Source organism: Brassica napus, chromosome A7 (assembly GCF_020379485.1).
Source record: "Brassica napus cultivar Da-Ae chromosome A7, Da-Ae, whole genome shotgun sequence".
Classification (NCBI taxonomy): Eukaryota; Viridiplantae; Streptophyta; class Magnoliopsida; order Brassicales; family Brassicaceae; genus Brassica; species Brassica napus.
Window position 1 is genome coordinate 879,765 of NC_063440.1, and position 56,477 is coordinate 936,241.

The following is a 56,477-nucleotide window of genomic DNA, read 5'->3' on the forward strand; positions in this document are numbered from 1 at the left end:
GACAACTCCAAATCGAAACATGATGATAGCCGAGTAAAACCAATTACCGGTTCATCACTTGTCTATTTGCAACAATTAAGGATATGAAAATCTTATGTTTCAAAACACAACAGATTAATGAAAATGCTTAAGAGTTGCAAATACTGACAAGAAACACAAAATGGAAAGAGTTTTAAAAGTACAACAACAAGGTCTATCAAGACCACCGATGAAAGCATTCTAAAATATAACATACAACAAGATCAGACCACAACATCCTGGTCGTCTCTACTCGGGTCGAGCGCTTCGGTCGTTTCCCGTTCAACGACTTGATCACCAAGGCCTTCAACCGGAGCAGGAGGGTCGGAAACTGGCAGGATCGGGTCCATCTCTTCAACAAGCGCCGGCGATGACCTGGTCTCCTCCTCGCCCACTTCGTCCCCTTCTCGCTCCTCAGATGAAGAAACTAAGACCGGATCTTCAGCGGCTACATCCCCCGTGTCTGTTTGAATCGCGTCCCCGGTCTCCTCGGGGTCGTTCCCGTCAAGGCACTCCTCGATGGCAGTTCCTTCGGGAACGACGGTACGCTCCGATAAAGCAGAAGTAATGTCAACCATCGGCTCATCGATCGGATCTTCAGTCGCCTCGCGGGAAGTGATCAACTGGGAGGCTGACTCGTGGCCAATCAGACCAACATTCGATCCATACGGGTCAAGTACTCCCATAAGCTCTTCATTCACAAATCGAGAAGGAAGGTTGAGAGGAGAGAGAGCAAAGTCATCCTCAGAGAACGGCTCGAGGTAAAGATTGGCGACTTTAGCTTCATACATCTTCTCCTGCTCCGAGAAGATGTTGATCATACTCGGCGGAATCGCCACCCCGCTATCTTTAATCATCTCGAGGCACTTTTTGGTTCCTGAAGCCTGCCCGTACAGGTTCTTGGCCTTCTCTCGCGCCATGAGACGATCCAGATAGCCCTTCACCTTACCTATACAGCGAGTAGACTTGTCCACCATAGCCGTCTGGACCTTGATCCTCTCGCGGGTGACCTCCTGAACCCTAGAATCCCTCAGACGTTGCCTCTCTTTGATCAGCGTCCCGACGACAGCGTCCCTCTCTTCCTCGAGTTCAGCCTTCTCCTTCTCGAGGGAAGCGACCAATCGCTCTAAGCGGGCTTTCTCGCGGAGAGCGTCCTTCTTCGCAAGACGGTCAGACTTCAGCTTGTCCTCCAACTCCTCAAACTTAACTCGGAGGACCTCTTTCTCTTTGGCCGCTTTGTCGCCGGCTTTTTTGTTCTCAGCGCGTAACCTCTCGATTACGCTCAATCTTGTCCGTGCGAGTTTATCCGAGGCGCCCAGCTGGACCATCGTCTGCTTCAGGGTGCTGTCGTACTTCTCCACGAGGTAATTCATGCTCCCGTCGCTCTGCGTGAAGCATTAAAAACTTAGAAAAATTTTAAGGAAGAAAAAGGGAAATAGGAGAAAAGCGAGTTTACCCGTCTGCCCGCCATAGCCGCGTCAATATACTCCTTTTTGAAGTATAAGTCCTCGACCGGCGGCAACTCTTTGGTCCCACCACGGATCTGGCGAGTCAGTTCAGCACACCGAAGTGGATTCAGGACCAACGGAGTCGCCTCGTCGTAAAGGAACTCTACGCGGTCCGGAAAGCGAACTCCTCCCCCCGTCTTCCGCGGAAGCGAACCTCCGCTTCCCGCACCGGTCTCCCTCGCAGAAGACGAACGGGCTCCCTTACTCGACGGAGATTCACCCCGAGATCCATCTCCGACTTCGGTAGCCGTTTCTCCACTTCTGGAAGGAATCTCGGGAGCTGAAGTCCCATCGTCTTCCGCTGCTTTCTTCTTCGACTTCTTCTTGGGACGCTCCTCAGGCGATCCCCGAGTAGAATCGGCTGGATCGTCTCTTTCCGCATCATCATCCCTTACGGCAGCTGAGGTTTCCCTATCCTCAACAGAAGCCTCCTCGCGAGACCTTTTCTTGCTCCCTTTTTTCTTCTTCTTCTTAGCCGCGACTTCAGTGACATTGGCAGAAGATGGCGCCACTTCCAAAGGGACACTCCTGTCCCTGGCTTTGGCCTTGTTGGCCTTGTTGGTCTTCTTCTTTGGGGAACTCTGAGCTGGCGGCTCGGAGTTCGCATCTCCGTCTACGGGAACAGGCCTGGCCTCCGAGGCGCCGGCAGAAGACGGTGTCGTCGAGAGCATTTGAAGCTTCCCTTTTAACAAAGCACTCAAGTCGGGAACTCCCTCCATTTTTCTAGCTCGGTTGAGAAGTTTCTGTTGCTTCCGAGTAAATAGGGAAAGACGTGATTTGCGGGGACCGAGTACACAAGGAAGTCTCGATTCCCAATCAACTATACAAGAAAGAGAAATCAGATACGAAGACTACAGAAAGATTCAAGAGCATCTCTCTAATGTAAACAGCCACTTTACCTCTGGCGATCCTAGCTTGTTGTCGACGTATCCACTCCCGACTAAGATCCGGCCACCTGAGATGACTGTGCGTCGCGATCAGTTGAGCGGTTTCAAAGAACTTCTCGGGATAGGCGATCGTATTGGGATGACGAACTGCAAAAGAAAAAGGGAACGTCAGAACCATCGATCAGAATACGAGTAAACAGACAAATTTCTACCAAGTTGCTTATTCCATAAAACGCGATAATCGTCCCCCGGCGGCTCCTCGAAGGCATGCTCGTCGGACTTAATGAAGAAATATGCACGTTGCCAATCCTGCGTCTTGTTGGGATGACCGGTCAAAACGTTGTAACTCGCTCTCATCTTTACCGAGAAGATCCCGTTAGGCTCCGCCTTCGTAAAAGTTAGCTCCTCAAATACTCTCACGCTCATCGAAACATCCATCTCCGCGGCCATAACCATCAACATGACGGCTATGCGCAGCGACCCGTTCAGCAGCTGGGAGATGGCGATATCCCGACGAAACGCGTAAGACGTGATTAGTCTGGGGATTGGGAACCAGAGCTTCGTCTGATCCTTGAAGTAGGATTCATACACGCACTGGTAACCAACCGGTGGCGACCACGGCCGTTGTTCAGCCGAAGGAATAATGAAGGTGACTCCGGCACCACCACACTCCCTCAGCAATCTCTTCACGGTCTCGTGGGAAGAGCAGGAACTGAGAACGTTTCTCCACGATTGAACTCGCGGGTCGCGTAACGCTTCGGGAGGCAGCGAAGGTAGTTCTTCGAAAATCCCGCCAGGGTGATAAATCACAGGACGGCAGTCTACTTCGTCGAACGGAACACTTCTCGGGGCGGGAAGACGGTCTGACTGGCCGATGCCACCCCTTCGACGAGCCCGTCTCCTAGGCCTTACGACAAGGCTAGGCGCTTCAGAACCACTCGCCTCCCTATCCTCGTTCACAACGTTTTCTTCGGCTTCTTCGCGAAATTGTCTATGGGCGTCAGCGACCAGAAGACGCTGGGAAAGGCTCATATTCTCCGTATCCCGCAGAGCATCACGATGGATTATGTCGAAATCCTCCAACGGACCCCCGTCTGCATCCCTAGCCGGGCTTGGCGAGGTAGCTATGTCTTTCCCTTTTTCTTCGCGCGATAGCCGATTCCCTGGAGCCATATCCTTTCTACTCGGGGAACGACTAAACTAGCTAGACCACTAGCAAAAAACCCTATGCTACGGAAGGCTTATCTAGAGAGAGAAAATAAAAGTAGAGAGAAGGGAGAGAAAGTGGAGTACCTGAGCTTGCAGAGAAGAATGACGAAAGCGAAGGAGAGACGCCTATTTATAGCAAAAACGAGGCGCACCCTTCGAAGCGTCATCATTAGGTCTACAAAGGCCTAAATGGGCTTCAAGGGCCGCCTAAATGCCCAAAAACCTACTCGCGACGGTTCGGTTTCTCGCCCAAACCGGTTTTCAATCAAGAAACCGGACAAAAATTAATCTCCGGTTCTGGCCCGAACCAACTCAACAGAGTTAACCATCCAAAGACCGCTTGGGCTCTTCATTCGAGGAGTTTACCTCCCGAGTAAAGCATAACGCATCGTGAGAAGACACAACACGGAGCGACCAGATGCGGTACGCGACTAAAACCACACACCGATAAAACGAGCCATCGTCGACATTAGGTCCTATTATATGAACGAACCCGACCCACAAATTCACTGAGACCGACAAGCCGCTCACAAGTGAACTGGGGGGGGACTTATTGTAGGAGATGGATTACATCCCTCCACAAGGCCCATCATATAACAGGCCCTAGCCCGACAAGGTCGATCGAGCTTAGTCGGCTTAGCGGCTAGAAACGTCAGCTCGACCCTAGAGTACTTTAAGCCGGTCAGCTGAGCCGATCAGCTATACTCGGCTCGGACGAAATAGTATCGAGGCCCACATACTCGGCCTTTGGGCGACAAGGCCCAAAGGATAGGCGCGATTAGGGCATCACGCACAAGGGTACTATAAGAGAGGAGGAGGAGGCAACGAGAGAGGGACTTTTGGAACAAATCACATACTAAGCGGCTAGATTTAGGGTTTCCTAATCATCTCTTTGATCTTGTCGTTTAAACCTCTGATCTTGTCTCCTATCTTTGATCAGTCTTGTAACCCATTGTGTCGATTCTAATAAAACGTCTTTAGTCACCCCATTTTCTAAGTTCTTCATTCTAATCAACCGAATCCTGTACAAACAAGCAACCCTGCGAACCTGTACATCCAAACAATTTTTGAGACAAAGTAACAACCATGAAGACTTTCTCCACTTCAGATACGACTAGGCGAACGTTACCTGAATATTTGGAGCAGAGGAAGCTCCATCTTCGCTTTCCTCATCGCTGTCACTGTCCTCACCTTCATCATCCTCATCCTCCATACCGTCATCACCATTCACTAGATTCTTGGGCACTACATCACGTCTCTTACCAGATAAGCTGCTGATTTTAAACAATCCTATCGAATTCCAAGGTGCTTTCTCAGCCTATATGGAAGGGAAAGAAACAATTCACAGGATTTCAAGATTCTAGAGCAAAAACACAAATTAAGATATACGTTGCTGATTTTCAACAACCCTATGGAGATCCAAGGTGCTTTCTCAGCCTAAAATGGAGGGGAACAAACCATTCACAGGATTCAACGCAAGAGTCTAGAATAAAACAACATTTGAAGACATAAAGGTACAAGACTTTACCTGAGTCCCAGCCACCATATACAATGTGTGAGGAAACTCAGTTCGGCTCAAACCCAACTTATCACCTAAAAATGTCAAAACTGAAACAAAGAAAATAAAGAGTCAAATCACCAAACCATTCAAAAACAATAAATTTCTCAACTTTATGATTCAGATGGTAAGATGATACATTTGTATTACACAATTTCATAAACAGAGTATAACTTTCTCATGGAACATATAAGAGTATCTCTACAAATCAATAAATTAATGAAGCTTATTAGCTAAGAATAGTCTAAAATTACCTCAAACAGGGCCAACCAACATGGAAGCCATGAAGGGAATTATAAGCAGAAGGGTCACACTGAAGCTCTTCTCCCTCTTCTAGCTTATCAACACCTGGCTGCCAAACCCTTATTGGCACGACGCTTCTCCCTTTTTCTACCAAATTCAAACATTCAAATTTATACCTCTAATCAAATATTTTCCCTCTAATCAAATTTATACCTCTAATCAAATATTTTCCCTCTTTTGCATATAGTCCCTCCATTTATTGAAAATTACTCTTAATTCCTAAATCTTTAAAAATTGTAATAACACCCAAAGTTCGTTCAGAGATCGCATTCAAGCTGTTTTTTTTTTTTTACTGTAGAGAGTCAACATAATCAATGTAGTAAGAAAAGCAATGAGTGTACCAACAAGTAAAGCAAGTACAATTAGTCTTATGTTTCTCTCTTCTACTTGGAGGAGAAGAATTTGTCCCAATCACGAAGTGAAGAATCAACAGAATCATCAGGGAGAAGTTTTGGAACCCTCTCTGCGCGAATGAACTGTTTCAAGACAGCTTTCTCTTCATCGATCAGTTTCTTCTCTTTCCTGTCTTTTGGTTCAATCTTCCTTTTCTCTTCCAAGTTCCACTTGAAAAGCTCTCTTTGCTCATCTTCTGGAATCGGTTTCCTTGGTACCTGTACAGGCTCAGTCGCCGCACCACCCTGAAACACCAACTCATCAGCTGCTGCTGAATCCGTAAACTCAAACAGAGGATCCGGTTTAGGGACCGGTTTGGCTTCTTCCTTCTTCGGTACTGCAGTTTCTGGTTTCGTAGCCTTGTCAGTTTCTGAAACGTTCTTCTCGACCTCGGTGTTAACAACACTTTTTTTCGCACCCTTACTACCCTTTTTAACTCCCATTTTTTCGCCCACATCAATGTCTCTTTCTCGTTTTTTCGCAAATATAAAAGCTGCAGAAACAAATCATCAAATTAGCAAACACTGAAGTGGAAGAAGAACATGACTGTTCTATTATTAATATTCAAACTGCTTATAACGCACATGCATCAAATATGGTTTTCACGCTTTTGATTCAGACCAAGCTTCAAAAGTTATACTATTGAGGATATTAAGACATTGCCAGCATGAATCAAAATACAATTGAGATGGGTTGAATGAGAATATGCTAAAGAAACATTGGTACTACACTTAAACATTTCAAGAGAAGGAATGAAAACACAATACAATAAAATGTGCAATGCAATTACACGTCCATAAACCAAAATTTTAACAAGAATCTATGTGCGACTTCTATTCAATGTAACCCTTTAGCTGAAAAAACACAAGGATACTGCATTTAACTAAGTTCAATGTCTTTTCAAATCGCTAAAGAATATAAACAATAAGCATGCTAAATCAAACTCTATCAGAGTTCGTTTTAAAAAGGGGATTCTAGTAATTTCAATCAAATTCCTCTCAATAAATGATGAATTATAGAATAAATTGTCATGTTGCTTCATACATAAATAAAGATTTTGAAAGAACATTACTCAGCTAGGCATTTCATCAAACACGTTATGGACGTAAGCTAATGATACCTGCAAGACCAAGATTGAAGATCAGCATAGTTCGCCAGCCCATTGTAGCCAGTCTGGGAACAGCTTTCTGCGGTGGTTGGGATCCGGTGGGAGGAGACGGCTCCATCGGATCCGATTGAAATATCGCGAAACCCGACTCGGATCTTCCGTATTATACCGCTTCTCGAGAGATTATAGTATCGTCGCAAAAGAAAATGAAGGTTTCAAAACCCTAATTTGATGTCATCCCCCACGATTCTTCTCCTTCTGCTTGTGATTTGATTTTGCTTCCTCGTCAAGCAAATTTTTATTACAGTTTTTGGAAAGAAAAAAGAAAGTTTCTGGCTTTGGTCTTCTCCGAAACAGTCTTTACTGACTTGATGGCGTGTGGGTTTGTTCAATTGGGTTTCGAAATACTCTAGCTCATCAAGAGGCTTCTTGAAAAGCTCAAATTAAGAGACCTTTATTAATTAATATTTAGAACATTGCATTTGATTCTAATTTCAATATTTTTATGATACTTCCCTCGGAAAAATCTTTGCAAATAAAATCAAAAACTTATTTTAAAAATCTATATTTAATAAGAGTACTGATATACTCCTATTTTGTTAATTGTTATTTTGTCTTCTAAAGTGTAATTTGCACAAACGGTTTACACTTTATAACATCTTTCTAAACCCATAATGTTATTGTCACAAGTTCAATACAATGTAACTTTCATTTATAGCCGGTTTAGACTCACTATCAATGCAATGCAAACTAAAACCATAAGATATAGTTGGTTTACTTTAATTAACATCTAAGCCGAAGAAAATAACACTTAAAGACTCTTGAGAAATCAGGATCAAGAACCAAAACTATGTACCCCTAAAATATTAGGAAGTCCTAAAAGCTACCAATATCTGAAAACCTTAAACCTTTAGAACCAGATTTAGATTATTTCCTATAGAAAATAATCAACATACTATTTAAAGTCTATCGATTATTTACTATAAATACTCTATATATTATTTAAAGTCTATCACCTAGAAAAATCAAATATTAAATATATGCAAAATAGGTTAATATTTTGTTATATCCATAATATTTCTATATTAGTTAATTCATACATAAGAAACTACGAGAACAAATAATTAATATACGAAACAAATCGCGCAGTTTTATATTTAGGGCCCCTAAAAATTTGGATTTAGTGTTTGCAATAGACTTTTCTGAACTGGTAAATATGGTGTTATCAATATAGTGATCGGCTTACTCTGAAGAATATTAGCGATGAAGATTTTTAGATTTGTGATTCAACATATATCAAGAAAAAAATACAAGGATGAACAAGTTTGCACATGGTGTTTTGAGTTGTCCACGTCCATATGTTGTTTTCGCAATCGATTTGTTCTTTTTCCATCGTGTCTAGTTTAACATAATTTTTTTTTATCAAAATAAGTATCAGATATTAACTATAAATAAGGAGGTTTGGAGAGTGTTGTGATCTAAGCCAAGTGAGTTGAGAAAGTTAAATCTTAAAGACTCTCTTGAGTCCTTTATAATAATCCTTGAGCGTTCTTAATAAAATAAATATCCCCCTTTAAACCATCTGTGTCTATCCCTAAACACTTGATCGATATACCTTTGATCCTAAATACCTCCTTTATGGTTGTACCTACTACTATGTGTTTGTAAATTTGGTATCACCCTATTAAAATGGAAGAGACGCAATTCATAGCTACTTCTGTTACACCATTGAAAAAAGCATTTTCTTGGATCCATACATGTTAAATGTGATAGAGTATGACAATAATAAATATAATTAATAAAAGTTTGTGGAGAGTTGAATTATGTTCTGAAACCAAATTCTATATTTAACCATGAAAATTATTTAGTACATTGTTCTTCATAAAATGCAAAAACACCAGAACTGACTTTGAATCAAACAGAAAATTAAGATCATTAAAATGGATTGGACTTGGATTAGTAATTGTTTCTTATTCTGAAAACCTGTGACCAGCATGCTGAAAGAAGAGACCAGCGGGGCTTTTAGCTGCACGATCAGACTTCTTACTAACCTGATGGATCGTTAAACAAACCAAACATGAGGTTCTCGAACTGGGAAAACAAACTTAAACTTTGTGTCTTGAGTACTTTTCTTTAGTTCGATTCAATCGCACATACAAGTCGAACTCAATCGTAAAAGTGGTATCAGGCTCGTTAGTTTCCGCATACTCAAGAATCAAGATAACAGATCAAGGCAGTTGAAACATTCAAGAAGGAGCATTCTCAGCAAGAAGAGAGTACAGATCAAGGTTCGAAACTTATCTGTATTATATGTGTGTTGTAGAGGATTCTTGAAGCTTGTTCGTCAGTAGCTGTAGCTGGATCTGATTTGAAGCGTTCTATGGAAATGTGCTTATAAGTTATAACCCCACCCCCCCCCCCCCCCCCACCCACCCCCCCCCCAAAAAAAAAATTATTGTGGTTTATTTGTCGTCTGTTTTTTTTCATACATCAATCATGACCAACCATCTTAACTTTTATTTTTGTGTCCATGTTTAGAGTGGTTGTAAAAGTGTTTTCGGCATAATTTCAATTTATTTGAAATGAAAACTAAGTAATACAAGGGAGATCTCACTGATTACTCATCGTTGAAACATTATACGAGAGATTAGGACTTTCTAAGGTTTTTGTTGTGTTTCCTTTTCTATACGTAAATTAGGTTTTAGTATTTTTGCCTTTTTGTTTTATGTTAGATTATATATTTTTTTAATATATATACAAGGGTCGATCTCTTATGATCAAATTAGGGCTTTGAGTAAAATATGGAGCCAAAAGAAAAGAAGAAGAGGAAAACACGCTACCGAAAGGGAAGAACACAATCGATTCCTACCGACCTAACCATAGAGATACTCTCAAGGCTGCCTGAGAAATCTGTTGCTAGGTTCAGTTGTGTGTCCAAGCTTTGGTCATCAATCACCTCCGACCCATCTTTCCCACGGCCGCGCCTTCTACTCTGTTTCCAAAAATATGACGACTCGGACTTGTATGTTTCCTCTATTCCACAACACACTCAGAACTCGAACAGGTCCTACTCTTCTTCTCTGTCTTTTGATCATCATCATATGATGAAGCTCCCAAGTTGTTATAATCGGTTCTCATCTAAGGAATCTGTCCATGGCTTGATCTGCTTTCAAGAATCAGAAAACCCGATAGTCTGGAACCCTAGCACGAGACAGTTCATAGCTTTACCAATTTTACCCATACCATGTAAGGACTGGAAAAAGACAACACTGTTGTTAGGATATGATCCCATTGAAGGTAAACATAAAGTAGTGTGTCTTCCCTTTAAAAGGACTTTATGTGTGTCGAGTTTTTACATTGGGATCAGCTCAAAAATCATGGAGAAATGTCAAAACTAATATTACGCATCGTCCCACCAGTGATACATATGAGCGATACATCGAGGGTGTGATATATTATCTAGCATCTGGTGTTGTAATGAGCTTTGATGTCAGATCTGAAAAGTTCGATATGATAAAACTACCTTCGGGATACTTTTCGGGACTGCTGATAACATATAAGGGAAGGTTGGCTTTTCTTAGTAGAATGAGTTATAGAACAAAAAATAGAAGATTATGGATTTTGGAGGATGCACAGAAACACATATGGTCGGGACAAGACTTTCTTTCACCTTTTGCTGATTTAGATTATCTGAGTTTCAAACTAACAGGTTTCACTCATGTTGGCGAGTTTATTTTTGTTCCAACAAGGCGTAGCCAATCGTCTTATATTTTACTATGCGATCCGGTGAAAAACAGCTGGAGAAAATTTGAATTTAAGGGATTAGCAGACCAGGTATCTCTCCATAATGAACACCGACCTTATGCGCTCCATGTTTTCCCGAATCACATTGATAGTCAAGTGTCTTTGTAACAGTTTACTGCTGTTTTCGTTTTTTCCTTTGAATGATATTCTTATGCAACTTTGGCTCTCAACGTCTCTACAAAATATGACTAAATCTCTGCTGTTCGACTTAGTCGTAAAAGCTTATGCAACTTTGGCTCTCAACGTCACTACAAAATGTGACTAAATCTCTGCTGTTTGACTTTGTCGTAAAAGCTTTATCTACTCATTCAAGTTTCGACTCGAATTCGCTGTCAACTTACTTTGAAGAATTATCATGTTTAATTTTTTTTGTTGTTGTAGTTTGTTTTTCTTTTTCAAGAAGATGCTTAATTCCCTCTTGTGATTGTAGTCCAAGAGATTAATCTAATGAAAGCAAGTTGTGTTAAAAAAAATTCTTATGCAACTTTATGATATTTTTTATAGTTATATTTTTCGAGTCTTTACTTTGATTCTATCTATACATTTAAGCATAGAAAATAATTTGAATATAGTTTCTAGTTATACAGAAAAGGCAAAAACACCAAAATCGAAATTAAAATGGATTAGTAATTGTTTTCTTATTCGGAAACACAACAAAACTGAAACCAGTTTTCAAAACACAAACTAAAGAAGAAGATAGTATTCCTCGCTAAAACGACAACTAAACCGCATTAGTTTTACCACATAGGCGATAAGATAGATGGATAGACAATGTTATATTTTTGTTTCTTTTCCCTCAAGGTTTAGAGGCACATGTCATAACATGCGACTTGAACGTTTCCAACTCTGCCAAAACTTCCTCTTCCGGCCTGTAAATCAAGTCACTCATCCGCCATATCTACCAAAGAAGAAGATAGTATAAACATAACACATTTACTTTTCTTTATCGACAAAATTTGCTCTCATGAGGTACCAAGAAAGTGTTTCAAGGTTTACCTGCAATGTTCCACCTCCACCAGTAGTCTCACAGTCATCAGACACACTAACAATAGTCCAAGGGTCCGCCGCATTCCAGTGGAAATCAACAACTTTGTCCCTAAGAAAGCATATATAAACACTTAAAAGCAAGTAAATGAGACACGTAACGTAAGAGAGTTATAATCAAGTCTTTAAGAACCTGTGACCAGCATGCTGGAAGAAGAGACCAGCGGGGCTTTTAGCTGCACGATCAGACTTCTTACTGACCTGATGGATAGTTAACCAAACAAAACATGAGTGCAATTAAGTATCAACTATAAGAAATGATCATTTCAGACATATCTGAGTGACTTATGTACACACCCTGTCATAATCCCAGATGTTCAAGAGACCATCTTCAGCAGAACTCCCAAAAACAGATGACTTATCAGGACACCACTGAGTTGATTAACAAGATGGTATCAGAGAGTTAACAAAGTACAGGCATAATAATGCAAAAAGAAACATAATAGCTGTTGTTGAAACCTGAACGCAAAGAACAGCAGCTCTGTGGCCTTCAAATTTGTAGATGGGCGTACCAACTCCATTTGAGGTAAGGTTCCTGCGATCATACAACCGGACAGTGTTGTCTGCAGACCTGAAACATTCAAGTATATCTAATGAGTACACGTATGCATATTCTAAACACTTTCCCTAAGTCCTTAATGATTTATGTATAATTATTTTATCATACCCTGTTAGGATCAGATTGTCGTCATGAGGATTCCAGTCGACACAATGAAGATCAGCATCGTGAGCCTTTTCAACCTGGTAAATACAAAAAACAATATAAAAGAAACAGAAGGTAAGAACTTCAAAATTTTGATAGGATCAAGAGGCTATGACACCTTCGTGACAGGGCTAGTGCCAGTTCTTGCATCCCATAGAATAAGGCAAGAATCGTCACCAACACTGCAGAACTCTTGCGCACTTCACGATACAAAAATTCACCAGAAGCATCATCAAGAAAGCATGAAAAGTTCAGCATTTTCCATGAAAAATATAGATATTACAAGGAGGAAACTGTTCTAAGAAGTTACCTGGTCGGGCTGAATGCCACATCTTCAACTGTGTCGTCATGGCCATGATATACACCTCGGGGGGCAACAGAAGGACTCTCAGTCTTATCACCACCTTCACCAGTCTGCTTGATGATCGATCCAGATGATTTGGAATCTGTACCAACCGTTGTGATGTGGTCCTGGATACTCCACAAAACAACTGACTTGTCCTTGCCTAAGAGAAGAACCTTTTTATGAGAAACTGGTGTAAACAAAGGATCAGACACTACAAATCACAGAAACACATACCTCCAGAGAGGACAAAGGGCTCGGTTGGGCACATTGCAAGAGCGAATTCAGCATTGTCTTGGTGTCCAGTTAGTATCTGCAACAAAAAAAAAAATGGCTCAGATGCTGCAAACAAGTAGCAGTATTTAAGAAGAAATCAAATAGATAATATCACTACCAATGATTAAGTTAAGAGGGAAAAAAAAAGAATAAAGCGCAAGCAATGATTTGCCACGATATTTCTCAGAAGTGGACATACCAAATCCGGACGGGAAGTTGCAGCCCCAAGCACAGCATGACGGTTTGGTTGGGTTTCAACATCCCAAATGAGAACCTGAAACCAACATACTGTATTCAGATAACTGAAACTGGAAATACGTCCAAAACAAAGCAAAGAACCAACAAATTTCACGACCATAACAAAATAGAAGCAGCAGAACTTACATCAGGACTGTCGGTGTGAGTAGCAATAATCTTACTGTTCTGTGGGAGTTCCCTGATTCTGTTAACCTGCAATCGCAAATTAGTGATACATACACATCAAAACATGGTTTTACTCTCATCAAAGTGCCAAAGGAGTAAATTCATGAGCTGGTTTAAACAGTTGTGCGGATACAATGGAATTATGCAAGAAACAGAAGTAGAACCAAGAATGTTGATACAGGAATATCTTAGAGTGGTCAGAATTCAAACCTCGCCAGGGTGAATGATGGTCTTGTACTTCTTCACAAATGGAGAACGTGCTTCTTCATTGAACTGAGAACACATTAGCACAAGATAGTAAATACGACAGTAAATTTCTTCATTGTAGAGAGGAAAAGAGCACATATTGGTTGAAAAGCTAGTAATGACCTGAGATATGTGCTCAGCTGCAGCGACCCTTGGCTTAACAACTTCGCAATTAGCTATGACAAGAGTGTTGGGCACACTACCATCAGTCTGGTGACACAAACAAGGAAAAAAAAATTACAAATAAGCTAATGAGATCAGTTTCTGAAATGATAGCAAGAGAGACTGACTTGTTCAGAGAGGTAAAGACGCTGGCGATTCTTGTAAGTTGCTTGGTCAAGCTGTGGACCCCATCTGTGAAAAGCCCAAACAACAAAGAGGACTGGATAAAACATGAATACAGCACCTAAACTATCTGGTTTATCTCTTCCTAATTAAACCGGAAATGCAATTCAATCGAAACCCTAGAAGGAGGAGAGAAAGGGCCGACCTGCAAGAGAGGGAAGGCCAGACGAGGTTGTGGTTGGCGAGCCAGTCGTAGAGGATGGGCACGAGACCTTTCCACTGAGTGTACTTCTCGTCCACACTCTGCTTCGTCTTCTTCCCCCCGCTCTCCTTCCCGCTCTGCTCCTTCGTCTGCGAATCCTCCTTGATCTTAGGTTTCCGGCCTCTCTTCTTCGGCGCCGGAGTTACGGTTCCTCCGCTCCCTTGAGGAGACGCTGCTGCTGCTGCTTCGTCGCTCTCCATCTTTCTCTCCTCTCTTTTATTTGATTTTACTCTCTACAGTAAGACAATACCGTATCTCCCCCTCTCCTCCTCCACACTGCCATTAAAAAAAAATCACTAAACAATTAAAAACAAGTCTCCTTAATAACGGATGGCCTGCCGTTTCAAACACAGGTAAGACTGCACGTTGTTCGATATCACGAACTACAAACAGCACGATATGTGTTTTTAATAACATTCACGTCCTGTTACCACCTCAGAATACGAGTGTCAAATGGAATGTCTATGTCCCCATTCTTTTTTTTTTTTTCTTTTTTCTTGAAACACTTCAATGTCCCCATTCAAATTAGACTTATTTAGATAGATATTTCAATTTTCTAGGATATTGATGATCTAAATTGTGTCCAACTGAATTGTCCACAAAGTCCAAGTACTATATTAGATGTATCAAAATGGGTTGTCCATGTTTCAATTATGATCAATTCTCTCAAATCATAATTTTTAAATTTTTGTCACCAAAAAAAATAATAATCAAATGAGGTTTTATTACCCTTTGCTTTATAGATATATAAATATAAATAAATAAAAAATAGAAAAATAAAAAAACTTTATCGAATTATATGTGTTCAAATTCAAAACTTTTTATACATTTTTCAAAAACAATTGCAGTTGTTTTTCAATTCAAAAATGTTTTTAGAAATTATTTTTCAAATTTTTATTTTGAAATTTTTAATATATTTTTTTAATTATAAACCCCACCACTTAACAAACAATACATGAAGTTAACAAACAATACATGAAGTTAACAAAATACGAAACGAGGCCTTCGATAGTGTACGAGATCTTCACCAACCGGTGAGAAAGTTCTTCGGGATAAACCCGGTGGGGTCTTAAGATTGAGAATCATGGCTTCTCAGACTGTATATACACGGAGGAGAAACGGTGACGAATTTCCATTTTTGTCGGAGATTGAGGTACAGCTGCTCCTTGAGGATTATGACAGAGGAAAAAAAGTTTCTAACTAAAACTTCTAGGTGATGATTGTTTTCCTAGTTTTTAGATTTTAGTTTCTTGTTTTTGGATTTTAGTTTTTGGTTTTTAGATTTTGGTTTTTGATTTTACAGTAGATTTTGTTTTTTTGAAAAACATGAATAGTTGTTTTAGATTTTGGTTTTTAGTTTTTGATTTTGCTTTTAAAACTAATAGAATAAAAATAATATTCTTAGTAGTAAAATATAAAATACTGTTATCAAAGCACACATAAATTTGTTTGATAAAGTTATTTTAAAACAAAAACTGTGATTAAAAATGCTAACATAATTTTTATTCATAGCTTTTTATCGTTATTTTTTCTGTAAATTTTTTATTTTTCTAAAACTAAAAATAATAAATATTTTTTTTTATTTTTTGTTTAAATTATGATGATTTATTATTTTTGTTTGAAGCTGAAATTTATTAAATACTAATAATAAAATTCTACTTACTATAAAAATAATAAATATTACATACTTTACCACATTAAGATAAATTTATTTATCTTAGAAAATGTTTAAAATAATAAAATTATTGTATTGCTTGTCTTGACCGGATATAAATAAATGAACCTACATTCGTATATATTATATGACAATACACAATTAATAATTATTTTTGTAAACAAACTAAATAAAAATGAATTACATTTTAAAATTGTGGTAGAAGTATATAAATTTAGAAAATTCAAATATATAAATAAATATTAATAGTTCGATTTTAAAGTGTTTTTTAATAAATATAGGGAAACCTTTAGTTTAATAAATGAAAAATAAATATCTACAAATTGTCAGTAAAAATATTTACATTGGTTGAAATTAAAAATAAATAATTATGTTAATTTATTCCTTTGTATACAATTTTTTTTATATTTTTCATATTAGATTATAAATGTAAAATAATTTATTTAACTTTAGTGATTTGGAATAATTACTTTTTATCACTTTAATCCTTTCTTATTAATATTTTCTTGTATTAATACATAAATATAGAAATAATTTAATAAAAAATAAAAAGGTATACAAAACCCACGTATCGACGTACGTAGTTTAGAAAACCAACAAAATATGGTTTTTTGGTTTTTGCTTGAATATAGGTAGTTAACAAAAAATATGGTTTCCCTATTTTTTAGGGAATCTGTTTTTTAAAAAGTCCTTATTGATAAAAATAAAAAACCAAAAGTTAGTGTAGGATCTGCAAACAATCAACCTCAAAACTCATAGGTTTAGTCCATTTAATTTGTTTTGCATATGAGTTTTGAGGTTTCGTTAGATATTACTCCCTCCGTTTCATATTAGTTGTCGTTTAGAGTTAAAATTTTATTTCATTTTAAGTGTCGTTTTATATTTTGAATGCAAAATTTATTAACAATATTATCTATTTTATATTTCTATTGGTTGAAATATAGTTAAGTGTATATGTAATGATGTTTTTAGTTTAGAAATATGAAAATTAAATGTTTTCTTAATATATGTGTATAAACCTAAAACGACAACTAAAGTGAAACGAAAAATGTTTATTAAGATTTTTTTTTTAGTAAAATACTATTTACTAAAGATTGCTTTTGTTTTTTAGAATTCGTAGATACATTTAACAAATTATACAGATTTAAGGGGTGTCACAAATTATACATGATATCCCATTACTATAGGTCAGCCATTGGGAGTAGCTAAGCTAGGTTCGTAAAGGCAGGCTACTCTCTTCGAGGAATGGGTTCTAGGATGCATCGGTCAGTATATGGTTTAAGAATAGTGCTCCAAAGTCCAAACTTGTCTTCTCTTTTTGTTTGCTAAAAGTCCAAAAACTTGTTCACCCATATCACCAGGGCCGTCTCAAATTAATTTGAGGCCCTGTTCAAAAAAAATATTAATCGTACATTTTATCAAATAATTTATAAATTAATAATTTTATCTGATTTTTTTTTAATTATAAGTTCTAAATTTAGCATTATATCTAAATTTTTAAAGTTTCTTGCCATAATTTATTTATATATTTCAAAAAATCCTTAAATTTTTTATTTTTATATTTTGGGGCCATGTTCGACCGCTCCACTTGCGCGTGCTATTAGACGGCTCTGCATATCACAATCTAAGACGAAGATGATCTCTCTTCTCTGCTTATGTAAAATAAACAGGTCGTTGCTGCACCGGTCAGTTTTGACCAATTGTCAAACCGAAACCTATTTTTTTTTATTTTGAGCGTGAAATTATACAAGAACCGTGTTCAACATTGTCTCCATTACACTTTTTTTTTTTTAATTTTTTAGTTTTTGTTAAATTAAGTAATTGGAAAATTATAAACGTTGTACTTAAAAAGAAGCATTCATACAGATACGGAGAAATCCAGTCAAATAAAAAACGTTATTTTATATCTTCAAATATAAATGATAATGTGCCTAATTTTGTCCTCCAAGTATTTTATTCTGTTTGTTTTGGAAAATAATTTTAGCTAGAGATTTCATTAGACGACATCAAAATTTAATGTTAGATATATGTACTGCCATAACTATATATATATGGCTGATCTTCCTCACGTTGAGTAAAGTAACAAATTAATATTATATATTTAGCAATAATAACCAATCTTTTCGTTACAATTTCTCTTCATCTTCCAATAAGAGAGAGTAAAAGAGAATCAAAACATGGCTAATCTTCGTCTAATGATCACTCTAATCACCGTTTTGGTTTATTTACTTCCGAGCTTTGCTAAATCGTCAGAAAGCACTAAAGTTATTACTCTACCTAAGTCCCTAAACCTCACCCTCCTCACCGATCCTTCAACCATCTCCACCGCCTCTCACGATTACGGAAACGTTACCACCGTGACACCCGGCGGCGTCCTCTGCCCTTCCTCCTCCGCCGAGATATTCCGTCTCCTACGCTACGCCGCCAACGGAGAGACTATATTCCAAGTGGCGGCTCGCAGCCAAGGCCACTCTTTAAACGGCCAAGCCTCCGTATCAGGTGGAGTGGTTATCAACATGACGTGTCTCGCTGACATAACTGTTTCAGAAGACAAAGAGTATGCTGACGTGGCAGGCGGGACGTTATGGGTGGATGTGCTTAGAGAGACGGCGGAGCAAGGCGTTTCGCCGGTTTCGTGGACGGATTATTTGCATATTAGCGTCGGAGGAACGCTGTCGAATGCTGGAATCGGCGGTCAAATGTTTAGAAACGGTCCTCAAATTAGTAACGTCCTTGAGTTGGACGTTATAACTGGTACGCAAAAAATTCTATATATTATATAGTTATTATAAGTTATTTGGTGTAGCATATTTCATGTTTTTATAGTTCTATACTACACTTTTTGCACCACACGCAATGGAATCTTCGAAACATAAAATGTGTAATGCATCTAGCTAAGATACATTTTTAATTAATGACTAGTTTGGCCACTATTCGCAATTAGTAGTATCTCTTGCATGACGCATGTAAATGGAACATTTTGCATTTTGGAGATTTTTGTTGGCTTTCAGTTTTCTCCAACTATGAATGATATTTTGTCTATTTACTAATAATTCAAACATCATCATTACGTCAGGTTTCAATGAATTTGAGCATTGAACATAATTAGAAATATAAAAAATATATATAAATATATATTCGTAGTTTTTCCACCATATATTATTTCCAAGTAAATAGCAATAATTATTTCACCTGATTTTTTTTAAATGTTAAGTTGTGCTTAATTATTATTAAGGACTTTCTATATATATTTCAGGAAAAGGTGAAACGTTAGCATGCTCGCCACAGTTAAATCCAGAATTATTCTATGGAGTATTAGGGGTGTTTTTCAAAACCAACCCATATTTTCAAGTCAAATCCAAAACCAACCCTTTTTTTTTTGTCCATACTATTCATCAATAAAATTTCCATACTATCCTTATGTTTTTGAATTATTCACAAAATTGCCATTTTTATTTATTTTTTTATTAATTTCGAAATTAACAAAAAATCAAATACACCCTAACCATTTCTTCTTATTTACAAAAATGCCATCATCATCAATTTTTCCAACCACCATGAACCACCATTTTTGAGCTCTAAAGCTCTAGAATTCAATTTTCAACCACTTTTTTTCTCATTATAACCCAAAAAACTTCATTTTCTCTCATCTCCTCTACATTTCCATCTAAAAAACTCTCATAACTATCATTTTCATAATCACAAACTTCATATTTTCGAGTTTCTTCATTAGTGAATCGTTAAAGATGCTTCTTTTTGCTCATATTTGGAGTTTGGACGGTTGAAAAGGTTGGAAACAAGCTTTACACATGAAAAATGTAACTATTTACATGGTTTTCGTTCTTTTTCAGATCTGTGTCGCGACGGTAGACTGTTTTGTATGTCTACGCCTCCGTGGAGACTTACGATGCAGTCTATTTGTCAACGCACGGGTTAGTTTTGCAATTGAGCAGACAAATTTTTTTTCTAACGCAGACTTCCCCAGTAGTCTCCGTCTTTACCTTTGACAACAAAAATAAAACTTTCGGTAGACTTACTAAGACGTCTACCTAAAAGAGGTTAGTTTTTCATTTGACCGAACTTTTGACTTTTCAAAATAGACTTCAACGGAAGTCTACAAAATGTAGACTGCCAACAAAGTCTATAAAAGGTCAGTTTTGCATTTGACCAAAACTTTGACTTCGTGGAATAGGTTAGTTTTGTGTTTGACCAAAAAGTTTAAAAAGCAATCAAAAATTTATTAAATTGTAGACTTCATATGCAGTCTTCTTATCTTAAAAAAAAAATGTAGACTGCGTATAAAGTCTACTTTTTTATTTTGGTCAAATGCAAAACCAACCCGTCGGATTTGAGAGTAGACTTCACAAGAAGTCTACACACCCGTAGACGTTCATTTTAATCTACTGATTTGAAGTCAAACTTGGTCAATTGCAAAACTAACCTCTTTCAAAAAAATTCAAACATGTAGACTGCATATGAAGTCTAGTTCTGAAAGTCAAATCTTGGATGAATTCTGGTCAATTGCAAAAAGTAACCTTTTTAAATTGTAGACTGAAATGAAAGTCTACATGTACAAAATTACAACTTTTATTCAACTATAGAAAGCAACCCGTAAAATGGTCAATTGCAAAAACCAACCCAAAGAGTAGACCTATTTGACAGTCTACGTCTGTAAACTGAAAAGAACGTCAACATCTTCAGAGACTAAATATTAAGTCTTCATAGAAAAATCTATAAAAATGTGAATTTGTGTATTATTCATTAAATTTTTTCTAGTTTTTTTGTTTGACAGTGTGTGTTAGTTAATCCTAATGGGTTTGAGTGATTTTGAAAATAATTTTTTTTTTATAATTATGAAGGTATAATTCATTTGATTTGACAATGTTGTTAGCTAATAATTGTAGACGTATTTCTAAGTCTTCGTTTATAGTTTTGCTAGTAAGGCTGAGCTTGTTTCAAAGCTGAAGTCGGTGACTGTGGAATATAATTTTACATTTTCAGCATATAAGACAACAAAAACTCTGTATGTGGCTAAGTGTCGTGTTCAAGGATGTGGTTGGAAACTTAGAGCGAGTGTGAAGTATGGGCCAAAGACATTTTGGGTGACAAAATATTCGAAAAAGATGAAGAATCGGAAAGGTTGAAGAATGTTCCTTGTGCATGATGGCTGTACACATGGTAAACTTCTTGAAATGACACAAGAAGATTATGATCTGGACAACAAAATTGAGAAGATGGTGCTAACCTATTCCTTACCAAACATCATTTAAAACAAATGACTCCGAATAGGAATATACTCCTCTTATGCCTGTCACGAATAATCGACAAGTACGGAACTTGATCGAGTTATCTAAGACACACTTTGTACGCCTTTGTGTATCAAGCCTGCGCCAATACACTAAAAAAATTTGGATTGACTATATGTTAAATAATAAGTGTAGACGTTTTTGTAAATCTACAAATGTAGACTGCAGTTGAAGTCTACGTCGTAAATTCTATTAAAAGTGTATTTGTGTATTATTCATCATATTTTTTCATGATTTAATTATTTTACAGTGTATGTTAGTAAAATTTTAATGGTCTTGGATGAATTTCACAATTTAATGTGTTATAATTATACACTTGATACTTATTGCAAATTGTTTTGATTAGTATTATTCTTGAAAATTTTTGGGAAAATTTTGTATAGATTTTCTTCTTCTCACATGTGTGTTAGTTATTATTTTAGCTTATGGTGGTTTTACTTGTTTGGTTGGTTAGATCTTGTGAAAAAATTGATATCTAACAAAAAATTAATAATATCATACAAGTGAAAACAACTAAAAATGAATACAATGTTTATAGATTATGCATTAAAAAATTATTTAAAAATTAATATTTTATTATGAAAGTTATTACAGAGCAATATATTAAAAAGTATTCTTGAGTATGTTTGATTTTTCATAATCTTGATGCTTCAAATAAAGTCTTGGAAAAAGTACCTGCCAAATAAGATAGAGTTATGAGAAAAACATAAGATAAAAAATAAAATCATATTTTAGTAGACTTTTTATTAAGTCTACGTAAAGTTATTGTTTAGTAGACTTTAGTTGAAGTCTACACTAATGGAAAATTTTCATATTTAAAAGTGTGCATTTAGAAAATTTGAAAATACTTTGTTCTGGAAAATATTTCAAAAATGGTTTTTTGTCATCCTTGTAACAAAGCAAAAAGATAATGTATGAATCTATAAATTTAGTTCATTATAAACACAAAATATCTTATAATGAATATATGGAAAGCTTACATTTTTGGGAAGATGATTTGAAAATATTGGAAGAGAATACCTGCAAAATAAAATAAAATTTTAAAAAATAAGATAAAAATTAAAATCATATTTGAGTAAACTTCTAATGAAATTTGCTTAAAATTCAAGGCTAGTAGACTTCATTTGAAGTCTACCAGCCGTAAGTTTTAAGTAGATTTCAAATGAAGTCTACTCTATCAAAAAAAATAGATCTGAAAAATAATACATTAAAAATATGAAATAAGTTTAAATCTAAAAAACTTTTAAAAATATGATTTAATAGACAAAATAGTTATAAATTAAAGACATATTAATATGAATTTTAATATGTAACTTTATTTGAATATAAATACTAGAACACATATTTTAAATCTATAGATGTAAACCTTACATTTCTAGGAGGAGAAGAGAACAACTATGGAAGAAAATACCTGCAAAATAAGATAAAATTATTAAAAAACATAGAAAAAAAATTAAAGTCATATTTTTGTAGACTTCCAATGAAGTCTGCTTAAACTTTATGGTTTAGTAAACTTCATATGAAGTCTGCAAGCTTTAGTAAACTTCTTTAGAAGTCTACACTGTCTGATAATTTTCAGATCTGAAAAAATCTATATATTTTGAAATGTGAAAATAATTTTAAATCTGAAAATACTTTACATAATATAATTTATAAGGTAAACTAGTAGCAAATTAATGTAGAGAGCTTGATCTATAAATTTATTTGAATATAAACATGTAAATACATATTTAAAATCTATTAATCTAAAACTTACATTTTTAGAGGAGATGATGAAATCCATGAGTGATAATACCTACCAAAAAAAGATAATATTGTGAGAAATAAACATAAAATACACATTTAAAATCTATAGATCTAAAACTTACATTTTTTAAAGGAGAAGATGAAAACCATGAATCATAATATCTAAAATGACAAGAAAATATTGTGAGAAAGACTTGAGAAAATTTTAGAGAGAAAGAAGATAATGAGAGAGATTTAGAAACAATTGAGAGAATTTTAGAGAGAAGAGAGAAAGTTTTAGAGAGAAGGGAGAGAGTTTTAAGAACTTGTGCAGCCACTTTAGAGAGAGATTGAATAAATTTTGTTTATATAGGGAGACAAAAATGTAACTAGGTTAAAATTTACGATACTGTAGACTTCGTTTGAAGTCTACTAAAATTAAAATTTTGGAGTAGATCTTACTATAACATAGTAGACCTTTTTGGAAGTCTACTATAATAATTTAATTATTGTTGTTTATTCTTTATTATTTTAATAATTTTAATATATGATTTATTAAATTTATTTCTTTATTTTTTAATAGTTATAGTATATGATTTCACTTTTTTATTCTTAAGGAACTTAACTTAGTTTAAATATAATGATTTTTTGTAAAACAAATTGAAAAATATAGACTGAAAAAGACGTCTTCAGATAAATAGACTTTATTGTAGGTCTACGAAACCCTAAACCACAAATATCAAACCCTAAATGTTTTGCTTGATAATCAAAAAGTCTCATTTATACAAAATATAAACTACTAAACATTAATATGCAGATTTAAGTTAATAAAACAAAAAAAAAACAAAATCTAAAATCTAACCCTATGAAATCAACTACTAAAAGACATAACATGTTAGAACCTTTTGTTTCTAAACTATGAACATAGTCTAGCACATGATAACCAAATTAGTATATATTCTTCAAAATTGTTCGATTATATGAAATTTTAATTTATTTACTTCATATTATCCATTATATTGATGATTAATTAAAAATATCACAATAATTATTTTTATACATTTTCAAAATTAAATTAGTAGACCAAATTAGAGTGTAGACTACAAAACAAGTCTATAAAGTAGACTTCGTAGGAAGTCTATATATATGTAGACTTCTTTTATTACGTGTAGACTTCCAAAGGATAGAAACGTAAAATACATTTATGTTTTTTGTTTGGTCATAAGGGTGAAATAGTACTTTCACTACTCCTTTAGGTTGGTTTTGCATTTGACTGAAAGTGGGGTACACTTTTACATTTGACTTGAATATTTGGGTTGGTTTTAGCAAATGTCCCGAGTATTAGGAGGTTTGGGTCAATTTGGAATAATATCGAGAGCCAGAATTGTTTTGAACCATGCACCTAAAAGGGTAAGTATCATCAGTTCTAACCTAATATTTGTGTCTATTAAAACTACAAATTTATTCAACATTCACTGAAGCTTTCATGGTCAGTTTTAAAATCAGTTAGAAATTCCCCTTCATTTTTTTAAGAAAATAGAAAATTCATTTATTTTTGTACTCTAACACGCACAGAGTTATTCCAGAGTTGGAATTTCTTTGAAACATTGCCAAACTAAAAACTATTCATATGATTTTAATCTAGATAGAAAATATCAGCTATCAAAGAAAAAAAATCACTTTAAGGACAGCAAGCCAATCATTTATATATGTAAGCTTTTGTGTGTATATAACACTAAGTAGTAATCCGCGTCATGTGCAGAATAAAATAATTGATTAGATTATTTATTTTACGTTGTAATAATAGATTTATCGTATAGTTTTTCAAAAGATGGATATTCAGATATCTATTCAAATTCAGTTGATCTATTCGAATTTTAGATTTTTGAAATTAGATATTTAAATATGATTCAGATATTTACAAATTTTGGTTTGAATTTGATTTGGGTTTTGTTCGAATCATTGCATATTCGGTTTAGATTCAAGTTCGAGTATCTATTTTAATTATGTATTTTTTTAACAAAAGTTCAAATATACTTCATCCTCAAAATTCGAAAATAAAATAATATAAAACATAAAAATTTGAATTATATAATACTAAATACTTAAATTTACATAAAAAATAGTGTGTGAATACATTAAATTGTTTACGATAGAGTTAAGAAAATTAGTGTGTTAACACACAAATTACTAAATGACTGTGAGACTAACACGTAAGTATTCTAAAGTTGAAATGAGTGTGAGTCTGACACGTGTCAATGTGTGTGTGAACACATTTATTGCAAATACTTCTCTTTAAGTATATTGGAGATTTAATATTTATATAACAAAATCATTAAGAATAATTAATTTTTGTATGACTTATTGTTTAGTGTAAGGTATTTGAATGGAGTTTCGGATATTGGGGTCTATAATTGCCTAATTGGTTACACATTGGATTACATGTGATAAAGAAGCATTTCGTGACACAAAAAGAGTTAGAGACGTGTGGATCATAACTCCTACAAATTTCTTAGATGGTAGCCCAAAACTATAATTAGGTATACAATAAATTTGGTACCAATTAGGAATATAGTCAAAGGCTTATTTTCGCAGTAATTTGAACCAAATCTATGCGTTGAATGAAAAAAATGATTTGGCCTATATATATTTTATTACAATTTATAATCATAGGACTTAAAATAATAATAATAATAATAATAATAATAATAATCATAGGCCTTATTATAGTCCAGTCTTGTCGTATGTCATGCAAATCTAACTGATATCAATAAATAATTCTTTTATTGTAGTATTTAAAATATGTGCAACTAAATGGTTTTCTATATTGTGTGAGTGCTAATTAAATGGGATTTTATCAAATGAAACTATGTAGGCGAAATGGTTTAAAATGCTGTACAGTGATTTCACAGCTTTTACAAAGGACCAAGAAAGTTTGATATCAATGAACAATGACACTGGAGTTGACTACGTAGAAGGTCAACTATTGATGTCAAACGGCATCGTCGACACTTCCTTTTTCCCACCGTCTGATCAATCTAAAGTCGCTGATTTAGTGAAAAACCATAGTATCATCTATGTTCTCGAAGTAGCCAAGTATTATGATGATCCCACTGTTCCCACCACTGTCCAGGTACAAACAAATTTTACATATTCATTCTATGCGCATATTACATATTATAAGAAATTTAAAAGGATCATCACTGTAACATATTATCATATCATCGTCAAATCATGGCATCATCATTTTGGTTTTATATGTCAGAAAATACGGGTTCATTGGATCTTAAACTTGTCACTGAGATGCAGGGCAGGCAATGAGATTTAGGAGACTGTAGGCGATTTTTAAAAAAATTCAGTGAATTTTTTTTTTGTAAATTTAGGGGCATACAAAAAAATTTTGGGAACTTTTTGCTATGTAATTTTTTTCAAAATTTTTGGGGATCTAAAACCAATTCGTTAGGATTTGTCCAAGATTGGTCCTGCTGAGATGCATCATTATTCGTAAGTGTAATACCTGTGAAGAGACTTCATAGATTATGATATCAGCTTGACCATATAATTATTTTATTGGTTTTAGAATGGTTAACATTTATATGTTATTATTTAATAAATATGAATTGCATTCTCATATTTGTAACAAGTTGCATTAATATTATTGGAAACTCACATAATTTTTTTATATGACTATGGTTTTGTAACACATCATCAATGAACATTTGAACTGCACATACGCATATAAATCATCAAATAGAGCTTTATGATTCATACCAATCAATATTTGTTTATTTTTGTAGGTGATTGACAAGTTAACTAAAACCCTAAGTTACCTGTCCGGGTTTATATCAATGCACGACGTGTCCTACTTTGATTTCCTGAACCGTGTACAAGTTGAAGAAGATAAACTCAGATCTCTGGCTTTATGGGAAGTTCCTCATCCATGGCTTAACCTCTATGTCCCTAAAACTCAGATACTAGATTTCCATAACGGTGTTGTAAAAGACATTCTTCTCAAGCAGAACTCGACTTCTGGCGTTGCTCTCTTCTATCCCACAAACCGGAATAAGTAAGGTTATTCATACTAATCTTCAAGAACAAGTAACTAGATCTTGACATAATGTTTTTCTTGTTATTATTTAGATGGGACAATCGTATGTCGGCGATGATACCAGATGAAGATATTTTCTATGTCGTGGGACTACTACAGTCAGCTAGCTCACAAAATGTGCAAGAAGTGGAGAGTGTAAACGAGGCGATCATTAGGTTTTGCAAGGACTCGGGTATTAAGATTAAGCAGTATCTAATGCATTTCACCAGAAAAGAAGATTGGGTTGAACATTTTGGATCTAAATGGGGTGCTTTTTCAAAGAGGAAAGATCTGTTTGATCCAAAGAAACTATTATCTCCAGGACAAGATATTTTTTGATGCACTTAACTTAGATATGTAATAAGTAACGAAAATAAAATTTAGGGAAGTTTACTAAAATGACACAAATTAATTGTGTTATTACTAGAATGACTCATATTTTTTGAAAATTATTAGAATATTTTTCTGGTCGAAATTGCCCTTGTCCATATAGTTATAACAATAAAAAAACATTACCAAAATACCCTTAATATTTGATCGACGGCAGATTTATTTTCAAAAAAATAAATCTATCGACTAATAAGTCTGTTTATAAAATCTGTATAGAAAAAGAAGTCTACCGTTAAATTGGTGTCAGACTTTCTTAGAAACGTCAGATTTGTTTTCACGGCAGACTTAATTATCCGATTAAAATAGAAAATAGACTTTTAAGAATATGTCTGTCGAATGAGGTAGTAGATTTGTTATAAATGGTAGATTTCTATGGTCAACTTATTTTCTTATGGGCCGGCTTATTTTCTTATGTTCGACTTATTATTTTACGGCAGAGTTATATAACCGACTTAAAATTGTTGGTAGACTTTTTGTTTATGTGGTAGCAGACTTTTTAATTTATATCATGACAGATTTATTGACCGAAATCTGGGTTTATGTAAACCAGACTTAAGTTAATGTTCAATTTTGAACCGGTTTACATAAATTTCGAATCTGATTTATTTTTAAGTTAATTAAGATCAAAATTAGGTAAATTTTTGGTAATTTTCGTCATCTCTTTCATAACTCTTTTCTTATTTATCAAGTTTTCCCTTTTCATGTAGTTTAATCACTTGTTCCAATACGAGGAATTATTTTCTTACATGTACATGATTAGAATGATGAACAATCTATTGTCAAAGCCACAAATAATGCAGTGAGCTTTCACAGGAATGAGTTTCTTACCATGCAATTAAAAAAAATCTTGCTCTTCTGGCAGTTTTCAACAGTGACAAAGTCAAAATCATAAATGGCATAATGACATTCTTCAGCAGAGAGGCGTACATCAAAGTCCTTATATGTACGAATAGGTTCTTGAATTTGACATGTTCTTGAGTTTGTAAGAAAAGGTTCTTGAATTTGACATGTTCTTGAGTTTGTAACTTTGTATCAGATACTGCTCTCTTTCAATTCATATTACATATCTATAAAGTTCAGAGATACTATAAGTTATTACTATCGATGAATTTGATTCAAAATATCATATGATCAAAGAGCAGCTACTAGTATTAGTTGTCTGCTAACAAGGAATGTGGACAGCAACCAGCTTACTATTTTTTCTTAATATCATTTTGAGAAAAGAACATAACAATGGAGGTGTTGCAAGCAAGAAACTCAACTGTCCATGAAAAATCTTTATAGCCTATAGACTTGTTAACATAGAGCTTAAGATTGTTTTGTTTCTTTGTCTTTGTCTTGGTGGTTCCAAGTACCACGCCTTGCTCCTTGTCAGCTACCTGAATGGTCATTGTCTTCTTGTACGCCAAACCTGAAATCAAAGCAAAAAGATCAACCGTTAATCACATGTAAACCAACAAAAGATCCAAACTTTAGAATGTGTACTACCTAAAGGCAATACTTGTGTCCATAAACAACATTTTATCCAACAAATTAACAAGAATTTTAAGGAAAATAAAAGAGTTGTGTGTTACCAGAGTGCTTGTAAGAGTTGAGTTTGCAGAGGTTGTTGCTCTCTTTGCTAAATAAAACCTTAGCATTCCCTTTGCCGAACTGTTTCACCAAGAAACAGTTGTTTCTCTTCCAAGAAAAGTTATCCTGGAACTGTTGCAATTTTCTTCCCAATATCACGTATGTATCTCATTAGATCCTAAGAGGAAACAATTTTAAACAATCCGAAACCAAGTCACTAGTTTATACAACTTTAAATAAAAACAGACAGTAAATGCTAATTATCAAATACAATTAACAGATCTGAAAGTCAGTTAGATGAAACTGGGAATTAGGGTTCCAAAATTTCAACATGCAATCAATTAATCTATGACAACAACAACTCGAATAGCATAGATTAAAGACTCATAGATTAGAGTAACTTGTAGTTGAAGCCGGATGTGACTGCGGTGAAATCGGTTTCGGGTTTGTCGAGTAGGAAGAGAAGAAGGTGATTTATCGTGGAGGATGGCGGAGACAAAGTCGAGTCACGCTGGTGACGGAGACGGAGCCTGTTTTGAGGGAAAAGGGACCATTGGAGATGGAGGTGAAGGAGAAGACGAGGAGAGCGTTTCGCCCTAAGTGTTTGCCTTTTTTTCTTTCTTATAATATTAAACTAGGGGTTTGCCCGCCCTACGGGCGGGTAAAATTACACTAAAACTATTTTATATTAAAATAATTAATTTTATAAAATTTACTTTGTACTGAAAAAAATAAATGTAATCTATTTTTATTCTAAAAGTATATTGTAAACTTTATTAAATTTTGTTGGTTTGAGTTGAAAAGACCATTAACGTTTTTTTGTTAGAGAACACAAAATTATTAAATTAAAAAATTAAGAAAAAAATAATGATTTAATTTTTTTTATTTGATTTCAATTTCAATTTTATATAGTTGAAGAAAATCTAAGGTAAAGTAAACTAATATTTTATTTCTAAGATTATCAGATTTTAATATTATTACAATAACTAATTTTTCACGATAATAAATTAATACACCCATCCCAAACTAAATCAATTGAAAATCAAATGTAATGTAAGAAAATTATAAAAAGTTAAATCTTAAAACAATATATAAATAGTTTCAATAATACCATAAATAATAAATAGTATATATTATGTAACAACAAATGATGTTTTATTCCGCGCGGGGTTTTATATCTTTGGTTACATCTAGTTCCTAAATATGTTTACATATTGGTTTTCTTAATTCCTTGTTTAATTTCTCATGTGCATTTGTTTTAAAGCATAACTGTTGTGTTTTTAGATTTCTGATGATTTCTTAACAATTTTAATAAATTACATTGTTTAGCAAAAACAGAAGAATAAAACAAAAAGTTACACTATGAAAGTATTAGTGAGAAAATTAAATGTAAATTTAATAATTAATCGTGAGGAACAATGATTATCATTCGGTTTAGAATCTGCCACCAACTTTACAAATATGAACATGCTACACACACACACACATATATATATATACTTGATTTATGTAGAAGACCCATTACGTAGGTGTTTGTAACCAACCTTAGGCTACAATAAAAGATCAAGAACAATATTCTATGCATTAAATATGCGCATACTGGAGGCCACATTTTTCTCCATTTACCTGTCCAATTCGAAATAGATTAGTTTTTTTCGTCAGCATGAATAGAAGTTGAAGTACCTTTATATCGTTTCTAGCAGCTGAAACCTCAAATGAACTATGTCCTTCATGAAATTTTCAAGTTTACAATAGCAAAATTACTAAAAATTGTGTTATCTTGTTTCCAAATTGTTTTTACCTAGTTTTTTATACGGAACATCCTAGCTTTACGTGAACAGTTGATTAAGTCGAGGTTTCCAATATCTCAGTTGCACCACCTGCAAAGACATTAGTATCGACACATGCCTATAATTAGGATTAAGAACCACACATTTTGTTAGCACAGATTTAAGATGTTATAACAACCTATAAACAACACAACTCTATGGATTTAGAAGTTGTTGTCAAACCTTGATCAACAACTCTAAGCGTGGTAGAGAACCAGCTGCTATCACAGACAGTGGTGTGACACTGTGACTTATCTTCTATCTCACCATTGGGCTACCGAGTCATAAAGAAACAAACTTTTTGGTTTACATTTTTGTCGGATCGATGGATAATCAAATAGAGAAGTAGAATTTTTTTTACATTGCCATTGTGCTCTAATGAAACTTCCACAACATCTTTATGGAAAAACTCAGTTTGTTTACAGCATGTTTATCACTACACCACTTGCATTGCTCCTTAGGTTGTAACAGTCTAACAGAAGCAGAGTTGAGATGTACCGCACTGTTACATCAAACTCCATCTAAATAAGGGGTACATGCAAGTATCATTCAGTAGCAAGAGATGTCATCAGCCTGTGGTGGCTGAGCAGAAAATTACATTAACAACCGTACCACAATAGAATCAATTTAGTCACTACGATAACCAGATTAAGAATATTCAAACGCAAAAATGGAAACAAATTAAGCTGAATATATACCATCTTATTGGAACTAAAATCTCAGCTAATTGTCCTTGTTTGTTCTGCATTTTGACCACTGGAAACGCAGCTTTCGGCTTTCCTTCACATGCTCACTGCACACCTAGGCAATAAGTCCCTGTAAAGCCAACCGGATTTGGTTCTTCCTAATTTGGACAACCCATTTCAAAGTACTTAATTAATTTGGTTTACTCCGAAAAACCTGATGCCGTATGCTTAATGCGGCCGCTGTCGTGTTCGACGAACGAACGATAGAAGCAATTTTAATCAACGACGGCACTGAATGGTTTGATCTGGTCCATAAGAAACAAAATGATATGAGATTTATGTCAATAGGAAGTCAGTTTTGAAGAGGAAAAAAAATGGATAATCAAAGTCGAGGTCAATGAAAGAAAGGAGTCTAAGAGTACACATGAGAAGGAGAATGCGAATAAACTGAGAGTACTGTTACAGAAAAATGGAAACGGTTTCTGGAATTTATATCAAGAACTTATCAGGATCTTATACGGTGCTGAGAGGGCTTCATGACTTATTTATACTATGAAAAATTACGGATAATGAAATCGGTGTTGGAGAGGGAACATTGAAGTCGACGTAATGGGTTTAGTGGCGGAGGATGTTAATGTAATCGCTTTAAGACTTGAATCAATTTCAAGCAGTAACATTCGGCGGAAGAAAACTCATCCGACACAAAAAAAAGGGCTATTGAGAAGACGAAGACTCGGAATGCAGAGGTGGGCCCTTAATGGGTTGAACATAAAGTTCCAACCATTTTAAACTCGTCAACGAAATAGAAGAGCTTAAAAGAAACGCTGACGTGTCACGATTTCCCCTCCTCTCCAGATTGACGTGGACAGCCTAAAAAGGGAGAAAACTCTCCTTTATAATTAAAGATATAGTTTTTTTTAATTAGCATATAATGGCAAAATCGTAAATTTGCATGCTTCAAGAGTTAATCTAGTAATTTCAAAATTATATGAGTTAGTCTAGTCATTTGATGATTAATTAGAGTCATTTTAAGTAATTTCTCTAAAATTTATTAATAGTAGATCGAGACTACAGCCAAACATGTCTAACCGGGAAAATATGTTTGGTTGTTGTCTTGTAGACTACTTAATATATATTTTAAACAACAAAATATTTTTTATACATTTTACTTTCTTCAATATTATTTTGCTCAATATAAACATGATTAACCTTCAAATATACATAAACATGATTTCCCATTTATCCATATTTATAGAATTTAAATTTCACTGGTTTTGAGTTTTGACAAAAAAAATATAAGCTTAATCTGGTTTGTGTTACTCTGTTATAGAGTTTTAAATAAAAATAATTTAGACTAGAACGTTTATTCAACTATAAACATAATAATTAATATTGTGATAGTGGATGTTTCCTCTTGAAAGACACACTGATTAAGCTTACAATATACCACTTGGATGTTTTCTTTTTTGACCAAACCACTTGGATGTTATCCATAAATTATGAATCGTTCGTTCTCTCTTCTCTGGACAGAATTTTTTCCCATGCCATACGTTTTCGTTGTGTCAACATATCTTATTTTGTTCGCTTGTAATGGAAGCTAGAATGGATCTTCAATTTTGAAATTATTATTATTATTATTATTATTATTATTATTATTATTATTATTATTATTATTATTATTATTATTATTATTATTATTATTATTATTATTATTATCATCACTGTGCATGGGCATTTTACCTAGGCTAACAAATTCAAACTGAAAATCAATTCGAAAATATCTGAATCGAAACCAAACTGAAAATTTACAAGTATCTAGATGTGTTCAAAAACTTTCTATTCGAAAGAACTGAAAACTGAAAAATCAGACTCAAACAAACCTAGATCCAAAAAATAACATGTAAGAACCGATGCATAGCCGATCTAAAAACATAAATACCAACAATTATGACTTTATGTGTTCTATTTTCTTAATTTTAATTTATGATTTAGTTGTAATGACTTTTGTTTGTACTTTTCATTATTATTTTGTGACATTCTAAAGTAATATGAAATTTTAAATGTCAAATTTTGGAGTTCAAAGTTTAATTTCAATTATTAATAGTTTTTTATTTTATAAAATTTTAGATAAATTTTGACAAATTTTGGATAAAAGAACTGACCAAACTAAACTATTTTTGGGGTATTTATAGTTGTAAACTTTTTGGAACCGAACCAACTCAAAAGGAAGAGAACCCGATCTAAGATTTTACAAGTGTCTAGATAAATCCAACCTCTAAGATCCGAAAAATCCGGACCCAATTCTAACCCGAACCGTCAAGCCTAATATCACCACTGTTGCATAGAAGTATTGTCCTGAACCTTGGGTTATACTAAAAAGTCATTGCAGCTATAAGAAGTTGTGACCCTTCACTTGTCTTCTGATTATCATGACGCCTTAGATTGATTGTTAAATCTTTATGTGCTTTATATCTGTTGCACATCTTAATCGAAGTACAAGATCTAATTCATGTCACATCAGATAAAAAAGATTAGCTCACACTAAATTACACGGGAGAGTGAAACCGAACCCAATCCACATTAAACCGAAAAAAAACTAAACCAAAAGTAGAATATTATCCTTAACCGGAGGTGACTGATCATGATTCAACTCCTGCAGCAGCAGCAGCAGCAACAACCGGAGCTGGTGCTTCATCATCTGTGCTCTCAGAAGAAACCAAAACTCGACCAGAATCTTCTTCTTCCTCAGATTCAGACTCCTTATCTGCAGCTTCATCAACGATAAGCTTCTCTTTGAGCTTGGTCATGAGCTCTTCTTGAACAGGTTCATTCAGTCTCAGAAACTTCTTCAACGCCTCTTTCCCATGGTAGTTCTTCCCGTTTAGATTGTAGAACGTTCCGTTTTTGGCTATGAACTTGTGCTTAATGCTCAGTTCGATTATCTCCGTGACCTTGCAGATTCCTTTCCCAAACTCAAGCTCAAACTGTGCTGTTCTAAACGGTGGTGCCAGTTTGTTCTTCACTATCTTTACAGCAACTTGACTTCCTATTGTCTGCACACACAAGTATACAGTTTCAAAACACAAGCAGATGCAGTATGGTAGGTATTTCATATTTGGATACTTACATCCTCGCCTTTCTTGACAAGTCCCACTCGCCTGATATTCAGACGCATAGAAGCATAAAACTTCAAGGCATTCCCACCACATGTTACTTCTGTTGGACCTCCAAATCCTCCGAATGTAGAAAGCTTTGCTCTCACCTGAACAGAAAACAAGATACATTCGCATAAGAGGTACAACTTATCTACAAATCTCAGTTACACAAGTTATATACCTGATTTATAAAGATGAGAAGTGTTTGGGACAACGACAAAGAGTGGCTTAGTTTACGCAAAGCTTGGCTCATCAATCTGGCTTGCATAGCCATATGAGCATCACCCATCTCTCCCTCAAGTTCTCCTTTAGGTACAAGAGCAGCCACCTGTAGAAACAAAATCACAAGAAACCGTGAGGAGAGATCTATAGAGCCGGGACCATAATCATCATCCATTAGCTACCCTAAATGAATTCACCTTACTTACACTGTCAACAACAATCACATCAACCGAACCGCTTCGGATTAAAGTGTCTACAAGACTAAGGGCCTGTTCACCACAATCAGGCTGTGATAGAAGCAGATTCTCTGTGTTTACACCAATTGCCTTAGCAAGTGACGAGTCAAGAGCATGCTCAGCATCTACAAATACACAGGTTCCTGTACAGCAAAGAATCATATTTTTAGAATACAATATGGAGGTTCTGTAACGAACATACCAGAAGAGTTAAATGAAAAAGGCAATAACCTCCTTGTTTCTGTGCTTCAGCAATAACATGAAGAGCAAGTGTTGTTTTCCCAGATGCTTCAGGACCATATATCTCCACAACACGTCCCTATATTGAGTGTACATAAGCATAACAATAAGAAGCTACCTAGACCTGAGAGTCCAGGACTCTTCAAAGGATACACAGACCAATCAATCTATGTACCAATCTAAATAACAAGAAGACATATTCTGGAGGAAGGAGTAATATCATACCTTAGGAAGGCCACCAACTCCTAGTGCTACATCGAGGGCAAAAGACCCGGTAGAGTAAACGGGGACATCTCTGGGAGAAACAGCACGACCGAGCCACATGATGGAGCCTTTGCCAAAAGAACTGGTAATCTGATCAAGTGCTTGCTGAAGAGCAATCTCCTTCTTCGACATACCTTCCTCAGACGATGCATTTCCATCAGACTTAGACTTCTTCTTAGCTTCAAAAAGAAACAAAAACAATGCCTTGACAGTGAGCCAAGCAATCAGAAAAGTAAAAAGGATATAGCTTTATCAAAAACCATCAAACACTTCAAGTAAATCAATTTAATAGACACAAAGGTAAAAGCTTTAGCTAACCTTTGGCAGCAAAACCTCGATGCTGAGACGATGTGCCAACCACAGCTCTAGTAAACACCTTACTCAAAACAATTACCCATTAACTTTGACAACAAAGATACAACATTTGAGACCCAATTAAGCAAACAGAGTGTGTAATTTCTCTCGCAAAACCCAAGTGGGAAAGAAGATGAATACCTCAGAGGAGAAGAGAGAGCGTCTCAGTAAAGACGCGTTTCGGAGAATCCCCGCCATTGCTAACTAAAGCTTCTTCTTTTTCAAAGTAGAGGTAAACAGAGTATTTCGAATACTATGGCGAATTCGAAGCTGCCCAGAAGAGAGGAGGACTCATGCGAACACTGTTGTTTCCAACTGTAGAAGCAGAGAAAAGCGAGCACCTTTTAGGGTTTTAGGTTCTCTCTCGTTTCAAAGCGAGAGGAGGTTTTTGTCCTCTGTTTTCCCAAGGGAAGTATAAACCCGATTTATTACTCCTTGGTTTATCATAACCGATAGATTAATTTGATCGGTTTAAGTAGTCTCAGTTTAATATTATTACCGGACCACTTACTGGCCCAAATCTATCCTATACTAAAAGTAGAATAAGCTCAATGCTTAAGGCATCCACGTCAGACTATAAAATTAGCCAATAGGAAACTTTCAAATGTCCACTTCAGCAATAAGTGGGTCTCACTAAAAAATACGTAATAACGTTTTGTTTCGATCTAAACCCAAAGGCCTTGATAAAAAAAAAAACCCAAACGCCAAAATCAAAAAGTCGGAGACTTCGATTGTGTAACGTAGTCCACCACCATCAAAGCTATTAAAAGCTTCAACTCATCCATACTCTTCATCTCTCTCCCGAATCCAAATCTCCTCTGGTAGCTTCCATGGATGAGAAACAGTCAGATTTCCAGATCCAAAGCTTTGAATAAATCTAGCACCAAAGCTCCAGCAATATCAACAAGCGCATCCATGTCTAAGAATCCAGCAAAATCACCACTAAAGCTCCAACTGTTTCGACCACCAGTTCCATGGATGAGAAAAAAGGGGTTGATTGGCTCCATCTACAGCTTCGAATCCTGCAAAAAGAAAGATCCTCATAGGGCTTGATCTGTTATTTAGGGCAAAGAGGTATGACTTGATATTCTAAATCCCTGAATTTCATAGCTTTTTTTTTATCATCTAACCTATACTACATCTCAACATGAATCTGTGCTACAAGGTCCCTAAAGAAAAGCCGTGTGGATTGTGTCGATTTCTTCATCAGAAGTTTCTATGGATCCGTAAAAACCCATTTGATACAGCCTGGTGATGTCTGTTTTAGAGGTAAGAATGCAATACATGCCAATGATGAAACTACATTTTTTTTTATCTTAAGTTGATCGATATCTTTCTTCTGTATATATAGAGAGTTTGCTTCCAGTCCTTCTTGCTACGAACAACTAGAAGATTGTTGCTATATAAATTTTTAAAAGTTATTAACATACATAAAATAAAGCCACTTTGTTTCACCAGAAAGACGGCCAACAGGTAACTCAAATTGCTCTTATTATTATTTTTTGATATCTTTAGCATCTGGTCACTTAATTTGTGGCTTATGAGTTGGCTTTGAACTTATATGTACAAGTTAATCAACGAGGTTAGTGATGGACTTTTGATAATGTTTGGCGAGCTATACTTTGTCTTTAAGTACGTGTTATACTTCTTCTTGCTTGCATTTTGATATTTCCTGACACTAATTTACGAAACTAAATTACTGTATGTCATTCTTATGTGATCAGGAATGGAAATTTTACCAGCTTATGAAGGGTTGGCAAAAATAATTTCTGTTGAAGATGATATCAGAACATGGTGCTTTCAAGCCTTTCAAAGCAATTCTTACATGTGTTAGATACACATCAACCGCGATCTTAAGCCAGGTGATTGATAGCCTTGAGGTCACCCTAACAATCATCAGCATGGTCACTTGATACAAAACTTCAGACATCCATTATCAAGATTGACAGTTTTGATTTTAACCACTAGGTCTCTCTAACAATCGTGGTTAGATTTTTTGTCAACAATATATGTTTGTGCTGTGTGATTGTTGCAAAAATAATCTGTTTCTCTAAACCCATTATTAACATTGCTGATTTTGGACTGGCAGAGGAGGTTAATTCAAGTCCATGTTTAAATAGTATGTTGTTATATGCTGGTAAAGATTCAATTCCATTTTTGTGTTGCATTGCTTCTTTCAAAATATCCAAATATGTGTATATTTGTACTTCAGTGACCCATATGTCGATTAGTGGCCACACCATTGCTGCCTTACTGACTCTTAAAGCTTTGTTCTGATAGGTAGAGGGCAGCTGAAGTACTTCTACAGTCCTATCTGTACACATTAAAAGTTGGTTAGTATCAGAACTGTGGTACTCCATCAGGTACATCTTTATTACGATGAGGAGAAGATCGGGAGTGGTGGTGGTGATGACATGGCAATGGAGGTTGGAAAAGGTGAGGTTGAGGTGGCGAAGGAGGTGCCGGGATGTGTGGCTAGGGCGGAGGTTGATCCTCGCTTGATCAGTCCTCCTTGAGTTGCTAGGACAAGGGAGAAAGTGTTGGGGCGAATTTGAGAAGGGAGTGAAACTTTGGGGGTTTGATTTTTAATTTGAGTTTGTGACATTTTAACATTGTACCCCAAAATAAACAGAAAAATATCTCTAAGAGATCGCAGAAGAAGAAAACAAAATCATGATCGACCTCGGAGAAGAAGAAGAGAATAATCAATGGCGGCTGCTTCCAATGGGAGTGAGTATTTGGACATCGACGTCGAGACGGGAAGAAAATCGTTCGCGCGGCCGTTGAATGCTGAGACAGTGGAGCAGGATGAAGAAGATCTGAGATGGGCTGCGATGGGACGGTTACCGTCGCAGAGACAAGGGAGCCATTTAGCGACTCTGCGTCGGTCGCAAACTTCTGGTTAAGCAGACGGGAACGTCGTGCAGACGATTGACGTAAGGAAGCTTGATCGTTCGGATCGTGAGATGGTTGTTCGTCAAGCTCTTGCCACTAGCGATCAGGATAATTACAAGCTTCTCTCCGCTATCAAGAAACGACTCGATAGGTATCTTTTTGATTCTCTGTTTCTATGTTTAGGTTTTCTTTTTTTCTCTGCATCTTTTCTATGTTCATCTTTTCTCATGAGTATATTTTCCACACGTAACCATTTTACGTGATTGCTTTTTTATTTTGTATCGATTTTGTGTTGCAGCGTGTTTTGAGCAGTTTGAGAATGATGAAGACTAGAAAACACAAGCTAACCATATGAGTCATATAGCTGACTCACACAAGAATGGAAGTTGGAACCATGAAAAATGATGGGTTTGAGGACTGTTTTGCTTTCACTCTAATATTTTTGCCTTTCATCAAACATACTTTTATATGTTCTAGGTGTTCTACCTTATCCTGTACAAAGTTGTTTTGACTTTATTTGTTCCAGGTTCACTCATTAAAATGGATTTAGTCTTCCTTCACATCTTGGGTAATTTTTGTACTAACATATAATTGCTTATGTTTCCTTTTTAGTTTTCCATCCATTTGTGTTGTTTGGTTGACTGAAAGCTGTTAACAAATTTGATAGGAATGTGTTGAGATATATTATCTTATGCATATTTCCTATGCATAAGCTATTTTCATTAGATAGCTACAATGATACAGTTCTTTGATGTTGAGATGTACCCATTTGATGTTGCTTGCTTTTTCTTTAGCCAATTTGAACACTGATGTGAAATAGCTGATGTTTTTGCTATTATCCTGTCTGTAATCAGAATCACGTGTTGTTGTTGTTGTTGCAGTTGTTATACTGCTGGATCTGCTCCAAGTGCTCCCGTCGCTGAGAATCAACCCTCTCCTCGAAGACATTATGGCTGATGAAATGCCAGCAGTCCCAAGATGACTTTTTTATCTCCCGGTGGCTTTATATAAATGATTGCAAACAAGTTAAAAATTTAATTTATAAGCTGTAATAGTTAATTGGAAATAGGTTTGTTACTTCATTGTCACTGGATAAATTTGATAGGCAAAAAGAAGTGTCCACCCCCACAGCCCCACTAACTAAAATGTAAATTCGTATAAATGAAAAAACAACCATGGAAAATATGTATTCATGGTAAAGTTAATTATTTTCTACCTCTGAGGCGCATTTTCTTTTCGTTTTGTATTTCTTTCCAAAAAAAAAAAATTATATGATTTACACCTAGCTTGCGTATATTCAAGGTTTGCTATTTGATCATTGGGTGCAACATAACTCCTCCAAAAATATGTGTTGGAATTTTGACAAACATTAAATGGATTCATGAGCAATAGCAGAATAAACACATACTTCTAATAAAAAAAATAAAGGTTCATCTTCTTAAAGAAAAACGTATGATGATGAGCTTTGACACGTAGTCTGTGCATTACTATTATAAATAGTGTGGATTGTGTTTTTGTATTTTTAACTGATATTTGAAATACATCATTAATTTAGTTAATCAGAGAACCGAGTTTTACAGAGCCATAAACATTTTAAAATTAATTTCAATATTATTTTTTGACAATTTTGAAAGTCATACAACTTATATATATTATATCTTTAAAATTTAGAAATAAATTCTTCCACACATATGCTTAAACAAAGGTCCTCTCTTTACAAATCATTTGGTACAACAAATTTATCAATACAAACTTACTTTCCAATACATTTAACATATTATACAATATATGAAACCAAAGTATTAAAATTATTTATACGTCTATAATTAATATGATTCTATATGGATTAAAAATATTATATATATACATTTTTTACGTTTAGTGGTTGAAGAAGTGTTTATAATACTTATGTTTTAGATATATAATCTAATTTTCAAACATAGAGAACATAGCCAATTTTATGTTCTTGAAAAACATCGTCAATCTCATGTTCTTGAATTAAGAATTCAATCAAAGAGAACATAGCCAAACTTCACCTATTTCTTCAATTATGTGAAAGTTTTAGGTCAGTAACCAAACTTAATTATTCGAATCTGTCACCTCGGTAAAACAAAACATATTATTTTTCAAACAGAAACAGTTTATTTTTTGTTCTATAACCTTTGATAGTTTCCATCAAGATTATTTGAGTATTTCAAATAGGAAAAGACTCTGCATGAAATTTTTAGCAAATGGAGCTGGTGTATATATCAATTGTAATGATATTTAATTAGCGACAAGTAACTGAAAATAAGCAAAAATATATTTTTTACAATTATACATTATAAAAAAAATTATATGATCATTTAAGTTTAGTTAAAATATATGAAAACACCCGGGCGTAGCCCGGGAAAAATCTCTAGTTGTTTTAATCCCCTAAACATTACTATTACTTGTGAAAAAACATTTGCATGTCCATCACTATATTCAATCTCAAAAAATAACATAACATCAATATAATTGTGATACGTACCATTTTTCTTAAATCACAATAATATATTTTTTCTATTTATAAATATACTGAAAAATACATTTATGATTTTATATTTTTCAACAGGTGAAGTTAAAATATAAAATAATAATATCTAAATGTAAACTAAAATTTTATTTAAAATAAAAATATTATATTTAAAATTATTATTTCTGTATATGCCGCATGAAAGTAAACTCCTAGAGTGTGCGATGAAATAAAACAATATATATATATATATATATATATTATTAAAACTGAAATACCTTTAGTACTGTTTGAAAACAAGGATAAAAAAATAAATGAGAATTGTTTGGAAACATAGATAGGAGATTAATTAAACATGGATAGCATATTAATTAAACATAGATAGCAGATTAATTACTTTCTTTTATTTACACATTTAGTTATTGCATTTATAATGAATGACATATCGCCTCTTGTATTTTTTTATTTACAGATTTTGTCACTACATTTATATCAATTTAAATTAATTAATTACAATGGTTGTTGTTTCTTTATAGTGAAAATAAAAACACACAAACTGAAATATATAATATATTATACAAAATAATTTTAAATATAGTATTACTTTATTTAGTTTAATCAAATATAAAAAATTCGAGAGTTCAATTTTTTTAAAAACAAAATATCATAAAATTAAAAATAATTCATAGAAAACTAATGCAAAAATTAAAATTTTAGGCATGTTTTTTTCATTTGAAAATAAATTCACAAAAAACAACAGGTCAATATATGAATAGTACATTTACATCAAATTGCATTAAGTTATAAAAATAATATAATATTATGTATAAATAAATAAAAATATTATCAAACATCTATATTATAAAATAAAATAATATATTCTACTCTATATGTATGAATTTTTTATTATCAAACCAGTGGTTTATGATTTTATGTTAAACAGAAATTAAATCAAGCACCTGTGCGGGAGCGTGGATCAAGTTCTAGTTATTATTTAAACTCAAGTACAAAATTGGAGTGTTTGGAGACTTGAATAAGACTATTAAAAAAATTTGGAGTGTTTGGAAACATGGATCACAGTCTTTTAAAAAAAAATATTTTTTTTTAAAAACAAGGATAGTAGTATTAAGAAAAAAAGTAATGGACTTATGTTATTAAGAAAAATTGAAAGTCCATCATATTATAAGAGTGAACCAGTTTTAAAATATACGAAAATAGGTCAATCTAATTGCCTAAAACTTTTTTTTCTAAACTAGCCATAAAACAAAATTTAAACTTTATATACATATTTCAAATCAAAATAATAATTCAAATTTGATTTATATCAAAAATTGATTCAAAAATATACATTCAAAAATAGATTTTTACTAAACTATTTTTCAATAACCATTATAGAAAAATGTCGTCAATATATATAAGAAAAATAAAATACAAAGCCCAATTTGAATAACCAACTCAAATTACGGTTTTTATATTTCATATTAAGTTTTAAAAATATAATATATGTAATTATTTATATGATGGTACGTATAAAATACATTAATTATATGATGGTACGTATAAAATACAATTAATTATATGATGACAATATACAATATATAATAATGAGTAGGGATGAGCTTTCGGGTACCCATACGGGTTTGGTTCTGATCGGTTTGCGTTTCGGGTTTTCGGAGTCAAAGGTGTTAGCCATATTAGGATTTTTCTAAATTTTAGTTTGAGTTTGATTCAGATCTTTGTGGATTTGGTTCGGGTTTGGATAACCCGTTCAAACTATTTTTAAAGTTTTAAATCATTATATATTTTAAATTTTTCAAAATCTATAAATAAAATAATATATTACCTATAAATTTGAATAACATATGTCAGAATACCTAAGCTTAACATATCAATTGGCTCGATTCAAAATTTTGGATACAGAATCAATAATTATTTTAAGTATTTTTGGTGATTTGAGTTTACTTTAACTATTTCAGATATTTACTTTTGACTATCTATATATATTTTTCAAGTATTTAAACCAATTTAAAAGTATCATTCTTGATGTTTTATATACATTAAATCTAAAAATAATTAATATATATAAGTATATAAATCTATTTTTAGATAAATTCGGGTACCCGATACTTCGGTTCGGATCATATTTGATTCTCTAAATAACAAAATTTTGAATAATTCGAATATTTAATCAATTTATGTTCGGGTTTGGTACTATATTTTCGGATCGATATTGGTTATGTTCCTCGGATTCATTTTGACAAACTCTAATAATTACATGAAAAACAAATATCAACATATTTTTCAAAATATGCACCCGCACAGACGCGCAGATCAAAGTCTAGTTCATATTAAAACATCAGGATTTATAAATTAGAATCAATCTTACAACAAAGGTTGTTACTTAGGATAAATGACAACGGAAGATGATGATCAAAATCTTAACCGGATTTCAGAAAATGAACATGGTTACCATAGTTTCTTTTTTTACCATAGTTTCTAGTTAAAAGCAATCTTTATGTTTTTTTTTTGTTGTCAACTTTTTCATTCATACAATCCAACCAAACCATGGAAATTTTACAAAGCCAACAAAGAGAAGCCCAATAATTGGGATTACACATTGAAAATGTTATCTTTATTATTAGGAGAAATATTATCTTAGACTTTAAATGTGTAAATGCTAAATCTGATTCTAACTCAGGGAAGAAAATGCAACAAGAAAGACTGTGGTTCCTGACATATCCTCCCTGCAGTAATCTTGACATGCCCTTTTGCTCGTTTTCAGCTCTCGAAAGACTATCAAGCATGGGCTTCTGGAGACACTTCAAGGCAACCTCTTTGTACAGGCGAGATCTGATAATAAAGCAAAAATGTACCTTACCTGGTTCAGAGAATATATGCCTCCTTGTTAGAAAGGCTGTTGAATTAGTTGGGTTCACAAACAACATTGGACGGCCACGGCCTATCTTGTTCCGTTTAATACCGAGGCCCAAAGGCAAAAGTGGGCTAAAAATAATAACAGAACCACATCGGTTATCATCAAAATATAGTTTAATATATAAAGATGCAAATCCATTCATTTGATTGTCAATTGGTGTTAGTAGTTCTTTGGTCTAACCGCCCGGGTTATCCTACTCTCGTCAATTGACTTTTTGAAATAATTAAAAAATTTTAGACTTGCATGGCTCCTCTTAAATTTAAGTGCCTACCTTTCTTTTTGTGAAAAAGTTTATTATACTAATTTTTAGTTTTTCACAGAAATTACTAAAAGAACAATTGGATGTCGCCTCTTAAATATGAGATGGAGTTCATACTTTTTTTTTTGTAAGAAAGTTAAATTATTATACTAACTAGGAGTGGAACCCCCCGCAAGCGCGGGTTCGGTCATGGACATAGATGTTATTCTATCTAATGAATGTATGTAAGTCGTGTTTGTGATTTTTTCTTTTGTTGTGGTCACTGATTTTCGAAAATTTGTATTGTAAAATTGTGATGAACTATGCTTTGGATACCAATCATAATTAATTTGAAAAACATTAAAGGATTGACTTATCGCCAAAAGCTAAACTGAGACAAACGTTTACGGTGGACTAAATGGCCAACACTTTATTTGCATACAATAAAGTCCAAGAAATAAAATTAACTAACTATTGGCACAATATATGCTAATAGTTATTGCATATGCGGGTGATACAATTATAAGTTTACTTGTACGTTTATCTAGTCTCTCCCCATATGGCACATAAGGATTCAAAGCTGGTTTAAGACTAACTATTGGAATATAAAGATGATCGCGATGAAATTTTCTTGAAGATTAAATGAAATAAAACTCTTAATATATATGAAACTTCAGGTTCTTTTCAATCAAACCCATGCAACTAATAACCTGCAAATATAAAAGGAAACAATTGTTTTATTTTAAATGAAAGAATCTTCGAGCATAATCTACATGAAAAGTTACAAAAATATAGATTTCTCACAACCGTCAAACAAAAAAATCCTTGAAAAGCCTATATAGTTATGGATAATATTGTTCGTCTTCAAACTGCAATTGTAGTACACATAAAAAGTATGATGTGAACTCAGGTGGAAATAATTTAAAGTGAACCTGCCAATGGAGAAGAAGATTATATATATGCACAAATTTCTTTGGGTAGAGACTCTTCTACTACCTTAATTTAAAACAACATCTTTGGCTAATTCTACACAAGTTTCTCAATACAACTCTAAACAAATCAGTAGCTAGTACCTCAACATGTGTAAGCCTTATCATTGCACTGATCTTGCCATAATTCAGATTTTTGGTACCTGTACGAAAGGCCTTGCCAAGGCTGATTACTAAGGAAATCAAAGGTAAAGATGTAAATATATCAAATGGAAGCAAATAAAAAATATTAGGTAAAGTAAGGATGAAAACATGGTGATTGTACAAGAATCTGAGTGAACTTGAAGATTATTTCTATTTTAATTTGTTTTGGAAGCTGATCTTGAGTAGTTTCAGGCTTAGAAGTATTGAATCATATAAGACATACATATTTAAGATTCTATCAATTTTTATATCTTGTTACCTTTTAGATTGTTGAGAAGAGGAAACTGGTCTCATCTATAAAAGAGAGCACTCCTGAACTTGGATGTTCGGAAATCTTTTTTGAAAGAAGAGTATGGTTCTTCTGTGAATGCAAATATTGATGGAGAGAGGGACAATATTGTTATCTGAAACAGTTATGGAAAGTCATCTTTGAACAAAGAACCAGAAGGTAAGACATTACCTCTCAATACCGCACCCATGAAGAGCAGCAAACAAAGCTCAACCTCTGCAAAATTCTCTTCCACAGTAACATTTGTTGATCAAGCATAGTAACCTCATGTGTAGTCTTCCACTGGAAATCTAAGAAATTCTCTGCTACTGCAGTTTGGTTATACCCACAACCGGACTAAAACACCTCAAACATCTAGTATAAAGACATAGATAAAGATAACACATGAAAAAGCTAGTGGAACCCAAACCCATTGAAGAAGACTGACCAAAAGAGTGGAACCCAAACCCATCTTCCCCCATGTTCATTGGAGTTTGCGGGCCACCACTACCACCACCACTTATGCTAAAGAGTCTCAGCAGCTGCTGCATATCATCGGTCTCAAGCATTTCATTATTGCAAGCCCTTATCTCTTCCTCTGATAAAAACCCATCACCTCCTCTGTTGCCTGCATTTAACCAATCATCAAAAGGCTGAACCAAGTGTTGGTTTTGCAAAAGTCTTATCTAATGTCTCAGTATCTAAACCAAAGTCAAATGTTTTTCATCTCTCAATATTTTTGTTCCAGTAAAACTAAAATACATTAAAAAAAATTAAACTTGCTTTCTCAAAATAAATGTTCTGCTAAGTGACTTTTTGCTTTTGCTTGAAGGTATCATACCATTGGAAAGAGACAGCGTTGACGTTATGCTTCTCCGGGGAGATTGGGAATGGTGTCTCTAAAAGGCAGAGAGTTTTGTAATAAGAAATGTGAAGGTCTCTTCGGGCGGAGGGAGAGGATCGCTAACACGTTCTATATCAGAGGGGAAGTTCATTAGGGTTTCTAGATCGTCTTCTAGAAGCTGAGCTTGGGCGCTCGGACTAAGTGAAAGCAATGTAGTTGCGGAGAGGACGTTAGAGATCGAGTGAGCTTGTCTTCTTATAGTTAATGCCGAGCATCAGATTAGAAGGCCCTGACGAAGCTTTGGCGCTCTCGTCTTCTTTGTCTTCTTCTGATGATCGCTCTTCCAATTGTTTGTGGAAACCCAAAGGATCACGCTCTCTTTCTCAGATAAGACTGAAGCGATGGAAACCCTAGGGCCAGTTCTTTTTTATTTTCGTAAAGAAGCCCATTTAGCAAAACCTAAGACAAGGACTATAACTGAAAACATTGTCCCTTGCTGCCTCTAAAAGAAACTTATGTCATCCCCTAATAGACCGAGAATATAGGTTGGTGGTGCATGTATAAAGAAGAGCGTTAGGGGATGGCAAATAAGAGCATGCGGCTCAGTCTTAATACAAAAGACTATAACTGAAAACAGATTCCTTATCCACGGGCTTACAAAGATTTATTACCACGACTTACACATGTCTTAGACAAAGACAAAGATTTATTACCCACGGCTTACAAGTCTTAAAGACCAAAGACTTTTCTGTTTTCAGTTATTTGAATGGTACAGTTTGAGAAAGTTCTAAGACAAGGACTATAACTGAAAACACTGTCTCTTGCTGCCTCTAAAAGAAACTTATTTCATCCCCTAATGGACCGAGAATATGGGTTGGTGGTGCATGTATAAAGAAGGGCGTTAGGGGATGGCAAATAAGAGCATGCGGCTCAGGCTTAAGACAAAAGACTATAACTGAAAACAGATTCCTTACCCACGGCTTACAAAGATTTTTACCCACGGCTTACACATGTCTTGACAAAGACAAAGATTTATTACCCACGGCTTACAAGTCTTAAAGACCAAAGACTTTTCTGTTTTCAGTTATTTGAATGGTACAGTTTGAGAAAGTCCTAAGACAAGGACTATAACTGAAAACATTGTCCCTTGCTGCCTCTAAAAGAAACTTATGTCATCCCCTAATGGACCGAAAATATGGGTTGGTGGTGCATGTATAAAGAAGGGCGTTAGGGGATGGCAAATAAGAGCATGCGGCTCAGTCTTAAGACAAAAGACTATAAATGAAAACAGATTCCTTACCCACGGCTTACAAAGATTTATTACCCACGGCTTACACATATCTTAGACAAAGACAAAGATTTATTACCCACGGCTTACAAGTCTTAAAGACCAAAGACTTTTTTTTGTTTTCAGTTATTTGAATGGTACAGTTTGAGAAAGTCCTAAGACAAGGACTACAACTGAAAACATTGTCCCTTGCTGCCTCTAAAAGAAACTTATGCCGTCCCCTAATGGACCGAGAATATGGGTTGGTGGTGCATGTATAAAGAAGGGCGTTAGGGGATGGCAAATAAGAGCATGCGGCTCAGTCTTAAGACAAAAGACTATAACTGAAAACAGATTCCTTACCCACGACTTACAAAGATTTATTACCCACGGCTTACACATGTCTTAGACAAAGACAAAGATTTATTACCCACGGCTTACAAGTCTTAAAGACCAAAGACGTTTATGTTTTCAGTTATTTAAATGGTACAGTTTGAGAAAGTCCTAAGACAAGGACTATAACTGAAAACATTGTCCCTTGCTGCCTCTAAAAGAAACTTATGTCATCCCCTAATAGACCGAGAATATAGGTTGGTGGTGCATGTATAAAGAAGAGCGTTAGGGGATGGCAAATAAGAGCATGCGGCTCAGTCTTAATACAAAAGACTATAACTGAAAACAGATTCCTTATCCACGGGCTTACAAAGATTTATTACCACGACTTACACATGTCTTAGACAAAGACAAAGATTTATTACCCACGGCTTACAAGTCTTAAAGACCAAAGACTTTTCTGTTTTCAGTTATTTGAATGGTACAGTTTGAGAAAGTTCTAAGACAAGGACTATAACTGAAAACACTGTCTCTTGCTGCCTCTAAAAGAAACTTATTTCATCCCCTAATGGACCGAGAATATGGGTTGGTGGTGCATGTATAAAGAAGGGCGTTAGGGGATGGCAAATAAGAGCATGCGGCTCAGTCTTAAGACAAAAGACTATAACTGAAAACAGATTCCTTACCTACGGCTTACAAAGATTTTTTACCCACGGCTTACACATGTTTTGACAAAGACAAAGATTTATTACCCACGGCTTACAAGTCTTAAAGACCAAAGACTTTTTTGTTTTCAGTTATATGAATGGCACAGTTTAAGAAAGTCCTAAGACAAGGACTATAACTGAAAACATTGTCCCTTGCTGCCTCTAAAAGAAACTTATGTCATCCCCTAATGGACCGAGAATATGGGTTGGTGGTGCATGTATAAAGAAGGGCGTTAGGAGATGGCATATAAGAGCATGCGGCTAAGTCTTAAGACAAAAGACTATAACTGAAAACAGATTTCTTACCCACAGCTTACAAAGATTTTTACCCACGGCTTACACATGTCTTGACAAAGACAAGGTTTATTACCCACGGCTTACAAGTCTTAAAGACCAAAGACTTTTCTGTTTTCAGTTATTTGAATGGTACAGTTTGAGAAAGTCCTAAGACAAGGACTATAACTGAAAACATTGTCCATTGCTGCCTCTAAAAGAAACTTATTATGTCATCCCCTAATGGACCGAGAATATGGGTTGGTGGTGCATTGATATCTTGCATATTTACATTGTTTTATCCATTCATCCATGAGTATTTTCATCATATAGATTAGGATTTAGCCATGTCTAGGTTGCATTTTGCATTCATTGTCCTTATTAGGTGTTGGAGTGTGCCATGGAGTGATTTGAGATGTTTGGGAGCATTGTGATCCAAAAGGAGGTGAAAGATGAGCATGGATGGAGCCTTTAGAGAAATCTTCTGTTGCTAAGATTTTGTGGAGACACAGCAAATTGAGTTAGCTTTCTAATGGAAGTGGTTTCAAGTCATTTGGAGATGTAATGAAGGAGTTATGATCAATTTACTAGAGGCATATCCATCCTGGTCGAGCATCGCAGAGTGACCTCTCAGAGCGACCTACCGAGGTCGCTCCCAGCCAGAGCGACCAGTCCAGAGCGACTACCTCAAGTCACTCCCAGCCAGAGCGACCAGCCAGAGCGACCAGCTCAAGTCACTCGCGTTTTGACGCGTCGAGACACAAAAAAACGCGTCGGGAGCGACCTTCTGGAGCGACTATGCTAGGTCGCTCCGCGTGTTTTGCTTGGACGATTTTTATGTTATTTCAGGGGCCTTTTGGTCATTTGTTTTGATGTTTTACACTTTCTAAACCTAAGTTAAGTACTTTTGTACGCCATGAGAGGCAAGATAATCTCTTTTCTAGAGAAGAACTAGTAAATAAAACCTCTTTTGATTCAGATTTCATTGCTTTCATCTTGTGTTCTTGTTGATTTCTTATCTATTTCTCTACATGGTTAATCTAGAATCCAATATGGGTTTAAGAGGAATCATGGAGATTAGTGAGTAATCACCTTTTGAATTCATGGGTTAGGGAGATTAAGGGTGATTAGGTTAGAGCTAGGATGTTTTAGTGTAGATCATTCATATTTCCTTGCTAGTAGAGTAATCATAATGCATCTTCTGAGTTGGCCACTCAGTTGTTGATCCTTAGGCATTTCTCACCCGAAAGGTGTTCGATGAAATGCCCGAGACAACTCTCCTAGGCTTTTAGTATACTTTGCCAAAGACATTTGTTGTTAAAGGTGCTAAGATAGCTAATAGACTTGTTAGTAATGATTGCTTTCATATTATTCAACCAAAGACATTTGATGTTTGAGATGTGTTAGCAAATGAGCATTCATCTAGACATAGAGCTTGCTTAGAATTGTGTCTAGGCTTAAGGTTGATAGTTTGATTGATCATTTGCCATCCTTAGTTCGATACTTGATCACCCAAGGTCTAATCCCTATGCCCATGAGTTCTCTTTTCCCTTAGTCAAGAAAGTATCATTCTGTTATCGCTTTTTAGTTTTATTCATAGTTTAAAACTCATCTAAATCATTAGTTGCACTTAGATTAAGTGAGTACTTGCATTCTCAGTGCTTTGATATCCCTCAGAACTGGTTCGACAATCTTTTATACTACAACATTTGTCTTAGGAGCCTTGAAAACTCCTAACATCAAATTGGCGCCGTTGCCAAATTCTGAGTAGATTTGAACATTGAGATTTAGTCACTTGCTTGAGACTAAGTCATTTTTATTTTCTTTTGTTACTGATTCTCTTTCTTCACCTCCCTTTAATCTACAGGTGTATGAACTTGAGGAGCAGGGGTCCATCAAACCTAGTTCCAATAGCTGCAGACATCAGAGCTTTAGAGAGAGAGTGTGCTAGAAATAGAAGAGAAGAAGAGCAACAGGCTCACTTGCAGAGATTGAGTACTGATATGGGAGACATACCTCAAAACCAACAGCGAGCAGCTCGACCCATTGGCACTTACGACCGCCCCAACATTCATGGTCATAGATTGGGAATCCGAGCACCCGCTGTGGCAGCCAACAACTTTGAGATCAAATCAGGACTCCTCAACGTGATCGAGAACAACAAGTATCATGGCTTGGCTCTAGAGGATCCATTTGATCACTTGGACAGGTTCGACAGCTACTGTGGGTTGTCAAAAACCAATGGTGTGTCCGAAGATGCCTTAAAGCTCAAGCTATTCCCTTTCTCTTTGGGGATAAGGCACGTCAGTGGGAGAAGTCTCTACCCAGTGACTCCATCACTACTTGGGATGACTGCAAGAAAGCATTCTTGGAGAAGTTCTTCTCTACTTCAAGAACTGCTAAGCTGAGAAACGAGATTTCCAGCTTTCAACAGAAGAACTTGGAAGGCTTCAGTGAAGCCTGGGAGAGATTCAAGGGCTACCAAGCTCAATGCCCACACCATGGCTTTTCTAAGGAGAGCTTGCTGAGCACATTCTACCGTGGTGCTCTTCCTAAGTACAGAGCCAGACTGGATACAGCTAGCAATGGGTTCTTCTTGGGGAGAACTGAGGAGGATGCAGAAGAGCTGGTTGACAACATGGTAAAGAGTGATGCAGTCTACAGTGGAGACCACGACAGAAGCAGTAGAACAGATGATAAGCAACGAGGAAGGAGTTGAAAGCTCTACAGGATAAGATAGACATCCTCCTTGCTGATAAAGCTACCCAAGAGCAGCTGCACTTTGTCGGCAACCCAAGCCAAGAGACACCAGCTATTGTCCATGAAGTTGAGGGTTTGGAAGGTCAGGAAGAGCTGTGTTTCATCAACAACAATGGTAGCTGGTACAAGAAAGAACCCAACTTTCAGTACAACACCTACCAACAGAAGTCCTATTCCAACAACCAACAGAGTGGCTATCCGCCAAGAAACAACCAGCAAAGCAGCTATCAGCCTCAGCAAAACCCCTCGTCTGGTTCCTCTGCTCCTCAAGAGAGCAGCACTGATACCTTACTGAAGCAAATCTTGGAGTCTCAGACTAGAAGTGAGAAGCATATTGGTTATGAGTTGAAGAACCTTCATACCAAGATTGATGGGAGCTACAATGAGCTCAACAACAAATTCTCACACCTTGCTTCTACAGTCAGGAATTTAGAGAATCAATTTGCTTCCATGAACACTCACCAGAATCGCCAGCAAGGATCTCTACCTGGAAAGTCTGACCAAAATCCCAAGGAGGCCAAAGCTATCACCCTTAGGAGTGGTAAGCAGTTACCTCCTAGAACCCTCACCAAGGATGCTGAGAAACTAGGTGAGGGGGTTGCCATCAACATAGATGATGAAGTGGTGATTGTTGATGAGAAGATCAATGACGAGATCTTGGAGAAGATAGTGGAAGCCAAAGGTAAAGGAAAGGTTGGGGAAGAGAAGAAGACAGTAAATGATGGTGAAGTTGTTACTCCAGCAAGTGAAAGTTCTTTTGTTCCTCCTCCCTATGAACCCAAACTTCCATTCCCTGGTAGATTCAAGAAGCAGCTGCTAGAGAAGTACAAGGCTCTGTTTGAGAAGCAAATGAGTGAAGCTCAGGCTGCAATGCCCATCATCGATGCTTTCATGTTGACTCCTCAATACAGCAAGTTCTTGAAAGATGCTGTAGCTGCAAAGAAGAAGGAGATGGAAGGCATGATGATTCTTACCCATGAGTGCAGTGCCATCATCCAGAGGCTTGATGTTCCCGAGAAGTTAGAGGATCCAGGAAGCTTCACACTACCTTGTGCTCTTGGACCTATGGTATTTGAGAAATGTCTCTGCGATTTGGGAGCTAGTGTCAGCTTGATGCCTTTGTCTGTTGCAAAGAAGCTTGGATTCACTCAGTACAAGAAGTGTAGACTCTCTCTGGTGTTAGCTGATCGTTCAGTGAAGTATCCTGTGGGCATCTTAGAGGACCTCCCTGTGAAGATTGGAAGGTATGAGATACCTACAGATTTTGTGGTGCTTGAGATGGGTGAGGAGGCTCAAGATCCATTGATTCTAGGAAGGCCATTCTTAGCTACAGCAGGAGCTATTGTTAATGTGAAGGAGGGCACGATTGATCTCCATTTGGGTAAAGAGAACATCCTCCACTTTGACATCAAGAGGAAAATGAGGAAACCAACTGTGTTCGGGCAAGCCTTCTACATTGAAGAGATGGGCACTCCTGCTGATGAGCACCTTGAAGAGTTACCACCTGAGGACGACGAGGAGGGAGCATCTCCCTCTACTCATTCCCTATAGAAGGTAACCCACCACACTCCCTTGTATATACCATTTCATTTTTGCATATTAGTCTTCTTTTCGGTATCTCTCTCTCTACTTGACGACACAGAGACTGTGTCACTCAAGTTTGGGGGAGGTACCAAGTATTTGATCATGTTTGCTTTGATGTTGTTTCATTGAGTCATGCATGGCATACCTATTTGCATAGATAAAAAAAAAAAAATCAATCATTTAGTTTGCATCATTTGCATTTTTAGGAGAGTCTAGAGCATATAGGTTGCATTCACTTGCATTGGGAGCAATGATTTGAATGCCTTGTAAAGAACACTACGTTGCACTTGACTAGCTTTTGCACCTCTCAAAAAGACTTGTATGTTTCGAGCCTTGAAAACTCTTCCTGAAACTTGTTGATTGCTGAAACTCAGTCTTTGAAGCCAACTACAACCTTATTTGAACTGAACGAACTTAATGCTTCTTGCTCATGGTCCCTTGTGTACTGAGTCATGGCTATACACACTTGAGTTGTCACATCTTTTATGCCAATCTTTTTTGACAAACTCTAGTGGTAGACCACTCCCAAAACCTTTTCCTCCTTTTAAGCTTTCATTGTTTGATGAGTGAGGCCTTTTTCGGAAAGTCTTACATGTGCATAATGTTGAGAGTATCGGGAACGACAATGCTTGATCTTCATTCTTGCTAGATTGGACACTCTATTGTCTAGCTATAGGTGGGGGTGAGTGTTGTGATTATGATTTGGGAGAAATGAAAAAGGAAAAGAATAGACTCTTTGTGCTTAAGTGAATTGTTTTATTGGGATAAGTATAGAAGCCTCTAGCTCAAGTTTTGAAAAGTCTTGGCCCCCAGCCTAAAAAAAAAAAAAAAAAAAAAAAAAACGAAAAAAAAAAAAAAAAAAAAAAAGAAAAGAAAAAGGGGGCTAGCAAAGTTGTTAGGAGCTAAGAAATGTTTTGAGGTTGTGAAAAATCCCTTGTAGATTTCAAAGAGAAGGAGTTAAAGTTCTTAGGATCTTTTGGTGAGAGATGTGAGTTGGGTTTGACATTGGGAATGATTGTGTGATTGTATGTTTGGGAAAAGGGTAGAACAATGGAGATTGAGCATTGTATGCATGAGTTGGTCCCTTTCTTAGATATATTATGTGCAATGTCAAGGCTACTTGTTTTGAGAGTAAACCACCTTAAAGATCATATGTTTTGAACCTCTTGAATCACTTGAATAAAAGCCTTCCCTTTTTCAACCAAATGACTTGGACCAACTGACCATTCGCAAGAATTCACCTGATGTTTTGTGCTTAATGAATGTGAGAGTTGGTTGATTTGAATGTGTGGATGCTTGATGATGAGTGTAAGAACAAAAAGAGTTAAGATAGGCCTAGAGAAGCTAGAGTGTAATAAGAGAGTGTGCTAGTTGTGTTTCTTTTGGCTATGTGCTCCCACCTTCAACCTCTCTCCTTATGAGTTCTAGAAAGTTCACTTGTGGACAAGTAAAAGAACAAGTTTGGGGGAGTTGATATCTTGCATATTTACATTGTTTTATCCATTCATCCATGAGCATTTTCATCATATAGATTAGGATTTAGCCATGTCTAGGTTGCATTTTGCATTCATTGTCCTTATTAGGTGTTGGAGTGTGCCATGGAATGATTTGAGATGTTTGGGAGCATTGTGATCCAAAAGGAGGTGAAAGATGAGCATGGATGGAGCCTTTAGAGAAATCTTCTGTTGCTAAGATTTTGTGGAGACACAGCAAATTGAGTTAGCTTTCTAATGGAAGTGGTTTCAAGTCATTTGGAGATGTAATGAAGGAGTTATGATCAATTTACTAGAGGCATATCCATCCTGGTCGAGCATCGCAGAGTGACCTCTCAGAGCGACCTACCGAGGTCGCTCCCAGCCAGAGCGACCAGTCCAGAGCGACTACCTCAAGTCACTCCCAGCCAGAGCGACCAGCCAGAGCGACCAGCTCAAGTCACTCGCGTTTTGACGCGTCGAGACACAAAAAAACGCGTCGGGAGCGACCTTCTGGAGCGACTATGCTAGGTCGCTCCGCGTGTTTTGCTTGGACGATTTTTATGTTATTTCAGGGGCCTTTTGGTCATTTGTTTTGATGTTTTACACTTTCTAAACCTAAGTTAAGTACTTTTGTACGCCATGGGAGGCAAGATAATCTCTTTTCTAGAGAAGAACTAGTAAATAAACCTCTTTTGATTCAGATTTCATTGCTTTCATCTTGTGTTCTTGTTGATTTCTTATCTATTTCTCTACATGGTTAATCTGAATCCAATATGGGTTTAAGAGGAATCATGGAGATTAGTGAGTAATCACCTTTTGAATTCATGGGTTAGGGAGATTAAGGGTGATTAGGTTAGAGCTAGGATGTTTTAGTGTAGATCATTCATATTTCCTTGCTAGTAGAGTAATCATAATGCATCTTCTGAGTTGGCCACTCAGTTGTTGATCCTTAGGCATTTCTCACCCGAAAGGTGTTCGATGAAATGCCCGAGACAACTCTCCTAGGCTTTTAGTATACTTTGCCAAAGACATTTGTTGTTAAAGGTGCTAAGATAGCTAATAGACTTGTTAGTAATGATTGCTTTCATATTATTCAACCAAAGACATTTGATGTTTGAGATGTGTTAGCAAATGAGCATTCATCTAGACATAGAGCT

At 35.4% G+C, this 56,477-nt stretch overlaps 5 protein-coding genes, 2 long non-coding RNA genes, 1 other non-coding gene and 1 pseudogene across 18 annotated transcripts; 3 read left to right on the top strand and 6 right to left on the bottom strand.

Annotated features, from left to right (window-relative positions):
* Positions 1 to 242: 242 nt before the first annotated feature.
* On the bottom strand, positions 243 to 5,561 carry LOC125575361. The gene is made up of 4 exons (XM_048737266.1): positions 5,435 to 5,561; positions 5,151 to 5,230; positions 4,752 to 4,940; positions 243 to 4,670 (listed from the first exon to the last, which is right to left on the bottom strand). Exon 4 carries the CDS (start codon positions 1,389 to 1,391, stop codon positions 243 to 245), a length of 1,149 nt encoding a protein of 382 aa, XP_048593223.1. The 5' UTR covers positions 1,392 to 4,670; positions 4,752 to 4,940; positions 5,151 to 5,230; positions 5,435 to 5,561.
* Positions 5,562 to 5,735: 174 nt separating this feature from the next.
* BNAA07G01170D lies at positions 5,736 to 7,373 on the bottom strand. The gene is made up of 2 exons (XM_013838444.3): positions 6,997 to 7,373; positions 5,736 to 6,369 (listed from the first exon to the last, which is right to left on the bottom strand). The coding sequence occupies exons 1-2, from the start codon at positions 7,100 to 7,102 to the stop codon at positions 5,867 to 5,869; spliced, it is 609 nt and encodes a 202-aa protein (XP_013693898.2). The 5' UTR covers positions 7,103 to 7,373; the 3' UTR covers positions 5,736 to 5,866.
* Positions 7,374 to 9,624: 2,251 nt separating this feature from the next.
* On the top strand, positions 9,625 to 11,162 carry LOC106400273 (annotated as a pseudogene).
* A 233-nt stretch (positions 11,163 to 11,395) lies between these two features.
* Positions 11,396 to 14,651, bottom strand: LOC106402159 (WD-40 repeat-containing protein MSI4). Its single transcript, XM_013842838.3, has 15 exons — positions 14,314 to 14,651; positions 14,114 to 14,177; positions 13,947 to 14,033; positions 13,788 to 13,850; positions 13,539 to 13,604; positions 13,354 to 13,428; positions 13,116 to 13,191; positions 12,846 to 13,041; positions 12,654 to 12,735; positions 12,500 to 12,573; positions 12,292 to 12,403; positions 12,130 to 12,204; positions 11,966 to 12,033; positions 11,785 to 11,884; positions 11,396 to 11,686 (listed from the first exon to the last, which is right to left on the bottom strand). Exons 1-15 carry the CDS (start codon positions 14,568 to 14,570, stop codon positions 11,585 to 11,587), a joined length of 1,497 nt encoding a protein of 498 aa, XP_013698292.2. The 5' UTR covers positions 14,571 to 14,651; the 3' UTR covers positions 11,396 to 11,584.
* A 2,967-nt stretch (positions 14,652 to 17,618) lies between these two features.
* Positions 17,619 to 27,807, top strand: LOC106356750 (cytokinin dehydrogenase 2). Its single transcript, XM_048737170.1, has 6 exons — positions 17,619 to 18,799; positions 19,302 to 19,364; positions 24,422 to 24,486; positions 25,952 to 26,209; positions 26,874 to 27,142; positions 27,217 to 27,807. Exons 1-6 carry the CDS (start codon positions 18,223 to 18,225, stop codon positions 27,500 to 27,502), a joined length of 1,518 nt encoding a protein of 505 aa, XP_048593127.1. The 5' UTR covers positions 17,619 to 18,222; the 3' UTR covers positions 27,503 to 27,807.
* A 921-nt stretch (positions 27,808 to 28,728) lies between these two features.
* LOC125576652 lies at positions 28,729 to 33,162 on the bottom strand. The gene is made up of 2 exons (XR_007315073.1): positions 29,128 to 33,162; positions 28,729 to 28,964 (listed from the first exon to the last, which is right to left on the bottom strand). It is a non-coding gene; the product is annotated as an uncharacterized LOC125576652 (long non-coding RNA).
* A 920-nt stretch (positions 33,163 to 34,082) lies between these two features.
* Positions 34,083 to 36,507, bottom strand: LOC106356751 (DNA repair protein recA homolog 3, mitochondrial). Of its 2 annotated transcripts, none has more exons than XM_013796475.3 (8): positions 36,253 to 36,507; positions 36,076 to 36,133; positions 35,719 to 35,936; positions 35,485 to 35,572; positions 35,215 to 35,396; positions 34,977 to 35,123; positions 34,768 to 34,902; positions 34,083 to 34,693 (listed from the first exon to the last, which is right to left on the bottom strand). In XM_013796475.3, exons 1-8 carry the CDS (start codon positions 36,307 to 36,309, stop codon positions 34,280 to 34,282), a joined length of 1,299 nt encoding a protein of 432 aa, XP_013651929.2. In that variant the 5' UTR covers positions 36,310 to 36,507; the 3' UTR covers positions 34,083 to 34,279. The 2 variants fall into 2 exon arrangements, with proteins under 2 accessions (XP_013651929.2, XP_013651930.2); XM_013796476.3 differs by having other exon boundaries at positions 35,224 to 35,396; positions 36,253 to 36,506.
* A 284-nt stretch (positions 36,508 to 36,791) lies between these two features.
* On the top strand, positions 36,792 to 40,221 carry LOC111199281. 10 transcript variants are annotated; one of them, XR_007315077.1, is made up of 9 exons: positions 36,792 to 37,185; positions 37,277 to 37,380; positions 37,463 to 37,584; positions 37,682 to 37,743; positions 37,836 to 38,097; positions 38,201 to 38,248; positions 38,392 to 39,157; positions 39,305 to 39,574; positions 39,888 to 40,221. It is a non-coding gene; the product is annotated as an uncharacterized LOC111199281 (long non-coding RNA). The 10 variants fall into 10 exon arrangements; XR_007315080.1 differs by having other exon boundaries at positions 36,793 to 37,185; positions 37,836 to 38,079; XR_007315076.1 differs by having other exon boundaries at positions 36,794 to 37,185; positions 37,836 to 37,973.
* An 11,681-nt stretch (positions 40,222 to 51,902) lies between these two features.
* LOC125576842 lies at positions 51,903 to 52,009 on the bottom strand. The gene has a single exon (XR_007315265.1). It is a non-coding gene; the product is annotated as a small nucleolar RNA R71 (small nucleolar RNA).
* Positions 52,010 to 56,477: the final 4,468 nt, after the last annotated feature.

Bases quoted from the DNA above. Each gene is read 5' to 3' on its own strand.
- LOC125575361 (XM_048737266.1), bottom strand. From the start codon at position 1,391: ATGAATTACCTCGTGGAGAAGTACGACAGCACCCTGAAGCAGACGATG.
- BNAA07G01170D (XM_013838444.3), bottom strand. From the start codon at position 7,102: ATGGAGCCGTCTCCTCCCACCGGATCCCAACCACCGCAGAAAGCTGTT. The intron at 6,370-6,996 runs GTATCATTAGCT...TTGTTTCTGCAG, and splicing joins CTTCAATCTTGGTCTTGCAG to CTTTTATATTTGCGAAAAAA.
- LOC106402159 (XM_013842838.3), bottom strand. From the start codon at position 14,570: ATGGAGAGCGACGAAGCAGCAGCAGCAGCGTCTCCTCAAGGGAGCGGA. The intron at 12,574-12,653 runs GTGTCATAGCCT...TGTATTTACCAG, and splicing joins GCACTAGCCCTGTCACGAAG to GTTGAAAAGGCTCACGATGC. The intron at 11,687-11,784 runs GTAAACCTTGAA...CTTCTTTGGTAG, and splicing joins GTGGAGGTGGAACATTGCAG to ATATGGCGGATGAGTGACTT.
- LOC106356750 (XM_048737170.1), top strand. From the start codon at position 18,223: ATGGCTAATCTTCGTCTAATGATCACTCTAATCACCGTTTTGGTTTAT. The intron at 18,800-19,301 runs GTACGCAAAAAA...TATATATTTCAG, and splicing joins TGAGTTGGACGTTATAACTG to GAAAAGGTGAAACGTTAGCA. The intron at 26,210-26,873 runs GTACAAACAAAT...TTATTTTTGTAG, and splicing joins CTGTTCCCACCACTGTCCAG to GTGATTGACAAGTTAACTAA.
- LOC106356751 (XM_013796475.3), bottom strand. From the start codon at position 36,309: ATGGCGGGGATTCTCCGAAACGCGTCTTTACTGAGACGCTCTCTCTTC. The intron at 35,937-36,075 runs GTTAGCTAAAGC...TTCTTTTTGAAG, and splicing joins TCGAGGTTTTGCTGCCAAAG to CTAAGAAGAAGTCTAAGTCT. The intron at 35,397-35,484 runs GTTATTGCCTTT...TTTGCTGTACAG, and splicing joins TGAAGCACAGAAACAAGGAG to GAACCTGTGTATTTGTAGAT.